Here is a 66,348-nt window from a genome sequence, read left to right as displayed (position 1 = left end):
ACTATTCCGTCGATAATGGTTATAATAGATTGGACTGTTATGATTGCAAGTGTGATAGAGAAGTTATATTTTTCTTCAGTATGATAAATTATTAAAGAACATTTTATTTGTATTAGTTAATGTTTTCATTTATAATAATTATAAATAAAAATTTAGAGCCAATATTGTGCACTTTTATGTTATCTATATAATTTATTATTCTATATGTTATTTGTATTTAATTGTGTATTAACTAATTATATTTTTTTAGCATTAATCTTTCATGTTTCGAATAATATATTTTAAAATATCTAATATAAGTAATTTCTATAAATAATAAATTTTTTAGTTGACCCACCAACTCTTATCAAAATAATAATTTTTGTTACTATTTTTTTTCAATATATGAATTCAATAACACATCCAATCACCATGTGTTTATTGTGAATTGCCTTAAATCTATTGAATATCCGAAATTTTGGGCAATTCAGACATAAATAGTATCCTTATTTCAACCACCAATTCTTACCTATACTATATGATTTAAATGAAGATAATAAATTTAGTCAAACATACTCAACCATATATTAAATGTCATCAACCAACTTATTAGGTTTTGCATTTGTATGACCGATTTTTTTTGTCCTATAAATATGCTTATGTCTTCATTTTCTCCACTCACTTACAACTATTTCCCTATATTTTCTAAAAGCATACTATATATACAATTTCATTTAAGCATCAAATTTTTCCTTCTCTATGGATAGTAGAATTCAAACACAATTGAAGAATTATGTGGATGCAACTAATCAGCTTATTGAAGCGTTTTCAAATTACGAGGAGAAGATTATTGAGATTACAACTGAGTTGGATATTTTAGATCGAAATGGACACGAAACTGTTGGTTACATAGCTCAAATCATGCATGCACGTAATCAATTTGAGCTTGCACGTGAAGTTTCAACTGAAGTTCTTAGTGGAATTAATCGAATTATCAAGGATTAGCGTGGTTATTTATAATATGTTTTAAAATATTTTAGTAATTCATTTATGTAATTGAATGTATTAGGCTACTTATCCTATTTTACTTACTGTTGAATAATTAGGATTTTCACATCGGCTATGTATGTTTAAATTTTATTAGTGTTATCTGATTATTAATTATGCTTTGCGAAACATAAATTCTCCTATGAAATACTTTTACCAAGCAATTTCGTCGTTACAAAAAAAACGTATATGTTGATTAACAAAAAATCGTGCATTTGGAAATCATATCAATATCATATAAAATAATCATTATCTAAAAATGTGAATTTATATATTGATTCGGCCATATCTCATATCATATAGTGTTTAAATCTTTTCTATAAATGAACAAATCATTTACAGTTTATGTAATAGTATTTTTGTAAACTTTATGTATATCAATTAAAGATATTCGTTATGATTTACACCAAAATTGGTAGAGTATTTGTTTTTGGAAATATTAATATGTAATCACCCTTAATTAAATCCGGAATTCAGTTTCTACTCCCAAATTTATGTTCATCTATCAATCAATAGTCAAGGAATAATAATCAACCGAAATTCACTTCACTAAATTGAAGGGTGATTTTCTACCAATTCATATTCTTACCATATCATGTTGATTTTAACAACTCATAATTTCGAAATTTAAATTTAATGACTTACTTACAAATTCATAGATAATTGGATTTAAGAAATATTGCCATATTTAATATTATTATTGATTATTGTGTTGCATTATGTGGTTGCCTATATAAACACAACTTTCTCCAAAAAATATTGTTTATAATAGCACAATTAAGCAATCAATTTATTTCAACACTCTTTCAATTATTTTATAATGGCTTTTGAAAATCAAAACGAGAAGAAAATAATTTCTATTAGTGAAATTGTCAAAGGGGTGAAATTATGCACTATTAAGGTACGAATTATTAGGGTTTGGGAGAGACCTAATTTTAAGAATAATCAGCTTGAAACAGAAAGCATTGAAATGGTTTTAATGGACGTTGAGGTAAGAGCAAAACTGCTCCCTTGAAAGATAGGGTTTCGTGCTCCCTTGAAAGCGAGGTATGTTTCTCTATTCTACGTTGATCTCCTGCCACCATGGTAGATGATCTTCTTGAGAAATACGCTAAGTTACAAATATCGGAAGAGGAAAATTCAATTATTGAACTGGGGATGATATTCCTAATGCAGTAGATGACAAAGTTTCATTAATGTTAGTAGGGAGACTTGTGACGAATAGGGCTTTTAACCTAGAAGCTTTCAAGCGGACGATGTCGCAAGCATGGGGTGTTAGCAAGAACGTAATTATTAGGGCTATTGAGACGTGTTTATTTGTGTTCCAGTTCTTTCATTGGCGTGATAAGGAGAAGGTCCTAGACGACAGACCTTGGTGTTTCGACCAACATCTCTTGGCGTTAAATGAGATCACAGGGAATGAACAACCTTCACAGGTCCCTCTTTCATGTTCGCCGTTTTAGGTACGTATCTATCATCTTCCTTTTAATTGTAGATCTGATGAGGATGTTAAAACAATCTGTGACTCTATTGGGACTTTTATGGACATTGAGAACGATGATCTTGGGCTGGCGAAATACCGAAGAGTACGACTGATGATTGATGTTAGCAAACCACTTCGAAGGCTCCAAAAAATCAGTGGCAAGAATAATAATATTGTATCAATTGAATTTAAATACGAACGACTTCCGTTCTTTTGTTTTCTTTGTGGTATAATGGGACATAGTGAGAAGGATTGTCATCTTGCTGCTGATGAGGGGTCAAAGAAGCAACTTGGGTGGGGACATTGGTTGAAAGTGTCCCCAAGGAAAGGACGTCAAAAGGTTTTAGCGGAGGAGGCAGAGGTGTTGCAAGGGAGAAAGAGTTTGTTTGTGAGTAAGTTGTCAGAAGTAAAGTCCTCTCCAGCCAATGAGGATATGATGTTAATGGGGGCTCAGCGGGATGTGGGTGTACAAGGGGATCCGAGGATAGCTGGAAAAATAATTCTCGAGGGAGATGGACAAAAGTGCGTGAGGGACGTTGCAGGGGATCAACAACTGAAAGTGAGGGAAGTGGGTGAAGTAGAGCATGATACTGAGTCAGCGACTAAGGAGGAGGGGCGTGTGGCTGGTGAGGAGCTACATGGGTAAATGCAGGATGGTGAAGGATGTAGTATTGTAAAAGATGGCAGGGAGGTAACTCCTACTACTTCACCTTTATTATTCAATGTTGGTAAGGGTTCCTCATCTGGGAAGAAACATAAAAAACCGCCTCGACGTTCTCTCAAAATACACCATCAAGCTGAACAGGAGACATTGATACTGGGTCGAGGTGAAAAAAGGAAGGAGTTGGCGGAGGGAGTTGAACAACCGAATGATGTTGGTGATGCAGGTTATGGAAAAAGGCCGAAAATTGATGATATCATGGATGAGAGCTACGGCTCTTTGAGAGTAGTGGAGGTTGGGTGTATCCAACCCCGCGAAGGGCAATGAAAATCTTAAGCTGGAACTGTCGAGGGCTTGGCAACCCTCGTACAGTTAGCACCCTCCGGGAGTGGTGTTGGAGAGATAGGCCGAATTTGGTTTTTTTGATGGAGACGATGATCGATAAAGTTGCGTTGGAGAAAGCTCGAAATAAGTGTGGATATGAGGAGGGTGTTTGTATTGGAAGTATTGGTTTGTCCGGTCTCCGGTGGAATGGGTTTCTGGTGGAAGGATCTAAATGTAAGGGTGAATTCTTATTCGACTCACCATTTTGCAGCAGATGTGTGTGACGAGAATAATAACCCAATGTGGCGTGCATTGGGTATATACGGCTGGCCAGAGGCTGCTCACAAGCACCTTACCTGGCAACTTATGGCTCAGCTTTGTAGGGATACATCACTGCCAGTGGTGATGTTCGGGGATTTCAACGAGATTGTGAGTATGCAGGAGAAGTGGGGCGGGACTGTTAGGGGGGAGAGGCAGATGGACGGATTTCGAGAAGCTTTGGATAGGTGTAATATGATGGATCTTAGTTTCAAGGGAAACATCTTTACTTGGCAAAGGGGAAAATCTATGGATAAGCTAATTCGAGAGCGGCTAGATAGGTTCGTGGCTAACCAAGATTGGTGCTCAATGTTTGCTTACTCGGAAGTGCTACACTTGCCTATATATAAATCGGATCATTGTCCGATATTGCTGAAGTTTGGGAAGGAACGAACAAGATATAGAAAGGGGAAACTATTTAAGTTCGAAGCTATGTGGCTTTCGGACAAGAAGTGCGAGCAAGTTGTATCAGATGCATGGAAGGATGGTGTTGAGGAAAACATTACAACTCGGGTGGCTAGTGTGGCGGGTTCGTTATCGAGGTGGGCAAGTGAGACTTTTGGTAATGTGCAAAAGAGGATTATTGCTGCTGAACGGCTACTTCATAATCTGCAGGCAAAACCTCCGGATGGTGCTGTCCTTGCATAGTGCCAAAATCTTGCGGATGAGCTGGATGAATTGTATAGGTTGAAAGAGTCTTATTGGTATGCACGCGCCAAAACAAACGAGCTGAGAGATGGTGATAAAAATACCCAATATTTCCATCATAAGGCTAGCCAGAGAAGAAAAAGAAATGAAATCAAGGGGTTGTATAATGAAGCGGGAGAATGGAAGACGTCAAAGGAGGAGTTGGAAGGTATCATTTGTGATTATTTTGATGATCTATTTTGTAGCAGCAACCTAAGTGGCTTTGAAGAAGCTACAGCAGGCCTTCAATCACGTGTTTCTAGTGAAATGAATAGAGAGTTGCTTCGAGAACCAAGTGGTGAAGAAATTCGCGAAGCACTTTTCCAGATGCATCCAAACAAAGCTCCTGACATCGATGGTATGCACCTTATGTTTTTTCAGAAGTTTTGGCATGTTGTAGGCTCGGATATCATTAGTTTTGTTAAAAACTGGTGGCAGGGAGATGTTGCTTTAAATGAGGTGAATTAGACATGTATCGTTCTTATTCCAAAGGTTGCAACGCCCACAAAAATGTCTGAGTTCCGTCCTATCAGTTTATGCAATGTGTTATATAAAATTATCTCAAAAACTCTGGCTAGTAAACTGAAGGGGTGTCTGGGGGAGTTAATTTCTGTTAACCAGAGTGCATTTGTGCCAAAAAGATTGATCACAGATAATGCTCTTATTGCTTTCGAGATTTTCCATTATATGAAAAGGAAGGGTGATGGGAAGGATGGTACTGTTGCTTTGAAGTTGAATATGAGTAAGGCTTACGACAGAGTGGAGTGGAGTTTTTTAGAACATGTGATGCTGAAATTTGGGTTTGATGATCGATGGACGCAGAGAATAATGGAGTGTCTACATAGTGTATCTTTTTCTTTCATTATAAATAACTCCGTTGCTGGCCATATTACTCCAAGTCGCGGACTCAGACAAGGTGACCCTATTTCACCTTACGTATTTCTGTTATGTGTTGATGCCTTCTCTACATTGATTTCTAAGGCGGCAGGGGAGAGTGCGATTCATGGTGCAAAAATCTGTCATGGTGCTCCACGGATTTCTCACCTTTTCTTTGCAGATGACAGCATACTATTTGCTAGAGCAAATTTGCAAGAAAGCTCTGCGGTTGCTGATATTATCAGTAAATATGAGAGAGCTTCCGGTCAAAAAGTCAATCTTAGCAAAACTGAAGTAGCTTTTAGCAAAAAAGTGTCTGTAGAGAGGAGAAAAGAAATTGTGGAGACTCTTGGAGTGCGAGAGGTGGAAAAACATGAGAATTATTTGGGCCTTCCGACGATTATAGGGAGATCTAAAAAAAGTGTGTTTGCTTGTCTGAAGGAAAGAATTTGGAAAAAGTTGCAAGGATGGAAAGAAAAATTTCTCTCTCGCCCAGGAAAGGAGATTTTGATAAAAGCAGTAGCACAAGCAATTCCGACATACATGATGAGTATTTTTCGGATTCCGGATGGTTTGTTGGATGAAATACACTCACTGTTAGCAAAATTTTGGTGGGGGAATTCGACTACTGGAGGTAAACTGCATTGGCACAGCTGGGATTCTCTTTGTTTACCAAAGGCCATGGGAGGTATGGGGTTTAGGGATCTCAAATGTTTTAATCAAGCTTTGTTGGCAAAACAAGGGTGGAGACTTTGTAGAGACACAAACTCTTTACTTCATCAAGTTCTTAAAGCCCGTTATTTTAAGCATGTCGATTTTGTAGATGCGTTGAGGGGGTACGATCCTAGTTTTTCATGGAGAAGTATTTGGGGAGCCAAATCACTCTTACTTGAAGGCTTGAAGTGGTGTGTTGGTAATGGGACAAATATAAGAGTGTGGGATGATGCATGGTTACCAGGTGATGGTAACCAACGTGTGCCAACTGCGCGATGGGATAGTGATCCGAATATGCGTGTAACGGAACTGATTGATTTCGAAAATAACGAGTGGAATGCTGTTGTGGTAAACTAGTGTTTTCTGCCTGAAGACGCTGCAATTATTTATAATATACCATTGTCCACTTTCTGGCCTAGAGATAAGAGATATTGGTGGCCTCAATTTGATGGCATGTTTTCGGTTAAATCAGCCTACTGGCTAGGCATGCTGGGCGTACACGCACTTGGCAACTCAACCATGGCCAACATGAAAATGAGTTGTGGCATTTGATTTGGTCGCTTGATGGGCCGCCCAAATTGAAACATTTTGTTTGGCGAGCCTGTAAGGGTAGTTTGGCTGTCAAAGAACGACTATGTTACAGACACATAACCGCTGATAATTTGTGTCAAATCTGTGGGAAGGTTGAAACTATACTCCACTCTCTCTTTGAATGCGAACATGCCGCAAGAATATGGTAATATAGCGAGTTTGGTGGGCTGCTATCTGACGGACCTGTGTCCTCTTTCGTGGATTTTGTAATGTGGCTGGTGGGAAAATTACCTAAGAACAAGCTACGCAACTTCTTCGCTCTTGCGTGGGCTACATGGCATTGTAGAAACAAAGCCATTTTTGAAACTACTCCTCCACAGCCTCTTCAGGTTGCTACTTGATTTTGTAAGATGGTTGAGGATTATATACACTACAACAGTAATGTATGCAAGAGGACAGCAACTCCCTCGCATCTCTCTGCTGCGACGTGGGGTAAACCCCCTGAAGGATGGGCGAAAGTGAATGTGGAAGCGTATATAAGCGAGGATAATGGTATAGGGTTGGGCGTGATTATTCGTGACAGTGATGGCAGACTTATTGCAGCTCCAGCAAGGCGCATGGGAGTATCATGGGACGCTCGAATCGGTGAAGCGGCAGCAGCACGTTATGGAGTGATGGTGGCTCGAAGATTGGGTCTCACTAAGGTTTGGTTGGAGTGTGATGCATTGATGGTAGCCTCGGCCATTTCGACTGAAGTTGAGGGAGCCTCCCCTTTTTTTCTTCTATTAAAAGATGCTATTACTCTGAGTAAGGCTTTTGTTAGTTTTAAATGTAGTCATGTTCGGAGAGCGGGAAATACCGTTGCTCATTGGATGGCCAGATAGAATGTTGGCATCAATGAGGAATTCCTATGTACGAACTCTTTTCCCCAAAGTATCACAACTTTGGTGAAACTTGATTTAACTTAATAAAACGGTTTCTCGCGTTTCCCCTCAAAAAAAAAAAAAAGAAAAAGGTAAGAGCAAATAAAACATAACATTTTATGTGTAAATATGTTGTTATTATTATGTTTTACTAATGTTTTAAACTTCTCTTTTCAGGGTAGTAAGATTCAAGCCAGCTGTCGCAGAGGACTAATTATGCAATTTACGCCAAGTATCAAAGAGGATGAATTTAAGCAAATTTCGAATATTTTGGTTCGGGATAATGGTGCTTTGGAAAAGGCAACAAACCATAATTGTGTAATATCACTAAATTATGGATCAATAATTGAGGAATGTCAAGTTCTTGATATTCCAAAGTTTGGATTCACTTTTGCTAAATTTGATGATATTATATCAAAGCAGTTACCGAATATGTATTATATTGGTAAGATTTATATTATTATTAATTTGATAATTTCACTGTTGATACATAAATTTAACTCATATCTTATATTATATATTAGATGTCATTGGACAACTCACTGGATATAGTGGTATTACTGAGACGGCTAAATCTAGAATGATGACTATTGAGTTGGTTGATACATAGTAAGTTATATTTTATCGACTAATCTTTATTTTGTTAATTACAATTAAAATCCAATTTGTCATATACATATATTTATCCATATTATAATTAACTTTGATGCATAATGTCTTTAGTAATACAAGTTTGAATTGCGTGCTATAGACAACCCATGCTAACGAGATGACCCATTATCTTAACACCCAAGGAAATGATGGTGTTATAGTTGTCATTATTCAATTTGGAAAGATAGCTAATTTTCACGGTTCGTATGAAAAACATCTATATTTTATATAGTATATATTAAAAGTATTAGTATAATATTATTTATATTATTCATAATATTAATGCTTCTCACTCGAACATTGCATTTTTTTAGGAGAGATCCGAGTGTCCACTTCACGATATGCGTCGCGATTGTTCATTAATCAAGATATTCCTGAAATTATCACCTTCAAGGATAGGTTGTATTTCCTTTTACATTTCTTTTGCGTACTATTAAATTAGTAATAGAATATTTTATTATATGACTTGATTATTGTAATTTAATTTATATTTTTTTTTCGAAATGTGTAGCTTCCCAGAAAGTAGTCAACAAAAGAGTGGACAGTTGACCCAATCGTCTAATGACACGAACGACTTTTTAAAGGAGGAATCGATCAAGGATGTATCCGATTTGCTTGAGATGAATAAGGTTAATGACTTTATTATTTTGTTAAACTAATTGTATAATAATAACAATTAAATTATATTTTGTTTACTAAATGAAAATATTATTATTTGAATTTAAGGCTGGAATATGTGTTTGTTTGGCAACTATAGAAGATATTGATATTCAATACAGTTGGTACTATGATACTTGCAAAAGGTGTAATAGTGGATTGGTTAAGGAAGGGGATGTAACTCGATGTAGGAAGAACAATCATGTTGTGAAATCTACCATCCCGATGTATTATACAATTTAACAATACGTTACATATTTTATGTTAGTTTTAAAGTAATGAATAATAAGCATATAACGCGTATTTTTTGGTTTCTTTTTGTTTCACATAATACTAATACAATACGTTCAAAATAAAATTCATCGTATCGGACAAGACTGCAGATGCTTCTTTCCTAATGTTTGATAAAAAAGTATCTAAATTGATTGGTAAGACAGCCAAAGAAATACTTGACTTGCAAGATAAGGTTGTTACAATTTTTTTTTATTATTATTTTAACTTCACGGTTTTCATATTATTGAGAAGTAATTTTTTCATGCTAATTTCTCATATATTTGGTTTTTAATTCTTTATAAGGATGCTATTGAAACTACAAATGTAATACAATGAAAAACAACTAATTATAAATGGTATGATACCGAAATTAATTATATTTTTTAACCACAAATTAAAATCGTATGATTTTATAATTTTTAAGAAACAGATTAGTTTGATTATATATATATATATATATATATATATATATATATATATATATATATATATATATATATACACACATAATTTTATTTGTTATTTATTACATGCAATTGAAGAAATGGATATTTTTATTATATATATAAATTTCGACCATATTTGTTTATTGTAAATATAATATTTATATAAATTTATATAATTTAATAAATATGCAGGAATTTACGAAAGGGAATTATAAAATTAAAATTTGTACAGATTATTTATTTGTTATTTATTACATGCAAATGAAGAAATGAAAATGTTTATTATGTATATAAATTTCGAACAAATTTATTTATTGTAAATATAACATTTATATAAATTATTATAATTTAATAAATATGCAGAAATTTACGAAAGGGAATTATGAAATAAAAAATTTGTACAGATTATTTATTTGTTATTTATTACATGCAAATGAAGAAATGGACATGTTTATTATATATATAAATTTCGAACAAAATTATTTATTATAAATATAACATTTATATAAATTATTATAATTTAATAAATAGGCAGGAATTTACGAAAGAGAATTATTTAAAAAAAATTTGTACAGATTTTTATTTGTTACATGCAAATGAAGAAATAGACATGTTTATTATATATATAAATTTTGAACAAATTTATTTATTGTAAAACACTAAAAAACTTACCTTATATAAGCAACAAAAGTAGATAAAACACTAAAAAACCATCTCAAAATCTTGAATCTATGACATGCAATCCATATTTGAGGTATTTCTTGGTGAAAATTTGCAATCTTTGACAAAGAATCAACATGCAAATCATAATCTTCACTTAAATCATGTCGAAAATAAAAATTGGAAGATTATACATTCCAAAAAAGCCAAAATTATTGTATATTTTTGAGATATAATTAAACTTTGTGAAATGTATAGGTGGTAGAAGAAATCATGTATATAGATCTAGAGAGTACTTTGAAAAATGAAAGAGGAGAAATGGTATAAGAAGAAAAGTTTGAGAAATTTTAGAAGTGAAGGTGGAAATGAAGAAAGAAATCATGGAGAAATGAAGGATGTTTGAGACATTTGAGATAAATGAAATAAGTTGGAAAGTTCCAACATATATATTTGTTGTTGGATTAAGAAAATGAAAGCCCAAAGTAAGTCAACTCAAATTAATGTTTTGTTGTACTTGATAATTTTGCCTTAACAAAATAGTGTTAGGAAATAGTTAGGCCACTTTTAATAAGAGTATATATATTGGGCCATATATGTTTATCCATTGAGAAGTCATATTGGTCCTAACAAAATGGTTTATGTTATATGTGTATATTAAAATAATCCGACATAGATTTGATATATATTATTAGTTATTCGTGTATGTTATATTATACATCTCTTTTACAAGAATAAATGTATTCCATATTTATTGTATTTCCACCCATATATAGATTTGCATGTTTTAATACATAAATTGTGATATATTTTATTAGTTATTCGTGTCCGTTATATTATACATATATTGTATTTGTACGATGTATATACAAAATTTATTGCTTTTTTATTATTGAGTTGCATCCATGTTCGTCAAGAAAATAATACAAAAAAAGGGAAATAAAGATTATAATGTAAATTATGAAATATGTAATAAATAACCACTACCAATGTAACACTGATATATATGTTTTATTTCATTTATCAAAGTTAGTTTCAATTAGGTATATCATGGATTTATAATTGCTATCTATTTGTTTTACTGTATTACAATGATATGTATATTTAATAACTCATGTTTATTATGTTCAATTTTGCAGAGTCTTCGCTATCTCAACATGAATGCGTGTCTAAAGGGATTGAACAACGCGCTGCAATGAACAAAAGAAAAATAATATTATCACAGAAATGTGAAACGTGTCGGCGTAATATAGGAATTAAACAACCTATATTTAGGCAAAACATTATTTGTCACTCAACTAATGGTATACGTTTTTAGTATACAGTTTTGTTTTTACTTATTACCTCTAATATTATTGTTAACTTCATATACACTTTGTTTTAATTATTTATATTATCTTCAGAGCAATCCATTTGTAATTCACCTTCAATAAGCACTATAACTAATGATTCAAGTACTGTGTGTACTACTCCAACGATGAATAGAGGTAAAGAAATAAATAATACGTATATTTGGTAAAATGAATAATGTTTTCACACTAACATTAAGAACTTTATAAATTGTTTTTATAGCTTTGCATTCACCATCGTCTCTATCGTCTGTTGAAGCACCACGCAATACAAATAGCTCAAATGATACCCCTACAAGTGTTGCCATTAACGGTATTAATTTTAAATATATAGTTTACCTTCGATTGTGCTTTGTTTCAAATAACATTTAGAATTGAATATTATAAGCTACGTTATTTTATCTTTTTTGTCATATAAAGCTGTATTGTTGGATGCTGACATTTTGTACAAAAATTTGTCTTAGAGAAACAAACGGCATCACAAATTGCAAGAAATAAAAGAAAGCTCATATTGCTTGACAAAAGAACTCGAAGTATATATATATATATATATATATATATATATATATATATATATATATATATCATTAAAATATAGGTCTCTATGTTATATTCAAGTTGAAGATTATGGCTAAAAAAAGAATTCATTTATAGGTAGTGATATGTCTTCAGGAGATATTTTGGATTTGGCACAGTCACAAAGCCAAGTTAGATCTAAGAGACATGTGGTTCGAAGTTCAACAATTCTCAGATCAGTTACACGGAGAATTATAAATGGTATTATGTTTATATTAAAGTATTCGTATTTTGATGTAGGGATTTTTATATTCATTTTCTATCATATCTAACACGTATTATTGAATATGACGTTCATAAAGATAAAAATATTGCATCATCTAATTGTGCTCAATCAGATGCTACTATTCAAGATGAGTGCGTTACACATGACAATAATGACAATGTCGTAGCTGCTATGGAGATCGTTACAGGTGCGTATATGCACATGCTATCAAATTTGAAATTAAAATGTGCAGCTTGAAGCTGTATAATGTGATTTAAATTTACTAATTCATTTTGTTTTTTGTTAAATAGATAGCTATTCGGATATAGGAGACCCTACATATGTATGTGAGTTTTGTGAGGCTGAAATGTGGTTTGATGAGAGGGTAAATAAAAAAACAAGACAAAGAAGCCAACCTTCTCATTATGTTGCATGCAAGGGAAGGTTCAACTACCTCTACTGAAAGATCCACCAAAACTTATTGACGACCTATTAAAGAAGAAACATAATAGAAGCAATCACTTTCTTGAAAACATACGAGGATATAATATGATGTATTCATTTACATCCATGGGCGGAAGAATTATTGCCCCTACAACTCGAGGACGAGGTCCGTATAATTACAAAATTGGAGGACAGAATCATCACTTGATAGGTAGTTTGTTGCCTCCTAATGGTGCACGTCCTAAGATTTCTCAACTTTACATATACGATACGGAGGATGAAGTTAGAAATAGAAAAACTGCTGCAAGGTACAACGTTATTGTTGGTTTTACATACCAAGTTGTGCTTATTTGTTATAGTTGAATATTTTTGTTTTTCATATTAACAATTTCGCTTATAAATGTCTTCACAGTTCAAATAAATCCGACAAGTTCGAGGATCGCTTAGTCACACAATTACAAGATATGATAGATCAAAATAACCCTTTAGCTAAAACTTTCAGAATGGCAAGGGATAGGTTTGCATCTGACACGTGTGATACTTTGAAATTAAGGCTTATTGGAAAACGAGAGACCAATGGAAGAACTTACAATTTTGCCAACGGCATCAAAAGTTGCTGTGCTTATTGTTAAAGATATTGACAGTGCTGATAAAAGAGATATAATTATAGAAACAAAGAGTGGAAAGTGACAGCAAATTTTCGAGCTTCATCCTTCTTATCTGGCAATGCAATATCCGCTTTTATTTTCATATGGAGAAGATGGATTTAGAACAGATATTATGCATAGAGATAAGACTCCGACCGACGGTTCGACGAGAAAAAGATTTAAACTCACTATGCGTGAGTTCTTTGCATATAGGATACAAGATCGAGCTTTAGAAGCGGCCACCATACGGTTATCTTGCAGGTTGTTACAACAATTTTTAGTAGATGCCTACAAAATGATTGAAGCTGTAAGGTTGTCTTTTCTTAGACACAACCAACAGAGCCTTAGAGCCGTGAATGTGAAGAATTTAAGAGGGGCTGTCGAAAGAGGAGAAACGGAAGGAGCTTCAACTGGAAGTCGTATAGTATTGCCGGCTTCATTCACCGGAGGGCATAGCTATATGAGAGAAAACTATCAGGATGCGATGGCTATTTGTAGATGGTACGGTTATCCGGATTTATTCATAACATTTACGTGTAATCCTAAGTGGCCAGAGATCACTAGATTTGTAAGGAAAAGGGGACTCAGGCCAGAAGATAGCCGGACATCGTATGCCGAGTTTTTAAGATGAAACTAGACCAACTGGTAAGAGAAAATATTTGGCAGTGTTAGGGCTGGTATGTAACACATATTCCTTACTTATATTATTATTATTATTATTATTATTATTATTATTATTATTATTATTATTATTATTATTATTATTATTATTATTATTATTATTATTATTATTATTATTATTATTATATATTCCGAACTACCTCAATCTGGTATAGTTATGTTTTGTCTATAATATGACTATTAAACCTTACTTTGTTGTATTTGCAATTTTCAGTGGTATATACAGTAGAATTCCAAAAGCGTGGTTTGCCGCATGCGCATATTTTGTTGTTCATGCATCTACAAGACAAGTACCCCGTAGCCTCAGATATTGATAAGATTATTTCTGCCGAGTTTCCCGATGAAGGTCAAGATCCAGAATTATATCAAGCTGTCACCGAGTTCATGATGCACGGTCCATGTGTGGTACAGCAAACACAAATGCACCGTGTATGGTTGACAAGCAATGCAGTAAGCATTTTCCAAAGAGGTTTATTGATTCGACTAAAGTGGATGATGAAGGATATCCCGTTTACAGGCGAAGAGATAACGGATCTACAGTTGATAAGGGTGGAGTTCATCTTGACAATAGGTATGTTGTTCCATATAATGCTGAATTGCTACGTAAATATCGAGCACATATTAATGTTGAGTGGTGTAACCAGTCAAGATCAATTAAGTATCTGTTCAAATATATAAACAAGGGGCATGATAGGGTTACTGCTACGACATACCAAGATAAACAGAAAGAAGGTGAAGGGAAAGAAATCGATGAGATAAAGATGTCCTATGATTGTCGATACATTTCGGCTTGCGAGGTAATTTGGAGGATTTTTGGATTCAACATCCATTATCGAACTCCTGCTGTGGAGAGGCTAAGTTTCCATCTACCAGGAGAGCAAACTGTTTTGTTTAATGACCATGCTGATGTAGAATCCGTACTAGACAGGCCCCATATCGACAATACGAAATTCCTATCTTGGATGAAGTGTAATGAGAAATATGAAGAAGCCAGGGCGATTAGTTATGTGGAGTTTCCTACAAAATTTGTTTGCAAGCAGGCGTTGAGGGATGGACACCAAGAAATAAAGGCTTTGCAATAGGTGCATCTACCACGTATTGCCGGATCTGGTGAGAAGTTCTATCTTAGGACGTTGCTAAACTTTGTTAAAGGAGCGACGTGCTATGAAGACATTAGAACGGTTGATGATGTAGTGTATCCTACCTTCAAGGAAGCTTGCTATGCAAGAGGATTACTTGATGATGATGAGGAATATGTTTACGCGATCACGGAAGCGAGTTTTAGAGAATCAGGGCACTACCTAAGACATTCGTTCTCCATGTTACTGTTATCCGGGAGTATGTCGAAGCCGGAGGATGTTTGGCATAAGACTTGGAAGTTACTATCTGATGACATTTTGTACAAGCAGCGCAATATTCAGAGAAATAAAGGTACACAACTACCAACATACCTGAAATAGTTAATATATATTCTTAAGAAATGTGCATATTTAGTATACGTTGTTGCTGTGTAATTTTAATTTATGTTTTCGCAGACCTACAGTTAACAGACGATCAAATCGAAGCGTTTGCGTTGGTGGAGATTGAAACCATGCTCCAAAGTAATGGCAACAGCTTGCGTAGATTTAGTGAGATACCATTTCCGGATGAACTAATCATGTTTGAAGGACAAAACAAGCTTATTGCAGATGAGCTTTCTTACGACATAGAGGAAATAACGTTGGAACACGATAAATTGTTTAAGGGTCTAACTGATGAGCAGTCCATCATTTATCGCAGAGTAATGGATGCTGTGTCGAGTCAAGAAGGAGGTGTGTTTTTCGTCTACGACTACGGAGGTACCGGAAAAACATATGTCTGGAAGACATTATGTGCCGCAGTAAGGAAGATGGGCGAAATTGTATTGCCTGTAGCTTCGAGTGGAATTGCTTCTCTCCTCCTTCCACGGGGAAGAACGTCGCTTTCGAGATTTGGTATCCCTTTGAATGTAACTGAGAATTCTACATGTGCCGGAATTCGTCCTGGGTCGGATTTAGCTGATCTTCTCATCAAGACAAAACTTATTATATGGGATGAAGCGCCCATGATTCATAAGTACTGTTTCGAAGCACTTGATAGAAGTTTGAGGGACATAATGAGGTTAGTTGATAGGAGAAACATGCATCGACCGTTTGGGTGTAAAGTTATGGTGTTTGGTGGTGATCTACGTCAGATATTACCAGTTGTACCAAAGGGAACGAGGCAAGATATCGTGTTTGCTACCGTTAATTCGTCTTACTTTTGGGATTCGTGTAAGGTCCTAACACTTACTCGCAATATGAGACTTCAATCAGGTTCTTCTAAATCTTCTGCTGATGAACTGCGAGAATTTTCGGAGTGGATACTAAGCGTAGGAGACGGTGCGGCCGGAGGTCCTAATGATGGAGAAGCCTTAATTGAGGTTGCAAAAGATATTCTTATAGATCTAGGCCTCGATCCAATTTCAGCAATTGTTGATAGCACTTATCCAAACCTACATGAACATATTTGGGAAGCTAAATATTTCCAAGAAAGAGCAATTTGGCCCCTACGAATGAGATAGTCGAGATAGTCAATGATCATGTTCTATCTACCATTCACAGAGAAGAGAAAGTGTATTTGAGTTCGGACGCTATAAGCAAAGAGGAGGGTAACTTCGGAGTTTTCATGTACTCCACTGAATTCCTCAATATGATAAGATGCTCTGGTCTCCCGAATCATAGCATACGATTAAAGGTTGGTGCTCCACTTATGCTGCTAAGGAATATTGATCAAACATCTGGGTTATGTAATGGCATGCACGAGGTTAGTCGTTAAACATTTAGGCAATCGTGTTATTGAAGCAACTGTTATTTCTGGAAGTAATGTCGGAGCAATGGTTTTTATCCCAATAATGACACTCATCCCGTCTGACTCGACTAAATTTCCTATCAGATTTCAGAGACGTCAGTTTCCTTTAATGGTTTGTTTTGCTATGACTATAAATAAAAGTCAAGGACAATCATTGTCCCATGTAGGTCTGTATATCCCAAGACCTGTTTTCAGCCATGGTCAATTTTATGTTGCCGTGTCCAGAGTTACGAGCAAAAAAGGTCTCAAGATCCTCCCCTTTGATAAAGAACACGGTGTGCGTACAACTACAACAAATGTAGTTTACTAGGAAGTGTTTGCAAACATTTAGTTTGAGTTAAACGCTTTTTTTTTATTTGTACTTTCTGCTCATTACCAAATGACATGTAGAATTCGTGAAATTTTATAATTTGTTTCGTCTTTATTATGTGACTTCATTTACTTATGTTATAAAGCTATAAATACACCCGTGCGTTATGCACGGGTCCTAAAACTAGTTGGATTGTATAAAATGACAAACAAAGATATGGACATAATTCGTTATTATATATTTTATTGTTTATAAATATAATTTTCAAGAGCTTTACAATATTAATGTAACTTAGCTTACTCATCCCCAACCTCTAACGTAAAAAGCTTTTCCTCCCATCTTTTGCAAAAAAGAGCTTGTTAGGCTCACTTAGCTATCTTAAACTTCTTTTATCAAACACTCAAATTAGAAAATTGACTAGCCAAATTCTCTAACATGAGTTCAAAGCTCTCTTTACCAAACACGACCATTTGATCTCGTTATTATTAATATCACAATGTAAGTATATGCTATTTAAGAGTTGGAAACATGGTAAGACTAATATTAGCAAACTCGATTTTAAAAAACAACCTTCCAAGATATTATCTTAACACCCCTAAGTTGGAGGATGGATTTTTAAAATTCCTAACTTGAACAAAAGAGAATCAAACAATCGCTTGCTAAGTGCCTTTGTAGAATCATATGTCGATTGTGTTTGTAACACCCCGATAATTCTCTCTTTTCATAAATACCTTTATAATATTAAACTTAGAGAATTACCAAAGCATTATCTCCCGTGTGATAACATATCGGCTTATTCAGAATTTTGCAGCGAAAAACAATTTACTAATCTTAAAACTTTATTATAAATAAATAAATAAATAAACAAATGAATAAGTACTTAGAATTCAAACAATCTAAATGAGTCTACTCAAACAAACTTAATAAAATATGTTCTTATAACTGCAGAAAATAAAATATACTAGTTACACATTCTCTCCACTCCAGATTCCCAATGATGCACATCTGCGAACCTGTAATGTCAATGCTATACTGAATCTGCTCACCGAAATGGATCATCACAGGATCAATAAGGCAAAGCCATGATCACACACACAAACAAAGCATGTAATCAGCAAAGCTGAGTACTACATACTAAAACATCAGCATTCCTAACATGATACTAATAATAACATGCAAGGATAAATGATAATATAATCATATAACATTCTGCAGACAACTTTTATTGAACTAAACTCTAAACATCTTTTTATTATTCAAATGGAATAGTTATTGGACCGAGCTGTCCTACCAACAATGCCTTCATTAAGAAGACGAAATACGGGAGCGACTCCATATTCCAGAATGTATTTCAGAATGACCTGCGATATCGAGGAACCTTTGAAATAAAAGAGGGATGGTGGTCAATCCATTTCTAGAAAAGCCATGGCACGCTCACCATAACTCCAACTCCCAATGTCCAACTCTAGACGTGCATAAGTCTAAAGTCTACAACTATTCTCGTCACACTTTACGTTAATTACCAATTATTACTTGTTATGACACACACATATAAGCAACACATAAATAATAATCAAATATTCACAACTAAACTTCTTTTATCTTAGGATTTAATAAGTGATCACAACTTACAACCCAAGATTATTTTATTTTAATCCAATCCATCATAATTGTTGAACCAAGCCAACAATCCAACTTACCTTTACATAGGCGTAATTTATCAACTTACCAAATAAGGCCCACAATTCTCATAAGATAGTGAAAATAGTAATATAAGGGAACACATGAATACACATGCTTCAATCTCAATAATATATTAATTCTCCCATGTGAATTAATAAATAAAGTTCCCATCCACATGCTTGCATCAATAATTTCATACAAACATGACAATCTTTAACTCATAATCAAACTCATAATTAATATGCTTGCACACAGGCATAAAACATGTAAAATTCAATCATACTAGAAATCACATATGAACTTATAAGTTCCTATACATGATACTATAACTTTTCCTTCTTAAATCATGATACTATATCACATAACTATAGCACATAGGTATGTACGTACCTTGTGTAAACTAGTATGGAGGCCACTTGTAACGCCTTAAAAGTCTCCTACGAAATATTCTCCGCCTAGAAATCAATGTAAACTAAAATCAATATATACTTCTAAATAAAAATACAGCAACTCTAAAATATTTAAAATCCTCTTTAAATATATTCAAAAGCTGATTTTAATATCAAAACCTCAATTACTTTTAATTCCTAGCATAGTACTACCATACTAGTAATTAAAATTCTTAAAACTCCATCAATAAAAACCTTTCTGAAATTCCAGCAACTTTAAAAATCACTAAACCTTCTTTAAATATATATAAACATGTTTAAAATCATAATCAAAATCAATCTCATAGTATTTAATATGCTACTATGGTTTTCTAGTAATTAAAATCCTAAAAATCCATGCTTTAAAGATTAAAACTACAATCTAACTATAATAAACAAATCTGAATTTTTATTCTTATAATGTAAAATATATATGAATCAAGATTACTTATTAAAACAGTAAACTAAAACTAGTAATCATGATCAACATTGACAGAAAGTATAAAAGCATAGTCTTTAATGGAATCTTGAGGAAGAAGAAAAGAAAACAACCAACAAGAGGAGCAAGGGACCCGCCGGAAATAAGGAAGCACGGCAGCAGCAGACGGTGGTATTCCTTGGCGATTTTACAGATTTTGTGATGTTTCTTGTTGAAGAAGAAACATTACTTGAACAAGAAGATAAGGTTTGAAAGAAAAAACGAAAAGGAACGTGGGAAGAGGAGAGAGAAAAATCGAGAGGGAGGAGAGAGGGTCGTGAGAATTGAAGGTGAGGAGAGAGAAAATAATTCTTGTGTGGGGTAAAATAATTGGATACTTAGGATACTTATAAAGGGCTTCCTTTCTGGGCTTAGGAAAAAGAGATAAGGTTTAATGAAAATTGATGATGAATAAGATAAATAATTTGGAACTTTAATCATCAATATGACTCTTTTTCCCTTATCCTTTTAGGATTTTAGGTTTCTCAAGTCCATTAGACTTCTTTTCCAATATAAATTAGTATTTAAAACTTTTATCAAAGCATGCTTAATTATAATATTTTCAACTTTCTTAACTCATTAAAATAATTTCATTTGACTTTTAAAATAGTCAACCTTTTTAAATAGTCAAATCATTTTAAAACTAGATTATGTTTTAAATATAAATATATAAATACCAAAATATATTTATAAAATCCTTTAAAATTATGGGGGATTACAATGTCGTTGTTGAAGCATATGATGGTGAACAAAATGACATTCCACCTCGCTGGTTTGGTGCATTCATGAAAAATTGGATTCTTGACCATATGAAGGATCAACTAACAAGCATAAAAGAGTGAAATAGCTTTAGGGTGGTGCTTGCCTAGGCTCAATAACAAACCCCTTCAACCATTAAAGCTCACAAGTAATGGCCACCATGGAGCGGTATTCCGCCTCTGCGGAGGAACGAGACATTATATGTTGTCTCTTTGTATTCCACAAAATAGGTGATTGACCAAGAAACACAAGCCATCATGTCAATTATCTACGAGTAATGGGGTAAGTTGTTTAACCAAATCACACCGAATTTATAGGGATAAATGACTATCAGCACACAACTAGACACATTGGCCTGGCGTGCCTTTTAAGGAGCAAATAATACGTAATGCGGCTTCCCAATGTTGAATCACGGACGTCATGATGAACTGTGAGAGTATACTAAGTATGCCAAATCCAGGCTTGTTGTCATGACCAAGTAAATGAGGCGACCCACTAATTATAAGGCTTCCAGGTTCACAAGAAGCTCGCCATGGGCAAAAAGTGAGTTTGTGATTTTGCTCGATTGGGAAGTCACTAGGGTTTACCCTCAATAGGCCTGCTTCAGATATGATATAAATAGTATACTTGGGCTGACATAAAAATATGATAGATGAACTTTGTGCCAGCTCAATGCCATAAAAATATTACAAGGAGCCAAGATCTTTCATTTTGAAACAATCGTGAAGATAAGGTCTGAAAGTACATAGTGGAGGGGAATCATTCCCATAATATAATCAAATCATTAACATAGACCAACATATTGATCTACATAGTACCTCTCGTGAAGGTAACCAGAGAGTAATTAGAATAATATTGTAAGAAACCATACCCTTACAAAGTCGTTACTAATTTGGCAAACCAATATCTCGAAGCTTGTTTCAACCCGTTCAAGAACTTGCACAACCTATAGACCAAGTTAGGATTTGAACACTCAGAGCCAGGATTGAACTTCATATATACCTCATCCTCAAGATCGCCACGTAAAAAAGGCATTGTGGACATCTATTTGATGACACCCCTAATTCTTGAAAGCAATAAAACAAGAAAAGCACAAACACTGGTCATCTTTGCAACTAAGGGAAAAGTTCCATTTCAATTATAATACATGCTTATTAATGATTATCTAAAACAACCAAGTGCGACTTAAGCCGCTCAGCATCTCCATTGGATAAATATTTGGTCAAGTTGACCCACTGACTACTCAGGCATGTTTTCAAGTGGAAGTGACTATAGGGTCCACGTACCATTGTCTTGCAAGGCATGCATCTCCTCTTGAGTGGTTGCTTTTCAGCCATCATCTTTCATGGCCTCCTTAAAAGACCGGGGATCATTACCTGAATAATAGCTGCAATATACTTATGATCATTTATTTAAAAAATTCTTAATTTATATAGTGTGTTAGAGGATAAGGAGTACCTAAAGGAGAATGTGGAGACTGAGTAGAAAGAGATGGAGTTTCTGCATAGACCAAATGAGTCACAAAGTCCCGAAATTGAACTAAAGGAAATTTGGTCCACATACCACGACCTACATCATTGCTAAGTTGTTATCGACTCAATAGAATAAGAGGGTTCAGGGAAGATGGCATAGCCTGCAAAGAAGGACACACTGACTAGGCTTTCATCTCATCGACATGGGTTGTTGGGCCGAGTCGTTATGTGGAGTCCATTTCTGGAAAGAAATTTGAATGGGAGTTTGTGTTTGTGCTTGAGGCAAAAATCATTGGGGATTAAGATTTTTGTTTGGTGTTTGACCGAGGGCAAAGAATGTTGTGTGTGTGTGTTTTTCACTAATGGACATAAATCCATCTGACACACAAGAACTAATCCGGTTAGGGCCCAAATTAGATCAGTTATATCGTTTGGCCCAGCACCTCTCATTGCCTGATAAGTGCGATTCTAATGCACTTTATGGACCCTTTTTAGCTCATTTTGATCTTATGTCTCCCTTTTTTCCCTCTTTCTTCTCTTTCTCCCCTTTAATTCCATTCACTTAATCATTCTTGATCGTAGTGATATTTTGTTAGATTTTCAGTCATTATTTTTGACCGAATTTCTAGTATTTATTTTACCCTATTTTGTCATGTTCTTAATATAGAATAGGACTATCTAACACAGCTATGAGTTGTGAAGTCGGCAAGGGACGCGATGAATTTAGAGCACACGTTAAGGAATGGTGGCGCTCGCACCATTACCCATGTCCGCTCGCACAAAGGAGCACATAGTACGATAAAAAATCTTATATGGGGAAATTCAAATGGAAATAACTTCCAAACCACATATCGAGTGAAACTAATTCTAGTAGGAGTTGAAAGTTCGTTTCGATGATAGCTTTCCAACAACTAATCCTAAGCTTAATTTGGATCTAAAACGAACGAGTTATGCGCGTTTTAAGTTAAACTGTCCGACCAAAGCAGAATAATTTGTGCGCTAGCACCACTTACTAAGGTGCGCCCATACCTTTCGACGGATTTTTACACTTCGAGATCAGTGTGTTTGGTGCTCTCGCACCTGTTTGTGCGGTGCACCTGCGACATTTATGTTCCGTTAAAAATTGAAAGGTATCTAATTAGTATGAATGTTTTATTCTTTAACTATGCTTTATTCCTAGACATTATTAGAGAGTTTATTAGGGTTTCTCTTAGAAATAAACATATTGAAGCTTTGTTTGAATTTTTATATTAAAAGTTTGTTGATTTCTACATCTTCAAGGTACCTTTGATTAATTTGATTGGAAGTTTTTATTTTTTCTTCATTATTTTCATTGTTATTCTCTATTCCTTCAAAGTTATAAATCTTATAGTTTATATATTCATAATTGATTATTCCTATTATATTAATTTTCCATCAATCATGTTTACCCTAGATCATTTTATTAGGGGTTTTTCGTACTTATTGGATCTCTTAATCAATTGACTAAAGACTATTCGAGAGAGGATTTAATTAATTAATTAAGCGATTATTCTTGAGTACCATTCGAGAGAGGACTCGAGTATTTTAAAGGAAAACTAAACCTTGCATAATTTTGCCTTTGAATCGCAATTGCCTTAATGATAATTGTTGAACCCTGGTTTTGATGATGACAAAGATACAAACTAAATATTGAACTAACAAGCTGTTAAGTGAATAAATTTTACAAGGTATTAATGAAAGGAGAAGAGAGAATACTAAGTCAAAGAAGAAATCGAGTTTGTTTTGAAGACTAAGTGAAGATGCTCAAGGAATTGGTACTGGAGAAGTGATGGCGAAAGAAGACCAAAGCCAGACTTTATGTTTCTAAGTTCCAATGTAAAGGAATGAGTAAGAATTGGTAAGGAACTGTGGCAATTTAAAAAGAGAATAAGTGTATGTTCCTTTGTGAGGAACACACGAACTTGCATTGTCATATTAAGTTAAAGGAACTAACTTTTAAAAGGAACTAGATAAAGGTTGAAGCAGTACAACGGTTAAAATATGACGCTTGAATGTTTTATGCATAGATGATAGGTAACCGTTCTTTAATTAGTAAAAGTCTGATTTTAAGGAAATTCCTTTTAAGTAAAAGATTTATTTTTATAAGATAACAAAAATCCTTTTCAATTTTAAGGAAATTATTTTTTTAAGATAAAATTATGGTAAAAGGATTTTATTTCATTTTTATTAATTAAAATATTTTTTAAATCAAAATTTTCATTTACTGCTTTCCATTACCCACGTTTAACAAAGATCAAGGGTGTAAAAAAGGAACGTGTTCCTCTATTAAGAAACATCATGGATAATATTTTTACCACTAACTCATGTTTTAATCCCACGTTCTAAGTAACTAGTGCTATAAATACTAATGTTCAATTAAATTCTAATTTGTGTCTGACCAAGTGATTTAGTAAGTTTAACTAAGTAAAGTGTCAATGCCTTCATTTTCTCATAAAAGCCATTTGTTCTTTGCCTTCTTACTCTAATTCCACTAAGTTTATTGATTATTGTATTTTGGTTTTGGGGTAAAGGGGATTTTGAGTGAAGTTCTGTAAGAGAGAAAGATTTGAGTGAAATAGTTAAACTCATGTTTTAATCCCACGTTCTAAGTAACTAGTGCTATAAATACTAATGTTCAATTAAATTCTAATTTGTGTCTGACCAAGTGATTTAGTAAGTTTAACTAAGTAAAGTGTCAATGCCTTCATTCTCTCATAAAAGCCATTTGTTCTTTGCCTTCTTACTCTAATTCCACTAAGTTTATTGATTATTGTATTTTGGTTTTGGGGTAAAGGGGATTTTGAGTGAAGTTCTGTAAGAGAGAAAGATTTGAGTGAAATAGTTAAAGAGAGAAAACTTCAAGTGAAGATCACTATAAAAATTAGAGCATTATAGAAACAAATTATGGCAACAAAAATTTGAATTGTTGATAGATAGCAACATATATTATTTTTTTGTTACCTATTATAAAGTGACGTTTTTTACTCTAATTTTTCAACAAATAAAAGCAACATATTTTTGATTTGTTGCTATTGGAAACTAGTTGTTTTACTATTTGTTGCTAGATAGCATCGTATTTTCAATTTGTTGTCATATAACAACAAACTACGACAACAAATATTTGTTTTGTTGTCATTAGAAACAATTAATTTTACTATTTGTTTCTAGATGGCATCATATTTGCGATTTGTTGTCATTTAGCAACAAATTACGACAACCAATTGTGGCTCTGTTGACATTAGGAACAATTAATTTTATAACTGTTACTAGATGGCATCATATTTCCAATATGTTTCCATTTAGCAACAAATTACCAAAACCAATATTTCATTCGTTGATCACATTAGAAACAATTAATTTTATGATTTGTTGATAGATGACATCATATTTTCATTATGTTGCTATTTAGAAACACTAGTGGAAAAAAGCAGTAGGGCTGCGCTGAAAATGGTATGTAGGGCTGCGCTTTTAGAGGGCAGCCCTTTCCATCGCAACCCTTCATTATTCAAGTAGGGCTGCGCTAGAAAAGCGCAGCCCTTCTAGCAAGAAGGGCTGCGCCTCCTTCACAAGCGCAACCCTTCTTGCTTTAGAAGGGCTGCGCTAGTTTAAACTAGCGCAGCCCTTCTTACTTGAAGGGCTGCGCTATTTTAAACTAGCGCAACCCTTCACTATATTTTTTTTTTTATTTTGCTTGCACACAGCCTGCACATACCAGCAGCACAGCTTGCACCCACACACCAGCCCCACCCCCACCCATAACCTCTCTTGGACAAGAAAAAATGCAAATTGCAATACGATAATAGATGACAAGTGGAGAAAGGTAATAATTAACTTCAAATATATTAAAATAATGTAAAAAGTGTACATAGGTGATAGAAACTAGCTAGTACATTATTGTTGGAGCGAAAATCTCATCCTATGCAATCATCGGTAATGTAGGACGCCAACTTATCCCGAACTTCGTCAATTTCTTCTTTGGTGAAGTTCCTCAAACGTGGTATGGAACTAGCATAAACCTTGCAAAACAACCAAGGAATAAACATATACAAAAAGTCAATCATTTTACCGTAGTTAGTACTTCTAAAAATGACATATATCTTCCCGAAATGGAATCAAAATCAAATGCAAGCCTAAAAGTCTACACACTAGTTATAATATATCTCATATAATCATGTTCAAAGAGAATTTGAGGTTAAATCACTTCATAACTACATTTTGGGAGCGAAAAGGCCAAATTAGGCCAAAATAGGCCGGAAATGGCCTTTTTCGTTCCCGAAATGCAACCAACAAGAAATTAAAGCCTAAAAGTCTACACACTAGTTATAATATATCTCATATAATCATGTTCAAAGAGAATTTGGGGTTAAATCACTTCATAAATACATTTTGGGAGCGAAAATGTCAAAATAGGCCAAAATAGGCCGGAAATGGCCTTTTCGTTTCCGAAATGCAACCAACAAGAAATTAAAGCCTAAGAATCTATATACTAGTTATAATATGCCTCATATAATCATGTTCAAAGAGAATTTGAGGTTAAATCACTTCATAACTACATTTTGGGAGCGAAAAGGCCAAATTAGGCCAAAATAGGCCGGAAATGGCCTTTTTCGTTCCCGAAATGCAACCAACAAGAAATTAAAGCCTAAGAATCTACACACTAGTTATAATATATCTCATATAATCATGTTCAAAGAGAATTTGGGGTTAAATCACTTCATAAATACATTTTGGGAGCGAAAATGCCAAAATAGGCCAAAATAGGCCGGAAATGGCCTTTTCGTTCCCGAAATGCAACCAACAAGAAATTAAAGCCTAAGAATCTATATACTAGTTATAATATGCCTCATATAATCATGTTCAAAGAGAATTTGAGGTTAAATCACTTCATAAATACATTTTGGGAGCGAAAATGCCAAAATAGGCCAAAATAGGCCGGAAATGGCCTTTTCGTTCCCGAAATGCAACCAACAAGAAATTAAAGCCTAAGAATCTACATACTAGTTATAATATGTCTCATATAATCATGTTCAAAGAGAATTTGAGGTTAAATCACTTCATAACTACATTTTGGGAGCGAAAAGGCCAAAATAGCCCAAAATAGGCCGGAATTGGCCTTTTCGTTCCCGAAATGCAACCAACAACAAATTAAAGCCTAAGAATCTACTCCCTCCGTCCCATAATATAAGTCCTGATTCTGTTTTTATGCGGGAATTAAGGTTAAATGGAATCTTGTTTTATTTGAATAAAAAAAAAATTATTTTTATTGAGAAATACTTACATTATGATGACTTTTTGACAAAAAATAAAAACTATCATTTAATGTTGCATGGTTTAATGTGTAGAGGAGTTCAATAGGGTAAAAGATTCCATTTTGTCATTAATAATGGTGCATTGAAAGCTGAAATTATGATGACATTTTGGGAATTAAACTATTTTCATGAGGGTATTTTGGGCATAATTATTGATTGAAAATAGAAATAAGACTTATATTTTGGGACACCTTATAAGGAAACAGGACTTATATTATGGGACGGAGGGAGTACATACTAGTTATAATATGCCTCATATAATCATGTTCAAAGAGAATTTGAGGTTAAATCACATCATAACTACATTTTGGGAGCAAAAAGGCTAAAATAGGCCGGAAATACAACAAACAACAATTGGAAACCTAAAAGTTACATACCTTTCGAAGATCAACAACATCTTTGCAATAGTTGACGATATCGAGCATGAACCTCATGACGTAATACCCACACGCAAGTCCACCTTCTTGTACCGGACACTAAAATTCACCAAAGATGCAATAAATGACATGTTATATGTGTATTATGTGTTTGTATAAAAGGATGCAAAAAATATTACATGTTACCTCGACTGAATACCAAACAGGAGATTTTCCTTGTCGAAGTCCAGATGAAGTAATCTTCTTCATCACACTACATCAATACACATTATTATAAGATTAGATGTACATTTAATATTTAATAAGCTAATAAGTGTGCATATATAGTTTCAATTAGGCTACCTTTTTTAACAATGATTTGACTAGTAAGGACCGTATTGTTTCTTTACGCAAAGAATCAAAGTGGTAGACTTCGTTACTTGACACACATATTGCAATGAGTGTCCAATGGTTCCTACAACAATAAAAATAATGTTATTGTTATCGTAGAACAACTAATAGGTCAATTTAATTAATTAAAAAGTCAGTTTACGAAGCATACGATTCAATGTAAGGAAGAAGAACGATCTTATATCCAAGACGAGAACATGCGTTCAAAGAATCCTTGAGATATACTTTCACCTCTTTTTCGTTTTGTACGCAACTGTCATCTCGTACAAAGCTTGGACATAACCAACCAAAGATTGGCTGACTAGATCGCCTCACATCATTGTATAATAGCCTGAGAATTCATATTGATAAAAATAAAACTTACTTATTATGGAAGTTATTATTAGTTGGATTGAATACTACTTAATTAATAAAGTATTACCTCATGAATGTTTGTATCATGGAAACATTCAACTCTTCCCCAAGTAAGAATTCTTTAATATCATCCTTACAAATGAAGGTCGATGTTTCCTCATCAATGTAGTGGAATTGGTGGTGCGACAACTTAATCTCAATCATTGCTCCATCGGCTGCATCACTAATGCACTCATGTAGCCAGAAGCACGGTTTAGTAAGGCGTTGCACCACCTCCATATCCGTAATGAGTGGATACTTTGCTGAAGAATTCGTTCCCACTTGGGCACGTCGGCCTCCCTGAGGTGAAGCTACCTTCTTTCCCTTCCTGTCGGCCTTCCCCGAACCCTAGTAATTAGTTAAATTAAAAGATATTACTGACAATCATATATAGGAACTATAAAAGAAAACTATGTATATAACTTATGTTAGAGATTGTACCTGATATGCTAACCGCACCAATGCACGCGGCCATAGAATATAACTGCCAATGGAATCAGACAATAACTGTAGACCAACTGCTGCATTCGGCTGCGGAAGAGGAAATGCTTCGAAACCGGTCACAATGTCTTCAACGCTGACCACATAGTGGATATCAGCTACTGGCTGGTTGTGCAATAGTGGCCGGTCCCTAGGGGGCTGTACAGATCCATAAGCCACGATAATGAATCTACCATGACCATCTCCTTGATTACATAGCTCACATGGTGTCTCTTCCTTTAAAAAAAACTCTATTCAAGGTTAGTCTATGAAACAACATATTTAAGAACAATAGTTGTTGTGATATTAAACAATTACCGTTAACTCCGGTTGTGGACGAGGCTGCGTAGGAACAGGCTGCATAGGAACATTGCCCTGCGTGAAAGCACCAAAAGTCGGTAAGCCCATCTGCGCCAAAATGGCGTTGAAATTCTGAGTCATCTCCGCTCTGAGCTCCTCCCGAAGTTCGGCTTTCATAGCCTCCACATCTATGGAAGGTGATGAATTGACACTGGAGGTAGTGGATCTGGACGTAGAGGTGTATTGATCACCATACACCTTTCTCACCCCGAGGCGGACACCTCCTACGCCCCTCACACGTCCATACTGGTCCCGTCCTATAGTCTCGTGTAAGGCATCAACTTGTCCTCTAGGAGTGAACTCACCAGCTGCCTCCTTTTCCTTCAAGCCAATCTGCATAAATGATAAGAGAGAATACTCGTGAGCGCAGAAGTTATATTATTATGTAAACCTTATCAATAACTTATAATATGTACTTACAATGGCATTAGCTATCTGTTTTGTTCCGGGATCAGGTATGATTCTCTGTCCCTTTGCATCAACCCCATGCATGGAACACCACCAATCGAGCACTCTATCTGGTTGCCGCTGTGCAACTGTCGTCGTAGAGCTAGTGCCCGATTGCGTCGTGGTCGACGCGATCGTGGGGTAATGGTCATACATCCACGATTCTCTCGCCTGACCATACGAATGAGCACCCAGATGGTGGTAGTGCTTCCTAGATTTTGCATTCGCGCTATTTTGCTCACGAATTGCCTGAAACACACAAATATAAACAAAGGTTAGATATTGGTGTTATATAATATTGGATCTGAAGTATTAAATCTTAGCTAGTAAAAAATTTTACAACAACTTCTGGGGTAGTTGTTTTTTGTGCAACAAATGCATGCCACTGCTCAGCTGTGATATGCCTCCATATCTGATATGGAAGCTTGGAGGGATCCTCGAATGATGTGTCATGTGAAGCCTCAGAAGAAGGTGTTGCTTCCCCGTCGTAGATTTTTCTTCTTCTTTGTTCCCCCGACTTTTCTCCGCTTCGTGATCCACCCCGACACTAGCTTGGCCTTGAAGTCTCGGAACCTTTGGGCAACTGCGGATAGAAACAGATTCTTCTTCGCTTCATCGTTTGGAATATGGAATTGATTCTACAAAGAACGCATATCACAAATTACTCAATATTACATAGTATATTTAACCAAAGTGTTAAAATTCTAAATAAGTATACGCGAATCTTACCATAGTATCTTCCCAAATCATCTTCTTCAAAGACTCGGGGACCTCTTTCCATGAGTGAGAATGGAGAGCTTATGCATGCAAATCCCAATTTGCATGGCATATTTTGACGCCATTTTCCACAAGGTTGCCCCAATGATCGTACTCCAAAGTCATTAGGTGGGTTTCCCTAGTGACTTTGTAGGTCCCCTTCCTTTCCTCTTTTTCGTCTGCAAGTTCTTACTTGCAATTGACGTTTGTTTACCTTTTTCTTCACGGCGAGCCATAACCATTTGCCGTTGTTCCTTTTTGTGATCGAAACACTCATCCTCGGTAGTGTGTTCCGCACTCGTATCCGTATGCACATCCTCCATGTCCCTGAAATGGTAAAAAAACATACGAATTAATTAAAAAAAATTTGGCAAATTAAAAATGTAACTAGTATGGTGGGGTAAGGTGGGCGGTGGGGGGGGGGGAAAGGGAGTCTGCGGGGGAAGGGGGCAGGGGGGGGTGTGGGGGTCTGCAGGGGGGAAGGGGGGGCAGGGGTGTGGGGGGTCTGCAGGGGGGAAAGGGGGGCAGGGGGTGTGGGGGTCTGCAGGGGGTGTGGGGGGTCTGCAGGGGGAAGGGGGGGGGCAGGGGGGTGTGGGGGTCTGCAGGGGGGAAAAGGGGGGCAGGGGGGGGTTGGGGGGTCTGCAGGGGGGGTGTGGGGGGTCTGCAGGGGGGAAGGGGGGCAGGGGGGGTTGTGGGGGTCTGCAGGGGGGAAAGGGGGGTGTGGGGGGGTCTGCAGGGGGGAAGGGGGGGCACGGGGGTGTGGGGGGTCTGCAGGGGGGGAAAGGGGGGGGGGAAAGGGGGCAGGGGGGGGTGGGGGGGGGGGGGGCAGGGGGTGTGGGGGGTCTGCAGGAAAGGGGGGGCAGGGGGGTGTGGGGGGTCTGCAGGGGGGAAGGGGGGGCAGGGGGTGTGGGGGGTCTGCAGGGGGGGAAGGGGGGCAGGGGTGGGGGGGGTCTGCAGGGGGAAGGGGGGGCAGCAGGTGGGGAGGGGGTGTGCAGCAGGGTGGGAAGGGGGGCAGCATGGTGGGGTAGGAGGGTGGCAAGGGGGGTGGGGGTGGGCATGGGGGGTGGGGCGGGGCATGGGTAGCGAAAAGGCCAAAATAGGCCGAAATAGGCCGGAAATGGCCTTTTCGTTCCCAAAATGCAACCAACAAGAAATTAAAGCCTAAAAATCTACATACTAGTTACATTATACATCATATAATCATGTTCAAAAAGAATTTGAGGTTAAATCACTTCATAAGTACATTTTGGGAGCGAAAAGGCCAAAATAGGCCAAAATAGGCCGGAAATGGCCTTTTCGTTCCCAAAATGCAACCAACAAGAAATTAAAGCCTAAAAATCTACATACTAGTTACATTATACATCATATAATCATGTTCAAAAAGAATTTGAGGTTAAATCACTTCATAAGTACATTTTGGGAGCGAAAAGGCCAAAATAGGCCAAAATAGGCCGGAAATGGCCTTTTCGTTCCCAAAATGCAACCAACAAGAAATTAAAGCCTAAAAATCTACATACTAGTTACATTATACATCATATAATCATGTTCAAAAAGAATTTGAGGTTAAATCACTTCATAAGTACATTTTGGGAGCGAAAAGGCCAAAATAGGCCAAAATAGGCCGGAAATGGCCTTTTCGTTCCCAAAATGCAACCAACAAGAAATTAAAGCCTAAAAATCTACATACTAGTTACATTATACATCATATAATCATGTTCAAAAAGAATTTGAGGTTAAATCACTTCATAAGTACATTTTGGGAGCGAAAAGGCCAAAATAGGCCAAAATAGGCCGGAAATGGCCTTTTCGTTCCCAAAATGCAACCAACAAGAAATTGAAGCCTAAAAATTGGAGAAATTACACACACCTGAGTTTATGTCTCATGATTCATTGAGCTTCCGCCTTTTCTTAGGATCCTCAAGTACATGTATCCCTTCCGTGTGATCTACACGCATATAATTCTCCGACATATTTACATCATCTTCCACACGAATTTCAGGATAGGTAAAGGGGGGAGGTCCTCAAATGCATCATATTCTTCCTCATTATCAACATCACCAATACCGAGGATACTCCTTTTACCAGGTACAACAATTGACCACTTATGATCAGCAGGATCAGTTACAAAAAATACTTGCTTCACTTGTGATGCAATTACAAATGGCTCCTCAGTTTCACGTAAACGACTAAGGTCAACAAGGGTGAAACCGCAAGGATCATCGTTTCTTACACAACGGCGATTATTGTCAACCCACGTGCAACACAAGAGGCAAATATTAAATGTACAGTAGTCCAGCTCCCAGATTTCTTGTATTCGCCCATAGTAGTTGCTTTCAGCATGTACAGGCGACTTATCTTTCGAGCTTGCATATTGTGTAGACGACGCCACAAGTGAAACACCACTATTTTGTTGCGATCTTGACTTGAGATCTTGACGTTCAGTCCAAAAAGTATACCCATTAATATCATAACCCTCATAAGAGCGTACAGCTTCACGAGGACCAAATGCTAACCACTTGACTGTTTCAGGAACACTTTCATCCAAATCATTGAGTACTCGTTTATGAAACCAATCAATGAAAGTCTTGTTATGCATTTGCGTCAATGCCCTCACTCCTTTTCCAGGATTGCTAACACGTAATTCCTCCATATGTTCACTTAAATAAGGATGGACATCTGGTACGTGATGCAATACAAATAAGTGAGCTTGTTTACGCTTTTCTACGGAAGGTGTGATCAATTTTGAACCAATTGTACCCTTGCCCTCAAGTCTGCCCTCGTGTCGGGATGTCGGAAGTCCAACAGGATCAACACTAGCAAAATACTCAGCCACAAAATTACTGATCTCTTCACCCACAATCCCTTGAATTATACTACCTTCTGGTTGTGCAGGATTACGAACTTTATCTTTCAAAGTTCCCATATATCTCTCAAAAGGATAGCACCACCTCAAAAACACTGGACCACACAGCTTAATTTCTCGAACTAGATGGACAATGAGATGGACCATAATGTCAAAGAATGCGGGGGGAAATACATCTCAAATTTGCATAGAGTTTCAACTACTCTAGTCTGCAAGGAATCGAGGTCGACGGGTCTAGGACTTTGCTGCAGATTGAATGAAAAAATGAACACAGTTCTGTAATGGTGTGCCTCACATGCTTTGGAAGTATCCCACGAATTGCAATCGGTAAGAATACTTGCATCATGACATGACAATCGTGCGATTTCATACTCGATAACTTCAACTCACCATTTAAGGTAACAAAGCGCTTCATATTCGATGAGTAGCCAGTAGGGACCTTAATGCCATACAATGACTCGCAAAAAATCCGTTTCTCTGCACGCGACATCGTGTAGCAAGCTGGTGGCAAATAATTCCTCTCAGAATCCTCCACCTTTTTACTTTTCTGTTTTCATCATCATCAACCCTTTCCTCCCCTCTTTTCTTCTTTCTTCCGTCCCTTTTCTGAGCCCACAACTCTGGTCGAATCCCCTCTTGTTCCAAGTAAAGTCGTGACGCCTTAACATCTTTTGTCTTACCCGGAATATTCATAAGTGTCGCGATAATAGCTTCACAAACATTCTTCTCTATGTGCATGACATCCAAACAATGTCTGACCTTTAGATCTTTCCAATATGGGAGTTTCCAAAAAATGGACTGTTTTTTCCATAATCCTGTAGGTCTATCAACCTCACTAGCAGGTTTACCAAAGACTGTTTCAATGCCCTTCACCTGATTATAAACTTCAGTACCAGTTAATGGTCTACGAGCAACTTCTTCTTCAACCGTCCCATCGAATGCCTTCTTCTTAAACCGATAGGGATGGTCGCGGCTGAGGAGCCTTCGTGTGCGCATATACACATGTTTGCAGCCCTTAAGGTGTGTAGATTTCATGTCATCTAAACAAATCGGGCAAGGTTGTTTTCCTTTAGTCTTATACCCAGATAAGTTCCCATAAGCTGGATAATCGTTCATAGTACAAAAAAGCATGGCACGCAGAGTGAACATCTCATTAGCATACGCATCAAATACTAACACTCCTTCGTTCCACATCTTCTGTAAATCTTCAACAAGCGGCTGAAGGTATACATCTATGTCATTTCCAGGTTGTTTGGGCCCCGATATAAGAAGCGACAACATCATGTACTTACGTTTCATGCACAACCAAGGAGGCAAGTTATAAACCACTAAAACTACTGGCCATGTGCTATGCTGCGAGCTGAGATTGCCAAAAGGGTTCATGCCATCCGTACATAATCCAAGCCTCAGATTCCTATCCTCATTACCAAATGACTTATGCACCCTGTCGATAGTTTTCCACTCAGGCGAATCAGCCGGATGCTTGAGCAGACCGTCTTTCTTCCTACGATCTGCATGCCACCTCAAATTCTTCGCATCTCCTTTCATTGAGAACATGCGCTTAAATCTAGGTATTATGGGTAGATACCACAACACCTTGGCTGGTGGTCCTTCACTACCTCCAGCTCCTTCACGCTTGTACCTCGACAATCCACAACGTGGACACTCATGTAAATGCTCATACTCATTACGATAGAGCACACAATCGTTAGGACAAGCATGTATCCGCTCGTACTCTAAACCCAAAGGACACATCAACTTCTTCGCATAATAGTACGACTTTGGCAGTTCATTTCCTTCAGGGAGCATCTCAGCTAAAACTTCCAACAACGATGTGAAACTAGAGTCCGTCCAACCAGCGTTCGACTTAATGTTGAACAGTGTTACCACTGCAGAAAGTTTGGTGTACTTTGTACAACCTGGATACAACGGCTTTTCAGCAGCCTTAGACATAGACTCAAAAATACGAGGTCGTCTACACGACTGATCTTCAACCTCGTGTATCATCTCGTCTACCCGATCCCTATCATCATCTCCAAATTCATCATCCAAATTCTCATCCCCTAACTCATCATCATCCTTCTTTTTTTTTTCTTCACATACATCATTCTTTAATCCAGAGCTTCCCATATACCTCCCCTGCTCACCATGCCAAATCCATACATGGTATTGAGGCCTAAACCCACGGCGAAATACATGCTCCCTAACCACATGTATACTACTAACCTTGCTCACATTTCTACAATCCAAACAAGGACAATAAAAGTCGACTGCTCCAGAGGATGTTTGATATTCTAATGCACTTCTACAGAATTCCGAGACCCCATTCACAAACTCAATCGATTCACGACTACCATACATCCAAGTACGATCCATCTCATTCAAGAAGACCACCTCTAATAATTAAACACAACATTCATTATAATGCATCAATCATTATTAAAGTACACATACACTCACATATTCAAATCACACACGTATACAACAAGCTAAGATAGTCACATGTTCAATTGTATGCATGCAGTCAAAGGTCCTTATCACTCCAACCTAACCCATCCTTGGACGTCTAATCTCACTAGTGAATATATGCCAACTTTCCAATTCTAAGGAAAATCCGGCAGCATTTCCCTACAGTTCTCCAAGTACACAATGTAGATAATTGCTTATCTACATATGTACCCAGAGAACAATGTAGCGAAACGATAAGCCAAGATTTTCCTCAGAATTGAAAAGAAGACACACATTCACCACCTAAGTGAGATCAAACGTCCAAGAACAGTCCCAAACCGGGGACTATTCAAGACTTACCCCTAATGAGTAAGTCTTGAACGGGTATCTAGGCATATATGATGATGATTCAAACAACTACTTATATATTTTCATATATATAGCTAAATCACATTGCGTTTTCATACAATCTCATATCAACAAATAATATATATACATTATAAAAAATACATATACATTCAATAAATTATCAACTTTGTCTACATGTTAAAGTAGTTACCTCTTAACACCAACGACGAGCAATGAAGAGAAAAGAGATACTTGGAACTTTACTTGCCTTCCTTAGCCTCTTCTTCCTACAATTGACAAAACCCACATTGCACATTAACCATTTAATTCAATTAACAAACAAAAGTAACTTAAAAACAAAATTAATCCATACCTAATTAACCACTCAAATGGTGGAGAAGAGAAGAAAATAAAAGAGAAGAGAAGAGGGTGGTGCGCAAAGGGTGTGCGCAAGGGGTGTACGCAAAGGGGGTGGTGGTGCGCGAAATGTGGTGCGCGAAGGGGGTGGTGGTGCGCGAAGGGGGTGGTGTTGCGCGAAATGTGGTGCGCGAAGTGGGTGGTGGTGCGCGAAAGGGGTGGTGGTGCGCGAAATGTTGTGCGCAAAGGGGTGGTGGTGCTCGAATTAGGGCAACAAAGTGGTGGTGGTGGTGGTGGTGCAACACTCGAAGAAGTGAAGAGAGAGAATGAAAGTGGGAATATCGCACTTGGTAGTAAGAAGTGAAGAGAGAGAATGAAAGTGGGAAAATGAAAGTGAAGGCGCGCATGCAAAGTGTAAATCGAAAAAGAAAATTTCATAGTAGGGCTGCGCTAGTTTCAAAAAGGCGCAGCCCTTCCTAGAGAAGGGCTGCGCGTTTCAAAAACGCGCAGCCCTTCTCCAGGAAGGGCTGCGCCTTTTTGAAACGCGCAGCCCTTCCACTACAGAAGGGTTGCGCGTTTTAAAAACGCGCAGCCCTTCTGTAAGTAGGGCTGCGCTTTTGATAAAAAGTGCAGCCCTTCATAAAAAAGGGCTGCGCTTTTTTTAAAAAGCGCAGCCCTTCATTTGTAGGGCTGCGCTTTTTGAAAATGCGCAGCCCTACTTGCGCAGCCCTTCTGCTTTTTTCCTCTAGTGAAACAAATATGGAAATAGATATTTGATTTGTTATTATTGGAAACAATATATTTTATTATTTGTTGCTGAAATAACATCAATTTTTCCTAAAAATGTGTCCCACATCGAAGAAAGATTAGCCAAACTACCACCTTATATATAAAGAAATTTCATACACTATTATCAATTTCTATTAGTATCAGTATGCAAATATCATTCAGAATTGTAAGTGGACTAACTCTCCTTCTTTATTGATTTGCATAATTGTTAACCCACGTTGTATGAAGAGTGCATTAGTCAAAGTGTAACTCTATAACAATCAAAAGTTTGTTTCTAAATATAGAAACCAACATGGCAACAATATTTTATGGATGCTATGTGGCAACGAAAATGTTTCAGATTTTGTAGCTAAAATCATATGGAAACAAGCCTTTTAGCAACAACTATTTTTTGTTTCCAATTTGTTGCTAACGCGAGTTAGCAACAAATTTCTCGTGAATAACAACAATTTTATACTGTTGCTAAATTGATTTATTTTTGTAGTGGATGAACAACTGTTAAGGGAACAATTGTTCAAAAACTTGAGTTTAGGAACTCAAGGTGTGGCCCGTGAGTAAAATTAGGTTTTAACAAAGTTGTTTGGCCTAATTAGTGAAAGTGTAGTGTTTAAAATCCCTACTGGTCGAGGTTGTTTCTTTTTGTTGGGCCGAAGAAGTTTTTCCTCGTTAAAATCTCTTGTGTTCCTTTAGCTTATTTCTTTGTTCATTTTTTATAATTCTGCAAAAAGTTACGTTTATATATACAAATACAATACACCCCCTATTGTATCTTTCATAGTGAAATAACAATTGGTATTAGAACTAGAACTCACGATAAATAGGATACCCTATTGAGAAAAAGATCCAAGAAACAATGAACACCACCGAGAAACTTGAGGAAGTTTACTCTACGCAAAGGCTTCCTATGTTCAATGGAAAGTTTTATTCGTACTGGAATAATGTTATGGAAATTTTCATCAAAGCCAAAAACTAGCAGGTATGGAGAGTTATTGAAGTTGGTGATTTTGAGGTCACAACTACTACTAACAAAAATGAGATAATTCCTAAACCCTTCTCTAAACATGACAAAGCTGACTTTGACAAAATGGAAGTGAATGCAATGGTTGTTAAACATTTGCATTCTGGACTTGGACCCCATTAACGCAATAGAATCATGGGATGCAAATCTGCAAAGCAGATATGTGCTTTACTTGAGATAATCCATGAAGGAACAAATGAAGTCAAGAGGTGTAAAAATTGATTTACTAATGAATCAACATGAACTGTTCTTTATGAAAGCTAAGGAAAGCATACAAGAGATGTTTACTCGTTTTACTAACATTATTAATGAGTTATCTTCTCTTGAAAAGCTTATTTCATCAGAGGAATAGGTTCGAAAAGTTTTTAGGAGTCTTCCCAAGGATAGATGGATGGATAAGGTCACTGCTTTGCAAGAAACAAAAGACTTCACTGAGTTCGATTTCAAACAGCTTGCTGGATCACTTATGATTCATGAGCTCCACCTTGATACTGAATATGGTGAAAACTCTAAGTCTAAGTCCATTGCCCTGTAAGCTGATGATGAAAATGACTCTGACTCAGAAGAAGAGGAAGCAACTCTCATGGTCCGAAAATTTTGAAATTAATGTATGGGAACATGAAAAATGGAAACTTCAAAGGTAAAGCTAAAAAGTTATCTAACAAATATACTTGTCATAAATGTGGTAGTACAGATCACTTCATCAAGGAATGTCAGCTTTGGGAAAACGACAAAAGCAAAGAGGAACAAGGGACATTTTGCTGAAAGGAACAAAGAATAAACTAAAGCACCTTTCTCTAAAGTGAATGTTCAAAAGGCAATGATAGCAGCTTGGGGAGATTCAGAGACTGAAGAAGATCAACAAAATGAAAAAATTGCAAATCTTTGCCTCATGGCAAACACTGACATAAAGGAAGATGAATAAAATGTTGAGATAAGCCAACATATTCTTGAATCAGACTTAGATGGAAAAACTAGGAATGAAATTTATGATCTTTATGATGCAATTCTTGAATGTAAAGATGAACGTGAAAAACATGAACAAACTAAACAAGCTATTAAAGTTTATAAAGAACATATAGAATTGCTTAAGAAAATGAGAACAGATGTTGAAAATAGGTTCTTTGATTTGTTTCATAAAAACTTTAAAATCAAGGAACTATATAAGAGTGTGAAAAACGAAAATTATCTAATCAATTTAGAAATCTCATACCTAAAAGAATTTTTTCCTATTCTAAGTTCCTTTAATATAAGATGTTCCCTTTGAAAGGTCACAAATCTGAGATCAAAAATTTGAATAACAATAAAATTACCTTAAAGGAACATATCAATAACCTTAAGAAGGAACTTGTTGTTGCAAGGAACAAAGGCAAAGTGATGGCTATTCCCAAGTGGATTGAGACACCACAGACTAAAAGAAAAGAAGGTCTTGGTTTTGAAACCACAAAATTAAAAGATGAACAAGTCTAAGAAATATGTTGACCTACCTTGTGACAAAATTTGCATGTATTGTGGAAAAGATAAGTCATTACATAACTCAATGTCAACTAAGAACTGAAATGATTTCCATGAATGTGAAAATAAGCAACATGAAATGGGTTGCTAGAACTAATACTAGTCAAGAATAGGAAACATGAAAAAAGAGGTTCCTACAGCTAACTATTTGATTTTTGCATATTGGAGTGAGGGGGAACAACACTTGGTATCTTGATAGTGGATGTTTAAAGCACATGACTGGAGATAAATATAAGTTTCTCTCACTCTCAACTTAAGAAGGTGGAAGTGTGAGTTTAGGTGACAACAAGAAAGGTAACATAGTTGCCATGGGTAAGGTTGGTAAGTCACCATCACATTCCATTAATAATGCATTTCTAGTTGAAGGATTAAAACACAATCTTTTAAACATTTCTAAATTATGTGATAAGGGAAAAAATGTAAAATTTAACAGTGAAAAAAGCTTGATCATAAACAATAATTCTAAAAGTGTCATCTTGGAAGGAACAAGAAAATGGAACATATATGTTGCGAGTCTTGATCTTGTTCCTAAAAACAATTTGACATGCCTTCGTGTTATAGAGGATGATCCACTCCTATGGCATGAACGACTTGGTCATGCAAGCTTTTCATTACTTGACAAACTTAGATCAAAAGATCTTGTTTTGGGATTACCATCTATAAAATTTCATATTGATCAAGTTTGTGATGCGTGCGCCAAAGGGAAGCATATAAGATCTTCTTTCAAATCTAAAACTGTTGTGAGCACCACAAAGCCATTAAAATTATTTCGTATGGATTTATGCGGTCCTATGAGGATTTAAAGTCGAAGTGTTAAGAAGTATGTATTGGTTATTGTTGATGACTACTCTAGATTTACATGGGTTATTTTTCTCTCTAGCAAGGATAAGACTTATGATGAGTTCCTTGTCTCTGAAAAGAGAGTTCAAAATTTGAGTGGTCACTTATTTATGCATATTAGATTCGATCATGGTAAGGTATTCAAAAATTATAAATTTGATGACTTAAGAAGAGATCATGGCCTAGATCACAATTTTTCTGCACCTAGGACACCATAACAAAATGGTGTGGTTGAAAGGAAAATAGGACTTTGGAGGAAATGGCTAGGATTATGTTAATAACTAATGAACTTCCAAGTAACTTTTGGGTTGGGGCTGTTAATATTGCTTGTCATATTAATAAATCGTGTCATGATGAGACATATCATTAATAAAACTAACTTTATATTGGAAAGAAACCCAATATTACACATTTCAAAACATTTGGTTGTAAATGTTTTATTCATAATAATGGGAAAGATAATCTTGGAAATTTTGATGCAAGGAGTGATGAAGCAATACTCCTAGGATATTCCTCACATAGTAAGGCTTATAGAGTTTATAATAAAAGGAGTATGTGTGTTGAAGAAAGTGTACACATCATCTTTGATGAATCTAACTATTTTAATCCAAGCAAGCATGTTGATGATTTTGAAATAGGCTTAGCTAGACCAAATGAAAAAGATGCAGATTCAATTGAGGAAAAAGAAGGAATAAAAGAGGAAAGGAACGAAGAAGAAAATCTTCAAAACAATGTTGTTCCTGTTCCTCAAGATGATGGAACTGTTCATGTTCCTACCAAAAACGAAAATGTTGAAGGAACTGATTCAACAATGGCTGAGAGAGGAACAAATGAACAAGTCTCATCATCTTCTCAAGAAATTCAAAAGGAACAACCTGTTCCTATAACAGAATTTCAACAAATATCTTGGAGACAACAAAAATCACATCCAGTGGAACTCATAATAAGTGACAAATCCAAAGGTACGCAAATTATATCTCAGTTAAGGATTTTTTGTGCATTTCATGCGTTCCTATCAATGATAGAAACCTATAAATCATGAAAAAGTCTTAACTAATTCTGATTGGTTACTTCTATGCAAGATGATTTAAATGAGTTTCAAAGAAGCAAGGTATGCCATCTAGTTCCCTCTTCTAAAGAACAAAGAATGATTGACTTAAAATGGGTGTTTAGAAACAAACTAGATGAGTATGGAACTATTGTAAGAAACAAAGCTAGACTTGTAGTAAAAGGTTATAATCAACAAGAAGGAATGGACTATGAAGAAACCTTTGATCCTGTTGCTATACTTGAGGCCATTAGAATACTAATTGCATTTGTTGCATATATGAGATTTAAGTTGTATCAAATGGATGTAAAATGTGCATTTCTTAATGGCTATTTAAATGAAGATGTATATGATGAATAACCCCCTGAATTTGAAAATAATGATTTCCCAAACCATGTCTACAAGCTTGATAAGGCTCTTTATGGGTTAAAGCAAGCACCCAGGTAATGGTATGAGAGATTATATAAGTTCCTTTTAGAGAATAACTTCAAAAGAGGAAAAATTGATAAAACTTTGTTTCTAAAATAGAAAGGAACTGATATACTACTTGTTTAAATATATGTTGATGACATTGTCTTTGGAGCAACTAATGAGCCACTATGCAAAGAATTCTCTAAACTCATGAGTAAAGAATTCGAAATGAGCTTGCTGGGTGAGTTAAATTTCTTTCTTGGGTTACAAATTAAGCAAACTGAAAGAGGAATAATTATTCACCAACAAAAATACATAAAGGTGTATTGTTCCTTGTATTGTTCCTAGTGAAATAACAATTGTCCATCTTGATTCATACTAGTAGCCTTAACTCTAGTGTATTCCTTATTAATATTTTCATCAAATATTTTATTGATAGTTCTTTGGTAATAGTTAGCTATTAGTTATAACAAAATCATTCAAAACTCCCAAAAATCCTTCAATTAGACAATTCAAGCTTATTCGATGTTAATCCCAATTTCTCTGTGGATATCGACCCTTGACTTGTCTTTAATACATTCTTAGTAGATGCTTGTTAGGTGTTATAAATATTGTTTGAAAAGTAATTTTTTGGTGCCTTAATGACACACTAAAAACCTTTTATCATTGCCTCACTCCTCTCTTCACTTAACTTATACGGTTGGTTTAAATCACCGGATCAATTAAGTTGGGCCTTATATATTAACTTACACCCAACACCTACCTCTCTCTATTCTCTTATGAACCTCTCCTCACTTCTCAAACCCTAACCACCCATTTGCTTCCATCCTTCTCTCCTACTTAATGGGTCAATTGGTGAACTAATGATGTTACGAACGATTAATATAAGTTGACATTAAGAATCTAAGAGACTCTAATAATGGACATATTGGTTATTAAGGATTATGGATGTTGATTATTATAATTATATAAAGTGATTAAGTTGAGAAAAATATTTGTTGAACTAAAGATGTTCCTGTTTAGTGTTTAATCTGATTTATATTTGACGTGCCATAACTATTAAAATCTATTAATTACATAAAGTGAAAATACTATTGAGAAAATTATCATATGGACTTTAATCCTCCATAGGTGATGAACAATATTTAATTTTATTCTGCTACGACAATGTTATTGTCTTCCTCCTGATATTATTGGTGCGCATTGCAGATACCCATTAGATTAGTGAGGGGTGTGCACATTAGGGACATTCTTAATTTACGCTTTGCAAATGATATTGGTCATTACTCTTAATTTACTTGGGTGACAATACATTTTCAGGTAGGTGGTTATTGGGATTAGTCCCGACCTAATAACGTTTAATGCCCTTCTAATAATTAAATTTGTTGTTGTGCGAATCATATAAACTTGAAGTATTTAAATTGGTTAAGCTATGTTGAGTTTACCTTATTTTTACTTGTTTTTGATCATATAAAAAAAAAACAAGTTCAGATAAGATCGCATCAGATAAGTTCAGATCACATCAGAGAAGTTCAGATCAGATAAGATAAGATCAAATTATGTTTATATTAAAAAACTTATTGTTGTTGTTATTATTATTATTATTATTATTATTATTATTATTATTATTATTATTATTATTATTATTATTATTATTATTATTATTATTATTATTATTATTATTATTATGATTATTATTATTATGGAAAAATTGCCAAGAATAAGCCAACCTTTGGCCGGTAAGCCAACCTTTTGAAAATCCAGATATAATACAACCTTTCAATCATTTTTGCCGAATTTAGTTCAGATGACCTGTAACCCGTTATTTAGGTAATATTTTATTTTATTTCTTTAATTTTCTTTTTCTTCTTAATTCTCTCTTTATTCTTCTCTCCTCTCTTTCAATCTCCTGCTTCCCTCTCCTCTGTCTTCCAACTTCTCTCATCACTCATCGATCATCCAACCACCGAGCCTCCACCCACTGGATTGCCACCCTCCGAGAATCGAACTTCCACCGCCGCAACGTCTCCTTTCTATCTCTCCCTCTTTCGAAAGTTGGTTGTGGTGGTTTTGCTATTTTGGTGGTTTCGTGGTGGTTACAAGTTTGTTTGGGGCGATTTCGGGCATAGGTATGGTGGTTTTTGGGAGGGTGACGGTGGGTTTAGGGTTTTTTTTTTTGCTAGATAAGTAGAGATATATTGATTAAACCAAGCAGTTTACAACCTAAACCACTTCCAAGAGAAGGCAAACCAACTAGGTTGGACCCTCTAAACTACAAGGAAGGGATAACAGCCAATTAGGCTACAAACAAACAAGGGAGATACAAACAATTGCTTACATTGAACAACTATCTACTCTTAAGCAATTCAAACCAAGCTTTAACATCAATAGAAGTTTTCTTAGGAATGACAATGCCTTCGAAGCAATAGCTCTATGTTTTGGAATAGAAATCCTATTCCAAATAAATTTGTCCCAATCTACATGATCACCTTCCACATATAGCTTTGCATATATGCTTTTGAGGCTGTATTTCTGCATTCCAGTGAGGTTCTGTAGGAAGACTTTTGTTTTCAGACATTCTTTCACCTCATAAACTTGTTTCCAATACCAACTACACCCTACTGGATGTCTGTAGTCCCACCAATTCTGCTCTTTGATGTACACAGCATGGACCCATTTGATCCACAAGTTATCCTACTTGGTAGCCAAAGCCCACACATATCTAGCCATAGCAGCTTTGTTCCACACATGGACATCTCTAATACCTAATCCCCCTTCACTTTTAGGTTTACAAATGTCCTCCCATTTGACCCTTCTAGGTTTACTACTGTAGTAAGTCCCATACCATAAAAAAGCTCTGCAGATACTTGTAATCTCATTTAGAACTTTCTTGGGAGTGGGTTTAGGGTTTGGATTGTGGTTTCGGGTTGTAATTTTCGAGTTTGGGGTGGGTGTAGTGTTTAAGGTTTCGAGGTGGGGGTTGGGTGGTTTTAGGCTGAGGGTGTTGGGTTGTTGTAGGATGAAGGTGGGAGTGGGTATGGTGGTTTCGGGGAGAGTGGTGGTGAGCTTGTTTTGGTGGTGGATTATTGGTTGGGGATGGTTTCGGGGTTTGAGTTTTGGGGTTGGGTGGTGGTTTCAGGATTCGGTGGTGGTTTTGGGGTTTGGGCTGGGTTCGATGGTGGTTTTGCGGTTAGGCTGGGTTCGGTGGTGGTTTAGCGGTTTGGGCTGGGTTCGGTGGTGGTTTAGCGGTTTGGTCTAGGTTCGGTTTTTAATGATGATGGTGAAGGGACTGGGTTTCGGGGTTTAATGGTGGTGGAGGGGCTGGGTTTCAGTGTTTAATGGTGAAGGGGTTGGGTTCGGTGTTTAATGGTGGTGGAGGGGCTGGGTTCGGTGTTTTTCGCTGGTGGGGCTGCTGGGTTCAGTGGTGGTGGGGCTATTGGGTTCGGTGGTGGTGGGGCTGCTGGGTTCGGTGGTGGTGGGGCTGCTGGGTTCAGTGGTGGTGGGGCTAAGTTTGGTGGTGGTGGTTAGTGGTGAAATCAGATTTAATTTAAATTCATAATAATTATATATCACTGATCATAATTAACCTTGATTTATTATAATTTATTCTAATTAATCATCATTAACCTGTTACAACCTGTATTAGTAGGTAAACTTAAATCAGAAGCCTAAATTTGGCCAAAATGATGCAAAGGTTGTATTATATCTAGATTTTCAAAAGGTTGGCTTATTTGGAGAATATCGGCCAAAGGTTGTATTATATCTGGATTTTCAAAAGGTTGACTTATTATTATTATTATTATTATTATTATTATTATTATTATTATTATTATTATTATTATTATTATTATTATTATTATTATTACTATTATTACTATTATTACTATTATTATTATTATTATTATTATTATTATTATTATTATTATTATTATTATTATTATTATTATTATTATTATTATTATTATTATTACTACTACTACTTCTACCACTGCTACTTTATACGATTACTATTACTATAAGTATTACTCCCTTTGTTTTTTTTATCGTTCTCACTTAGAATCTTGACACTATTCATACTTAGAGAGAATCTTCTCAATTTTTTTCAATTTATAAGAAAAAATATAGTCATGTGGGATCTTGTTTGATTCGTCTCAATTAGTACATTATTAATATTCAATCGTTATAATTTTACTAATATATGATGAAAGATATTTAAGTTCAAAAATGTGCATTGGAAGATGTGTAAATGGAAAGTGAGAAAGATAAAAAAAACAGAGGGAGTACCTATTTACTAGTACATCGTTAATTCAAAAGGATTATTATTATTATCGTCATTGTACTTATTAATTATTAATATTGATAATTATTATTAATGTCATTGATATCACTATTTGAAGCTATTTGTGTTCAAGAAAAAAATATTCTTTTGACATTTTTACGTGTTCTTTTTTATATTTGTTCTAATTAATAATTTTGATATGCGATGTTCTTCTTGATGTTGTACATGCAATGAACATCACAATGTTATGTGATGTTTATTTGTTTTAACAATTTTGGCAGAAGAATATAAAGTATATGTTACTAGTTTATGTAAAACATGATGAGTAGCATGGGATAACCTAATAACGTTGACATCACGTTAAAATATTTTCCTACAAGGGATTTCAACTTATCTTTAAAAATTAAGTTTATATAGAACAAGACAATGATATAAGAAGAATATTTAAAATTTTTGTTCAAGATCATATGATTATATATATATATATATATATATATATATATATATATATATTTATAGGTTTATTTATAATAAAAAAAAGAACAATTTATTGATATAACAAAGAACATGTTGGTAGTTAAATCCAAACACGTCATCGATATAAAAATAACATCTATCTTTTATTTTTAGAATGTTTTCTTTAAATAAATTTTGTATGCTCTTTCAATATATGTTATTTTTTTTTATTATCATTATATGTTTTTTTCATAACTACCTAAATTCTTATTATAAATGAACCTTAGACATGAACAATATGTTCTCTTTACCATGAACAATATGTTTTTTTTTTTTACCTAAAACATGTGTTCTTTTATTTTTATTATTTAGTTGTATGTTCATATACTAATATGTTATTTTTTCAAAAAAAACTAATAATAATAAAAGTTGTGCATCGTAATACTAGTAATGAAATAAAAAGTAATAATAATATTATTAATATATGTTTTATAAAAGATAATAAGTTCAGAGCATATCAAATAAGTTTATATCAGATAAGTTCCGAATATATCAGAAAAAATCATTGTAGACACATAATAGTGCCTCCCCATTTGATGATCCGATGATGAGATATACCGTGATCTTAATTGGTCCAACACGAGGGCAGAGCAGTCTGAAAAGGCATTCAAAAACCAGTTCGAAAAGTGTTAAAGTCTTATTTTAAAGCTCAATTAATTATTTATGATAATTAATTTGTATTTTGAGCCCAATCCTTCAAATTCCCAATTAATTGTTTAAAAATAATTAACTAAATAAAATAAATATTTTCAAAGATATCTTATGGTTAAAATCAGATTTTATCCCATAAAATTCGATTTTCGGAATTAAAAGATAAAAGAAAATCTTTTAAAATGCGTTTTAGAAAAGCTGGCAAAGACACATTAAGAGCCAGGTTGGTGCGTTTGGCGCTGGCGCACATCTATGTGTCAGGCGCACCATTGTCCACCTGTGTCAGGTACACCAATCTGCGCCTAACACGTGTATTTCTGACTCACACAAAGTCCTGCGTTAAGCGCACTTCTCTGCGTGAGACTCGGCTTTTCTTTCATATTTTTTTCAAAACGCGTACCTCGTGTACGCTTTCTACTGGGCATGCGGCGTCATGCGCCTGATACATGAGCCTACGCCAGGCGTAGAGTCGTTTTCCTTATAAATAGGCCCGATTTTCATACAGATTTCAGGGACGAATCTTTACACACAACTCTCGACTTTTGTATTACGAATACCTTACGAACCTCTCTACAAGATACAAAACTTCCCTATAAAACTCATAACTTTCAAACACAAACACATTCAAATCTACATAATTTCATACATTCAGATTTTCTGGCTTCACGATTGCTCGTCCTGAAGGTTGTCAATCTCGCAGACTCAAGCCACGGTATAATCCTGAGGGTCCTTGAGTTTTTCTATTTTTTATATTGAAGTTACTAACTGTTTCTTTCCTGATGTAGATATTTAATTTAAAATCGTTCTACTGTATATTCTAATTCTTCCTTCTTTTTATTATTTATTTTTATATATTATTATATGCTTGCCTGATTATTTTATGCATATTAATTGATTGTCGTGCATTATCGTATTTATCACCCCACATGTAATTTTTGTTAAACAAAGACCTAACAAAATGTTTTAATATTAATTAGATTAATTCTGACAACCTGCTAGGTTCCTTTTGATTGCATAATAATAGAGCACTAAAAAAATAGTTAATTTATGTGTCTCCTGAACCAACCTAGACTAATTATTTTTAGGATGCTTAAAACATTATTTGGTTATTCTTTTGCATAAAACTTGACATGAATCGGTATTTAGTAGAGGCCAGCAATGGGTAACATGGTTCCTAACTGTGTTGTACTCTCACCCCGAACTCAATCTTTGGTTCATTTTGACCATCAATAGAGTCTAGACGGGGAAATCTACATTGGATAAGTCCATAATTTATCCATACGGTTTTCCATATCCAATTAGGTTTATGAGTCTTCCTTTAAAGACTTGTTGGCGACTTCAAAATAATTTTCAATACAAACCTTTACAAGTGTGGTAATAAGCGCTCATCCCGCTTAGGCGAAATGAAAACACGCCTACAATTTGGCGAATTCACTGGGGAGGATTTTTTTTAGAATTTTTTTTTTAAAAATGAGTGGGTGAAACTCGAAAATACGATTCATACTCTTTTTATGCTTTAGAATGACATTACAGTTTTACATATGCATGGCTATTGTTTACCCACCATAACTACAATCTACCTTGCCTTATCAGCACATGTTCTATGTGTGAGGTCAACCCCCAAAGGGTTTGCGCTTTGTACTCCCAAAAAGCTTCCTGAGAGATAGTGTTAGATCTTAGTTATAAGCAAACCTATCCAACCATGGCATTATTCTCTTATTCCTGACTTGAGAACTGGAGTGTGTATCACACGTGGTCACCTCTTTAAGAAGAGGTACGAAACGTGGGATCAATCTCTTAGTCATGGATCCTTTTTAGACTGAACCTAACCTGACCAATAGTTTCAATCATGGAACTGGACTTTAGGTTGGAACGTTTGCATCCATGTTATATGACATTTGGCTATGATTGCAATTTTTGCATGTTATTATCTTGTCAAATTGTCATTATTATGCCTCATTCCTAAAATCGTGTCTAAAAACGAACAAAAGTTCGTCAATTGACCAAAATGTCGCCTAAATGCCCAAAAAACATGTCGGGGGAGTAGTGCTCCAAGCGCATTAAGTTACGCTTGGTGCACCATTCCCACGCCAGATGCACGACTATGCGCTGCGCGCAGCACTACTGCGTAGCACGCGGTCTGTGCATCACATGCTTTACTTTGATTTAGTTGTCGTAGTGGACTAGTGGCCGATCCTATGTCCGCAACCATCGTCTAGCCCGTCGTCGTCTAGCGTCTAGAGTATCGATTATGCCTTACATCCACTCGATGGTCGACAGATCTTGCGCCCGCGGGACTTCACATGATATGCATCCCCTGCGTCCATCGGACTTCACAAGCTATGCAGCCCTGCACCCGCATGCCTTGGCTTGTTTAGGCTTCAATGAGAAACAAAAAGGAAAGTGTGTAGATAAAAATAAACACAATGTAGTACTATTTTTGGAGTTTAATAACCCGTATATAGTTTGAGGAGATTTTCACGGTGCTGGATCGATATCTTGGTCATCCAACAAATCCTATTCGGCCATCTTTACCTTTCTTTCATTGCTTCATAATCTTCTAAATGTTTAAGGGGGCGTTTGGTTCACAAAATTTAGGTATAAGGTATAGGCCGGTTTGAAATGGGATAAACACGTGTTTGGTTAGTGAAATTCTCTTTATCAAACCAATACCTTAAACCCATGAAGTATGGGTTTAGAAACTCTGGGGGAGGTGGATTTCGCTTATACCAACCCTTAGGTATCAATTTTTTTTATTTTAAAAAAACATTGTTAAAAAAAAGCAGTGTCGTCATCTTCTCTATCCACTCGACCACTTTGAAAACTACATGTAATTGTTTTACTCCGGCATCTTAAGCATCTATCTTCGCCATTGTTTACTTTAGCATTGTTTAGCAGACAATTGGTTTCTTTTCTATTCCTTCAAACACAAATTTCTATATGTTTTTTCAATTATTTTATTCCTTGACCATTGTTGTGTTAATGTTTGCAACTTTATCTTCTCCATTGTTTTCTTTAACATTGTTTAGCAGACATTTTTTTTTCCTATTTTCAAGAATTTTTCTATATGTGTTTAATTTGTTTTACTCATTGACCATTATTGTGTAAATCTTTTGCAAATATTCTTTATTGTTTCCTTCAACTTCGGGTTTTCTTTTGCAATTCTATTTTTTTCCACCTTTTATTTTTATTTTATTATACTTTCCACTCGTATGGGTGGCCATAATTATTGTTATAATTGATTCCTAAAAAACTTATGAAGAAGAAAGTAACAATAGAATAACATTACAGTGTTACAATTGAAGATTACTAAGTCCCATATGAGGATTAATTGAAAAATAGTGGGTCTAGAGAGAGAAACTCCCTTCCCTCTCTAGAGTCACTGTTCTATTGATTACTGTTCATCATTTTGGAAGTTTGATTCTCGGCAATCGCTGAAGCTAGGGGTGCTTATCGAGCGAGCCGAGCCCGAATAGCATTGGGCTCGGCTCGAGCTCATTTAAAATTTCCCAGGCTCGGCTCGTGAGCTCGCCGAGCTTGGGAGAGCCGAGCTCGAGCTCGGCTCGTGATGGAAATTTGGGGCTCAAGCTCGGCTCACGAGCTCGTTTAGGCTCGGCTCGCGAGCTCGTTTAGGCTCGACTCGCGAGCTCGTTTAGGCTTGACTAATGAGCTCGGCTTGGCTCGAAGTAGGTGAGCTTGTTCACTCACCCATCATATGCTTTTATAACTTGATTTCCCACTTAGCATTGCTAAGATTTCAATGTGGGACTCCATGGTTTGTTAAAGAACAACAAACTCACTATCCCCATTTCAATTTGGAACTCCATGGTTTGTTTAAGATAAACAAACTCATTCTACATATGCTTATATAACTTGGAATCCCTCTTAGCATTGCTAAAATTTCAATGTGGGACTCCATGTTTTGTTAAGAAAAAAAACTCATTATACCCTTGTTTTGTTTACATATGCTTTTATAACTTGGAATCCCTCTTAGCATTGTTAAAATTTCAATGTGGGACTCCATGTTTTGCTAAAGAAAAAATTATCAAATATTTTAAGTATTAAATAATCAAATATTTAAAAATATACTTCATTCCCTCTATGAAGAAAATAAAGTATAGTTTTTGTTTTCTAACCAAGGAGATACAAAATTAAACTTTAAGTTGAAGTAAGGAGTAGTAGCTATTTATTAAGAAAATAAGGTTGATCCTTGTTTTCTTAACCAATGTGGGACTTTAGTGCCTAGTGGAGTAGAGGTGAAGTTGGATCACAAATTAAAATATATAATTTGTAATCTAAATTAAAATATAAATTAGTATTAAATTTTTTTAATATAAAATATTTTTTTAATATAAATATTTTTTTAATATAAAATAATAAACGAGCTGCTCACGAGCTTTATGAGCCGAGCTTTGCCTAGCTCGGCTCGGCTCGTTTAAGTCTCGAGCCGAGCCCGAGCTCGAGCCGAGCCCGAGCTCGAGCCGAGCCCGAGCTGCTCGCGAGCTTGTCAGGCTCATTATCACCCCTAGCTGAAGCAATGGCAAAAGGATCGAAAAAAGGAAATGGTGGATAAAAATCAAAGCAACATGCGAGGCTAGTTAAGCATCCCCAAACTGACGATGCGAAGAAGAAAGGAATGTGAATGAGATCAATGAGGTTGCAGCTCTAAGTTGGACTTCTGCGAAAGATGACGATGAAGGATCGAATGCTTTTGTTGATATGAATGCTTCGATGATGGATCGTGCTCATTTTGAGGCTGCGAGAAATTAGGTCTCAAACTGGATAGCTTCAATTTGTACTCCACGATCTGGTTTGAATCAGGTGAACCCCTCCCCTAATCCTATGTAAAACTTAGCTAGTAATACTATTCCTAGTAAGAATTGGAGATCTAATTTGTTTGAAACAATTAGAGAGGAAGGTATTGATTTATTTGTAGCTGCGAAACAAGTAGTTGAGGAGGAGAATGTCGATATTGAGGAAGTGTGTATATTTGAGGAGGATGTTCAACCTGAGATAGCTTTTTGGAATTCGTCAATTGTTTGCTATGTGTTAGAATTTGGATCAAACTCCCAGGGCTTCCTCTCAAATATTTTGGGGGGGGGGGGGTCAATGCTTTGAATAAAATTGCTGGATTGGTTGGTAAGCCAATAAGAACTGATAGGACAACAACTCAAAAGGATATTATTGAGTATGCAAGAGTTCTTGTGGAGGTACATGTTGATCAAGTCTTCCCAAGTTTAGTACGCTTTAAGACTAAAAAGGGAGACGAAATGACTTAGGTTATCCAATATGAATGCAAACCAGTGCTATGCGGAGATTTTAAGGGTATTGGGCACACATTTGAGGATTGCAGGAGGAAGAAATATGAACTGACTTTAGCAAAAATGAAACCAAGGCAAGTATGGGCACCTAAATCAAAACCTTTTCCTGTGAATTAGCATCATGATGTGGCTATTATTCAGGAAAGGTGGGGGTGTGAAAGAACTTGTGGTTGAGAATCAGGACATTAAAGGTCCGGAAGCTGAAGCTCAATCCCAAGACACATTGAAGATTACTTCTGGTAGTTTAGTGGCAGATGATGTTCAAAATGAGCAACTGAAAGCTATGATGGTAGGAGACATGGAGGTACAAGTTGGTGCATTGGAGGTGTTAGGGGGAGAGACTGTCCCTGCTCCTAATGGGTAGCCTCGGAGTTTAGAATGTAAGAGGCTTAAATAGCCCATTGAAACATAGTGAGGTTAGAAAAGTTCTAACTAATTATAAAATTGGGTTATTTGGGTTTCTTGAAACTAGGGTGAAGGCAATAAACTTCCCTAAAGTCTTTTATAAGGTTTGCTCTAATTTCTCTATTGTTACTAATTACCAGTTTTATAGAGGTAGAATTTGGCTAGTATGGCTTGCTAGCAGTTTTGTAGTGAATGTTTGTGGTAGTTCACCTCAACATATTCATTGTGAAGTCCTATACAAAGCTACTGGTAAGTCTTTTGCTGTCACTTTGGTGTATGGTTACGATGATGCTGGGATATGGATGCTCTTATGGACATTAGTAGGCGCCTGAAAGGTCCATGGACAGTTATGGGTGACTTTAACAATGTTTTAAATTTAGAAGATAGAATTGGATCATTTGTAACTCTGGAGGAGGTAGCTAGTGTCAGACAGTGTGTGAGAGATATTTGTTTACTTGAAATGGGTGTAAATGGTCCTTTTTTTCACCTGGTCAAGTAAGCAAGAAGGGACAAGCAGAGTTTTCTCGAAGATAGATAGGGTTTTTTGTAATGAAGAATGGCCGCACAGATTGGGAGATGCAATCTTTTTGAATGAAGGCATTTCTGATCACTGCCCATGTATTAGTAAGTTGGATAATACCATTCTCAGAAGGACTAGATCCTTCAAGTACTATAATATGTGGAGCATGGTTGAGGAATTCATAGACATTGTAAATGAGTACTGGCAGTAAAATGTGCAAGGTACATTTACCAAGTAGTTGTTAAATTAAAGAAACTGAAGCAAGGGCAGAGGATTCTGAACAAGAATAAATTTTCTAATTTAGAAAATGAAACTTTGTTGGCTTTGACAAAGCTAACAGAAATTCAGAATGAAATACATGCTCATCCTTTGAATATAGACCTTCATCACAAAGAATAAGTTGTTGTGCAAGGGAATCAAAGGCTCGATAAAGCCAGAATGTCCTTTTTACAACAAAAGGCAAAAGCTGATTGGTTGAAAGGGGGATATGAGAACACTGCATATTTCCACGCTTGCCTCAAGAAAAGAAGTATGTAGAATCAGGTGTATAGAATTCAAAATGTTGCTGGTGTTTGGAAGGAAGATATTCAAGGAATAGAAGAAGCTTTTGTGCAATACTATGAAGGTCTTCTGGGAACTGATGATAGTACAAGTTATAGGGTGAGTGATAACATTATTAAAGAAGGCCCTATCCTTACTTCTGAGCATCAAGTGAAATCGTGTGTCCCTCTCACTGAAGTTGATGTGAAGGCAGCTGTATTTGATATTGATGATACAAAAGCTGCAGGCCCTGATGGTTATTCTAGTAACTTTTTTAAGAAAGCATGGTCTAGAATTGGGCATGACATTAGTCAAGTTGTGCTGAATTTCTTCCATTATGAGAAAATTTTAAAGCAAATAAATGCAACAACTTTGTGCTTAGTGCCTAAATGTGAGCAACCTTAACATGTCACTTAATTCAGGCCCATTGCTTATTGCAATATCATTTATAAAGTCATCTCTAAGATGATTTGCTCAAGGTTGAATGAAGTGCTGCCTATTTGGGTTGACCAAGTGCAGAGTGCCTTCATAGAGAAGAGAATGGTTATGCATAACATCCTAATTTGTTAGGATATGCTGAAGCAATACAGAAGTAAAAGCTTGCCATCCAGGTGTACAATGAAGACGGATCTTAGAAAAGCCTATGATTAAGTTCATTGGCAGTTTGTGGAAGATCTACTAACAAAGCTTAAGTTCCCTAGCTAGTTTATAGGTTGGATTATAGACTGTATTACCACACCTACATTTTTCTTGAGTGTAAATGGTAATTCCTTTGGTTATTTTAAAGGCAAGAAAGGTTTAAGGCAAGGGGATCCAGTCTCCCCCTTGCTTTTGTTCCTGGTGATGGAATATTTGAACATAATTCTAAAGAAGATGAGTAGGTTAATTGAGTTTGATTTTCGTCATAGATGTGCACCTGTCAGGCTTACTAATCTAGTTTTTGCAGATGATCTCATGATGTTTTGTAAAGAAAATGTGAGCTCTGTTATGATGATGATGAGAGCTCTGAAATCTTTGTCTCTTGCTTCTGGTCTCTATGCAAATAAGAATAAATTAGCTATATATTTTGGGAATTTGAGTGAAGAAATAGAACAAAGAATACTCCAAATTTCAGGCTTTGTTAAAGTAGATAACCCTTTTAGATACCTTAATATTCCTATTTCTGCTAGAAGACTGACAAGTGCTGATTGTGATATCATGGTGGATAAAATTGTGAAAAATAAAATCCTCTTTTGGTCTTCTAGGCACTTGTTTTATGCAGCAAGACATGTTTTATTGAATGTTGTGCTGCTGAGTTTACACACGTACTAGGCTCAAATATTCCTTATGCCTAAGAAGGTAATGGATAAAATTGTTCAAATTTGCAGATCTTTTTTATGGGAAGGCAAATCATATCTACATAACCCTCATGCTGTATCTTGGGATTGAATCTGCAAGCCTAAGAAGAAAGGTGGTTTGGGTATGAGGAATTGCTTCAAATGGAATAGAGCAGCCATAGGAAAATTTGTATGGCAAATTGCTCAAAAAAACGACATTCGGTGAATAAAATGGATACATAGTGGCTACATTAAAGACTCTAATTGGTTGGACTATGTCCCTCCTAGATCTGCTAGTTGGTCTTGGAATATGATATGTAGTGTGAAGGAAATGCTTAAGGCAGCTTATACTCAGAATATATGGCTTGGGGGGCAAAAAAAAGTACACCACTAGAGAGGGATACAATCGGCTTGTGGGGTGTAGGAGAATGTGGAATGGCATTACTGGGTATGGAGTGAGGCCAATATCCGAAAACATTCATTTATTTCTTGGCTTACAGGTCAAGATAGACTGAAAACAAGACATAGACTGCAGCTTGCAGGTCTATGCAACGACACTAGCTGTCTCCTTTGCATACAGGGAGAAGATTCATGTGTACACTTATTTTTAAGTGTCTCTATGGTACGAAGGTTCTGTCAAGGTTCTGTCATGGAATTATGCAATTGTTGGGTATTAGGCAGAGTCAACAGGAGAGCTTGTACACAATGTGGAAGAAATGGGGCAGAAAGTACAAGACAAAAAAGCAACAGCTAGTTTGTTATGCTAGCCTTGCTGCAACTGTGTACTATCTTTGGAAAGCAAGGAAACAGTCATACTGGAATGCAATAGTTATTAAACCCGAGTTACTGATCAAGCATATTCAGGCAAATATATGCATTAGAGTTAGAGCAAGGATAAATGACAAATAGAACAATGAAGAGCTAGTTTGGTTTAACAACTTATGTATAGAAGCTAGGTAGCTATGTTCTTTCTGTTGTTGATGGTGGTGTATAGTTCTTGTTGTGTTTGTTGGTAGTAGTTGCCGTTGTTGCTAGTAGACCTGGGCATGGGCCGAACCGGACATGTTTACGAGCTTGGCGAAATAACGGGCCGGGCCCGTGAGTGGCAGGTCGTGACGGGCCTAAAATTTAAAGATTTTGTCCCCGGCCCGGCCCAGGCCCACGGGCCCGCTAGCCGGGCTCGTGCCTCTTGCGGGTTGGCCCGTGTTTTATGGTGGTTTTTTTGGATTTTTGACAGTTTTAGGCTAAAAAACAAAAGAAAGGGGTGTTGGGCCCGCGCGCCGGCCCACGGGCCATCTAGGCGGGCTCGTGCCTGAAATAAAATTTCTTGTCCGTGACTGGCCCACAGCCCACGTAGCGGACAACGGACCGGGCAGGCCCGCGTGCTAGCCCGACCATGCCCACCACTAGTTGATAGGTTGTAAAGATGGCTCTGTCATGGTTTTTTGGTATATAAAACTTACATTTTTACCAAAAAAAAAAAATACGGTATTACGGGTAATTTGTTAAAAAATACAAAAAACATAATTATTTGAATTTGATTTCTGATTCCAACAAGATTCAAACCAAACACTAGGTACTATGAATCAAGTTCTAACCCTATACCACCTTGGTTTCATTTCTGATTACAAACCTATACCACCTTGCGAGCCAAACACCCCCAATAAGTATCTCCAATATCAGGTTACGTATTTGGATTTGAAAATACCATGAGAAAACAGTAACATTTAGACTAGTGTTTGGAGATTTCATCGTGTTGGATTGGAATGCTTTCCCAATTTCGAGTTGATAGTTGTACAATAAAAAGTAGACGAAATGAACATCCTACACGACTAACTATTCAAATGTGTCAGAGGATATAAATTTTTGAGAGAAAATTGAATTTTTTTTATCCCTTTGTTTAGTTTTTCTTTTCTCATAATTAATATCTCAAGCAAATAAAGAAGCCAAATTTTCAAAATGAACAACACATAAAATCCTAAATTAATCTAAGTAAAAATTTCATAAACCCTAACTCCATGTAACTACAACAATTAATATTTGCAAAATAAGAATAAACGTGCGATACTTGCTATTAGGCTTAGGGCTGGCAATGATGCGAGTCGAGCTCGAGTTTGACTAAACTCGACTCGAATTCAAAAACTCATACTCAAACTCGACTCGACTCGAAAACTCGCGAGTTTCAATTTTCAAGCTCGAACTGGAACTCGAAACCTAAACTCGAACTCAAACTCGAACTCGATCGTTTCAAGGTCGAACTTAAACTCGTTTCAAGCTCGAACTCGAAGTCGTTTCAAGCTTTTTGGTCATTTGATATAGTTCTATTTTTTATAGAAGAAATTCTTTTCTTTGCTTTTTGGTCATTTTATACACTTTTTTTCATTTTTTAAAAAGAAAAGTACAAGTATTTTTATAGAAAAAATTAAGTTAAAATTTCTTAAAAAATAAAAAGTATATATATATATAATTGTATCGAGTATTGAGTTGCCCGACTCGACTCGTTAACCTATCGAGTCGAGTTCGAGCTCGAGTTGAGCTCACTCGAGTCGAGCTTTGACCGAGCCGAGTTCGAGTAGCTAGCGAGCTATCTCAACTCATTGCCAGCCCTAATTAGGCTTATATCAATATTTTTATAAGTTGAGCAATTGAGACCTTTGCATAAATGTCATACAACTAGGAAATTAAGTTATTACTTAGTCTGAAAATTAAAATACTGGTGAAAAAGAGAGTGAATTAGAAAAAGAGGGGAGAGAAAAAAGTTAATATAAAATTTTTATCATAAATAATTTTGGTGTTTTTAATTATGTAATTTCACATTTTCATAATTTTCTTACTACCATTTATAGATAAAATTGAAGTTTTTTATAAGATATTTTTAATGTTTTTAATATTACAAGAAAATCAACAATTTATGTTATTTATAGCCCCACCAACCTCATGACTAGAAATTAAATCTGGAATTTGTAGTCACCTTAAAATCATCCTACATCCTCAGTAATTTGAAGCAATGTGAAATTCATTAATTGTTAGAAATGTCTATCATTTGTTAGCTTAGTTGGTAAAAATCTTAAAAGATGGTGCTCAAGAGTTAAGATATGAGATTCAAGGGGGTGTTGGCAATTACAGTTTTGGAGCAAAAAAGAGAATTTTGGATCAATTTAAGAGTTTTGACTAGTCAAAAACTCTAAAAGGGGTGTTTGGTAAAAGAGAGTTTTAGAGAGAGTTTTGGAATAAAAACTCTCAAAACGAAAAAGCTCCTAATATGAGCTTTTTCGATAAAGGATTAGGTAAAAATATGTTCAATGCCTTTTTTGTCTCTAATAATAATACAACACACATGTAGTAAAATGTCGATAAATGTCATTTCCCACAAACAAATGGTAATAACATTTTAACAATCAGTTTATTGTTATCAAACACATTTTTAAAAAAAGTTGTCAGATCAACAATCAAATCTGTTGAACAAAAAGTTAAAACTCTAATAACGAACACTAAACTTTAACAGCTAAACTTTAAACTCTATTGGTCAAACATGACCTAAATCGCGTCTACATCATTACTCTTTAGGCTCCTACTTTAATACAAGTTCCTCTACCTATCATGATATGGATTGTTAATACTTTTTCTCATTAGAAATTGGAAATATCTTGTGACATTTTTTTTGAAACACCTTCTAACTTCTAACAACTTTGTCTCGTCTACAACTTATTCTTCCAGCAGCCAGATGATAATTTCAGGCTTCAGCACAAGTTTGATGAATTCAAATGTCTAAGCATCGTGCAATATTGACACTTTGACACATTTGTTGGTCCCCTTAATTACAATATTATGTCCAATAATGATTAATAGAATTGCAGGAAACTTCTTATTTTCTTCTTAAGATTACAAACAAAAAAAATAATATTCATACCACACAGGCCGCATTTTGATTCCTCTCGTTACTACTCACTTCCTAGCTGTCCCACTTCCCCAAAACTCTCTCACCGTCTAAACCACGACTTCATTAATTATTTTTCTTAGGGAAACTTCATCAATTAATTAATCCTTATTCATTTGAGTAAATAAATAAATACATCAACCTTTAATGCGTTACTTGCATTGCCCCCCTCTTCTTTCTATCTCATTAACCACCTTTGGACTCTTGTCCATTTTTGATGATAACTTCCTCTTTTTTTCACACCATTTTTATCCACTTAAAAAGCTACAATTTGAACTTTTTTGCCCATTTGGGCTGTTTATAATTATACCCATTTCAAAAAAAATATACCCTTTTGCATATAAAGAAATACCCATTTCAAAATTGCAAGTTTTTTTTTTGAACTGTAAAAAACAAACTCCAAGTTGTAGATTCAGGAACTTTAATTTCGAGAAAGAAAAAAAAAAGCCATGAATCAGCTTGATTTCTTCAAGAAATTCAACAGATTAAACCCACTTGAACTGTCAGTAACAATAGTGGGTTTTTTGGTTCTGACTTTGTGTCTTCTATGCTCTCTTTTCTACTTTGATAATGGAGTTGGAAATGGTGGTGGATTCAGGTCACGTGGTGGAGTGACGTGGTGGTTTGGAGTAACTGCTGGTGAAAATGAGCATTTGGGATTTTCTTCAAAGATTAATGAAGATTGTGATTATTTTGATGGAAAATGGGTTTGGGATGAAAGTTACCCTCTTTATGATTCCAAAGATTGTTTATTTGTTGATGGTGGTTTTAGGTGTTCTGAGAATGGTAGACCTGATAATTCATATACTAAGTGGAGATGGCAACCAAATTCATGCAATATGCCCAGGTTTACTTCATTTTTCTTGTGTTTACCTTCTTTGACTTATTTCTTCTCTTTTATATTGTTCATTGCATTGGTCACGGAAATGAATTCCTATAACGATTCCCCAAATCATTTTGGCTTTATTGTTGTTTGTTTTGAGGGAAGATGTTTGAGTTGTTCAACTTCTTTAATTTCACAGATTTTACATTTGAAGTTACATAGACTATTCATGTGTATGTTTTTAATCTGTCATAATTTGGGCATTGTTCTATCTAATGTGTGTGTGTGTGTTTCTTTTTCCTTTCTGAAGATGTTTGAATTGTTTCAACTTCTCTAATTTAAGAGGAGATATTACTTGTATTATGGAATGTATGTGAATTTACAACATAATGTATCATGTATTGTGTATTTTCTTTCTGTGTCATGTTACTGGGCATTGTAGTACCTGATTTGCGTTTCTTTGTCTGACAGAATTAACTATACATTTTTTATTGCAACTTTTTCATTAATTCTATTGTATGATAGGGGTTATGATTTTAAATAGTTGTTCCTATTATGCTGGTTAGGTTAGTTTGATGTTTTAAGGTATCAGCGAGTTCAGCAGGTCAACTCCTTGGAGGCTGTCCTAGAATGTGTTTTGAATCTGTCTGTTTCGCCATATGCACCTTCAGCATTAAAATAGGGGGAAATTAGGCTCCGTTTCTTTCCGCATAAGGTGCTCTTAGTCTTTGGTAATTGTTTAACAAAGCTATTAGTATTAGTTTAGATGATCTAGAAGTTTATAATATAGACTCAATCTCCGGCTACTATGTTATGAACGACTGAATACATATTTGGATTCCTAACATCTCTTTTCGTTTGTTGACAGATTTAATGCAAAGGTGATGTTAGAAAAGCTTAGGAACAAGAGGCTTGTATTTGTTGGCGACTCAATCGGAAGAAATCAATGGGAATCCCTCTTGTGTATGCTTTCTTCTGCAGTTTCTAATAAGTCTTCAATCTATGAAGTAAATGGAAACCCAATTACGAAGCACATGGGCTCTTTGGTGTTTATGTTTCGGGATTTTAATTGCACTATTGAATACTACAGAGCTCCATTCTTAGTGGTGCAAGGCAGGCCTCCTCCTGGTTCCCCACCAAATGTGAGGTACACCCTCAAACTGGATCAGCTGGATTGGAGCTCTAGCAAATGGAAAGATGCTGATGTACTAATTTTTAATGCTGGGCATTGGTGGACTTATGATAAAACAATTAGGAGGTAAATACAATGTTCGTTTATCATTCAAGTAAATGCTAGGGAATATGTATCTCTCTTTAATTCTATATTTTGCCAGGCTAAGGGATACTTCCCGTTTATTGAACTCCCCCAATTCCCTTTTCCTCAAAGGAATGTAATTTGTTCAATGAGTGATTTGGGGTTCAAATTTTTTTACCACAATCATACTTTTGTGTATATAATTTGTTCAATGATAGCTTCAGAGATGGTAATAATTTGTAGTAAGATAATTAATTTTTAGTGTAATCCTGTAAAAAATATCTTCATACATTTTCGTTACTAGTTTAGCGCTCAACACCACATCCCCAAGCGGTAATGGATGTTAATGTTGCTTTAGGGAAGAAAAAATATATATATATATATATATTTTTTTTGGGGGGGGGGGGGGTGAAGTAGCATTACTATGGTTATTGACATGAGCATTGTTTTACAAATTCACACAAAAACTACATTACTATTACTACCATTTATTAGCGCCTACCAAATAGGTTGTTAGGGTTTCAAAACAGCAAAAAAAGAGAACATGTTTTAGGACTGAAGTGGAGTATCTGAACTTTGAAGTCATGGCATCACTATATGATTGAATACTCCCATACTGGAGAAGTATTTAACATTGAATATAGACTGGTAGCTGATTTAAAATGGAACTTCTTAAATCCCGAGTCAATTTTAAGTTGTACAGATACAGGTTTGAGGATTGACCTTTCCCTTTCTTACTTCAAATTAACCTGTGTTGATAGCATGCTTGACAATTTTGTGATCTATTAGTACCATTGAAGTTAGAATGTTACCTTAGGTCTCATGGACTTGTAATCTGTTATATATTGAAATTATATACTCCAGTGTTTGTAATCCCTGCAAAGGTCCCAATTTGCATTGTCTTGTCTTATGTTTGTTCTCTGGGCTGCTTCTTTCATCCTCACTCGATCTCATCTATTTGATGACATCTTCTTCCCAGTTATAAGGCAAAGATAAGAGCAATTATTAGTTTTAGAATCGAGTTGGGCAAAATAAAGATTTTTCTTGTATGATCATAGTCTTTTTCTTTTCATTCAAATTATTATTTGTATGGATGAACCCGATTGCTGAATTTAATAAGTTCAATTGAAAGGAAAAAGTGTTGTGTAATAAAAGAACTTTTCACTCTTAAAAAAATGGATCCGGTCCTAACTTCAAAAATAAAGAAGCAAAATTGTTTTTTTTACATTCTATTCGATTGTGGCCGTTGAAACAAATAACATTTCATTTAGATAAAGTTCCATTGGATAGTCATTATTATTTTATCGTTCGATAAGTTTACTCAAAGGTTTTGCAAAAACTTGGTTGATTCAGAATCACGATATGTATAGATTTCATAGAGGATTTCAGTTTGACTGCCATCATTTTATCTTAGATTATATTTGTTTTTCCGGAAGTTGCTATCTTAATAATTTTCTCCTTGTTATGTAACTTCTTAACATTTGAATTCATAACTCTTCAGTGGCTGTTACTTCGAAGAAGGAAATGCAATAAAGTCGAATATGACTGTTGAAACTGCTTTCAGGCGCTCAATAGAGACTCTAGCCAGTTGGGTAGATAGTCAAGTAAATGTGAGCAAGACAAGTGTCTTCTTTCGGTCCTATGCTCCTGTGCATTTCAGGTTTGACTTTGCTGATAACTTACTCCTTTTTCATTTCTTTTTGAATAGTTTAAACCACCTCCGGTCTCTAATATTTGTTCCAGTTTGGGTTTTGCACTACTCCCAACAACAATTTGACCAAATATTTTACTCACATATAAAAAAATGTTAATGTGTAAAATGTTATTGGATTTGTCTCAATTTTTTTCTTAAAGTACAACTTTTTATAATTGTATTAATAGATAGCTAAAGTCATGATAGTCAAAGTTGTGTATTGGAAATGTGAAAGTCAAACTAGAACAACTTTTAGAGAGCATAGGGACTATGATGCTAGCGAGTATCCATAGACCTGTTATTCTAGATCTTGTTAGGATATAGGTGAAGAATATTTTTAGTATTCATTGTGGAGTTGATGTGGCCTAGTCAATTATGAATTGCGGGCAAACAATAGTGTGCATGGTTTGACTTTGATTTGGGGACTGAACGAGTCAAAACATAAAGTTACTCCTTTCCCTTCCCCTGAGTGGATTATCATGACAGGCACTTGGAAAAATTATGTTGTCCTTTTGGGCTTGAATTGGGTCACTTCTTATGTGATCGATTAATATGAAAACATTGTATAACAAACGACGGCATCAACCTCTATAAAAGTATCTTTTTTGTTTTACACCCTTTTATTCTTGCATATGTATTTATTTTTGTGGAGAAGGCGTGAAGCTTATGCTTATATATGAAGGTTTCATAGTTTGCAGAAGGTGGTAGTCGAGTTAGCTTAACATCCTAGGCCATGGTTAATATGTCCAGGATAAAAGGGTGATAAAAAATAAAAAGAAGTTTTTTTTTGGATGAGGATTATGGCTAGCAAAACACTATCGATACTTGGATTGCTACTTAAAATCATAGTTCACTGCTACATACTCAGTGACCTTACTAGCTATTTGAAATGCTCTAGAGCTAGTCTTGAAATGGCTTTTTGTCCCTTCTCTGTATGTCATCAAGTTTATGTCACTAGGAGGATAATTTGAAGAATTAATATTTGGTAACACAGATGTGACAGAATTATCAAGAACTTGAAATGGCCGGCAGAACCGTTGTGGTTTATTTGGAGTATAGGTTGTACATTATGGGTGGATTCTTAAATGCTGTGTCATTTTGATGGGTCCTCCCTGTGTCGTTTCAATGATTGTTGTTAATGTGTGGTTTACGTGGCATGTTTTTATCTTGTCCTTATTGGCCTTGTATCAGCCTTGCATCAGCTGTATATGTTCCTAATTAGCCATATCAATTAGTACACAATGGTGCTTCACAACTAGGGAAGCGAGCTGGAAACTGACCTGAACCATCCAAAAGATTATTGGTCAATACTCAATATTACTAGTAGCATTTGGTTTGCTTTTCAGGTTGTATTAGTGATTGGAAAGCAGATTGCCTGAGTTGACATTCATTCTTGGTTTGGCTAGAAAAAATGAACTTATGATCCTTTTTACTAAATTCAGCTCTGTTTTTGTGGTTTTAGCTAACCTCTTCTGTTCACAAAACAATACAGACTTTGAAATTTTGTGGAAATAAATGTAGTGTATGCTCTTTTCTTTTTGAAAAGTTGAGATAATAGCTAATAAGTTTAGATCAGAGTCTATAAGGGCTAACAAGTCTATAATTTTAGGCTTTCCAGGTAAACATTTAGTCAAAGTATCACAACTCCATATATAGAGATGGAAAGGAGAAAGTGAATGTGAAATATGGCAGGCCATATTAGTTCTCTTTGATTTCTGGCCTCATATTTTGGTATCCTGTGTGAGAAATGCTCCAAAAGTATCAGATGTTGAAAGTGGATCCAAAGAGTATATCTACACAGAATATTATTGAAGTGGAGAAAAGAAGGTAGGGAACTATAAGTTTGTCTGCTGCGAGCAATTGTAAATGGGAAAAATGGAATAAAGGGAAGAGGAGGAAAGCAAGAGGGAAGGATGGTAGCTGTTTAGTAGAATCCCTTTGAAAATAAATTTATGAACTTCCTTTCTTCAGAAAATAGTGCAATATCCCCAATCCTTCTTTACTCTCTTCTAGTGGGAACCCATTGGTTTCCTTGTCTAAAGTCACCTGAGAATATCGACTTAGGTTTTTCCTAAGTCAGGTGAGGCGAAGAGGTAGCAAATAACAGTATCACATCAGTCATCACAATCTAGCCAAGGGGGATGGAATAAGGATCTAATCGAGCCGCTGGTTGCCCTAAAAGGAAGCTTAGCTGGTTTTCCGTGAAAGAAAGGTTATTATCAGGCTAACGTTTAAAAAGATGCTTGTCAGAGTATCTTATGAGTATAGTTATATGAATATATCAAGGGTACAGCAAAATTTAATTTTTACCTTAACCTTTATGTTTTACTTGGGTTGGCAATGAGTTGAATTCTACTGGATGTTGCATGATTTGCCTGTTTGCTGGGTGATGGATTAAAAATGCGGAGGAGAAGAAATTACACGAGCAACTCATGGGTTACATCTTGGTTAGTGAGGCAGATCCTATGCTTTAGGATTAGGATTTTGGTATTGCAATCAATAATATTGCATAACGATGAAATCATAATGTCACCCTATAAGTCACTCATATCAATCATTCTTCTCGGTTCACATTAGGTAATATATATTCTTCGAGACCTAATTATTCAATTTCCTTTTTAACTTTCTCATTTGGGTCATCTTCAAAACTCGACATCTATTAATATCTCAATTATTCAAAAATTTGATTCTTCAAATCAAATATTGGTGTTGGACATGTCCAAATCGCCGTGACCTGTATTCCTTTCGACCTTATTGTGGATTTCTTTGATTTGACTTTTTTGTCTCTTTGTTGG

The 66,348-nt window shown here is 35.7% G+C and overlaps 4 protein-coding genes and 1 long non-coding RNA gene across 5 annotated transcripts in view; 2 read left to right on the top strand and 3 right to left on the bottom strand.

The window, feature by feature from the left end:
* The first annotated feature begins 12,927 nt into the window (after window positions 1–12,927).
* Window positions 12,928–16,710, top strand: LOC130589480 (uncharacterized). The gene is made up of 6 exons (XM_057390749.1): window positions 12,928–13,109; window positions 13,214–13,318; window positions 13,662–14,057; window positions 14,476–15,046; window positions 15,212–15,560; window positions 15,665–16,710. The coding sequence occupies exons 1-6, from the start codon at window positions 12,928–12,930 to the stop codon at window positions 16,708–16,710; spliced, it is 2,649 nt and encodes an 882-aa protein (XP_057246732.1).
* A 9,257-nt stretch (window positions 16,711–25,967) lies between these two features.
* LOC130592040 (uncharacterized) lies at window positions 25,968–27,947 on the bottom strand. The gene is made up of 2 exons (XR_008970097.1): window positions 27,835–27,947; window positions 25,968–26,164 (listed from the first exon to the last, which is right to left on the bottom strand). It is a non-coding gene; the product is annotated as an uncharacterized LOC130592040 (long non-coding RNA).
* Window positions 27,948–28,167: 220 nt separating this feature from the next.
* On the bottom strand, window positions 28,168–30,378 carry LOC130589479 (uncharacterized). Its single transcript, XM_057390748.1, has 7 exons — window positions 30,245–30,378; window positions 29,878–30,153; window positions 29,416–29,790; window positions 29,059–29,334; window positions 28,646–28,965; window positions 28,376–28,555; window positions 28,168–28,288 (listed from the first exon to the last, which is right to left on the bottom strand). Exons 2-7 carry the CDS (start codon window positions 30,058–30,060, stop codon window positions 28,168–28,170), a joined length of 1,455 nt encoding a protein of 484 aa, XP_057246731.1. The 5' UTR covers window positions 30,061–30,153; window positions 30,245–30,378.
* A 417-nt stretch (window positions 30,379–30,795) lies between these two features.
* On the bottom strand, window positions 30,796–33,644 carry LOC130589585 (uncharacterized). The gene is made up of 2 exons (XM_057390898.1): window positions 32,528–33,644; window positions 30,796–30,987 (listed from the first exon to the last, which is right to left on the bottom strand). Exon 1 carries the CDS (start codon window positions 33,581–33,583, stop codon window positions 32,633–32,635), a length of 951 nt encoding a protein of 316 aa, XP_057246881.1. The 5' UTR covers window positions 33,584–33,644; the 3' UTR covers window positions 30,796–30,987; window positions 32,528–32,632.
* A 26,159-nt stretch (window positions 33,645–59,803) lies between these two features.
* Window positions 59,804–66,348, top strand: part of LOC104898843 (protein trichome birefringence-like 11) — a 10,271-nt gene continuing 3,726 nt past the window's right edge. The window contains exons 1-3 of the mRNA XM_010685953.4: window positions 59,804–60,629; window positions 61,474–61,863; window positions 63,362–63,520. Of these exons, the coding sequence (XP_010684255.1) occupies window positions 60,232–60,629; window positions 61,474–61,863; window positions 63,362–63,520 (947 nt within the window). The 5' untranslated portion in view covers window positions 59,804–60,231. The remainder of the gene's footprint in view (window positions 60,630–61,473; window positions 61,864–63,361; window positions 63,521–66,348) is intronic.

The sequence above is a fragment of the Beta vulgaris genome, chromosome 7 (assembly GCF_026745355.1).
Source record: "Beta vulgaris subsp. vulgaris cultivar EL10 chromosome 7, EL10.2, whole genome shotgun sequence".
NCBI lineage: Eukaryota > Viridiplantae > Streptophyta > Magnoliopsida > Caryophyllales > Amaranthaceae > Beta > Beta vulgaris.
Note: the sequence above shows the minus strand (reverse complement) of the source record. Positions and strands in the feature narration are given on the sequence as shown.

Coding starts and splice junctions, on each gene's coding strand:
- LOC130589479 (XM_057390748.1), bottom strand. CDS start 30,060: ATGTATGACCATTACCCCACGATCGCGTCGACCACGACGCAATCGGGC. Junction 29,335..29,415: donor GTCCACAACCGGAGTTAACG/GTAATTGTTTAA, acceptor TTTTTTTTAAAG/GAAGAGACACCATGTGAGCT. Junction 28,289..28,375: donor CTTCTTCCTTACATTGAATC/GTATGCTTCGTA, acceptor TTATTGTTGTAG/GAACCATTGGACACTCATTG.
- LOC130589585 (XM_057390898.1), bottom strand. CDS start 33,583: ATGGGAACTTTGAAAGATAAAGTTCGTAATCCTGCACAACCAGAAGGT.
- LOC130589480 (XM_057390749.1), top strand. CDS start 12,928: ATGGGCGGAAGAATTATTGCCCCTACAACTCGAGGACGAGGTCCGTAT. Junction 13,319..13,661: donor TTCAGAATGGCAAGGGATAG/GTTTGCATCTGA, acceptor CTTTGCATATAG/GATACAAGATCGAGCTTTAG. Junction 15,561..15,664: donor CAATATTCAGAGAAATAAAG/GTACACAACTAC, acceptor ATGTTTTCGCAG/ACCTACAGTTAACAGACGAT.